The following is a 64,592-nucleotide window of genomic DNA, read 5'->3' on the forward strand; positions in this document are numbered from 1 at the left end:
CCTCCAAAACCGTAATCGAGCCACTCCAACTAAATGTTTTCTTTATAAAAGTTGCCGCGGTCATGGTGTCTCTTCACAGCAATAGGAAAAAACCTAACTGAGATGGTGGGCGGGTTAGTTTTTATCTTTGAAAGTTCCTTGGGGATGGCAATGTGGCTCAGTGAGTAAAGGGACTTGTCACGTTAGCCTGGAAACCTGAGTTCAGTTCTTGGAGCCAACCTACAGGTGGGAGGAGAGCTGACTCCCTAAAGTTGTCCTCTGGTTTCCACAATTGGGCTGTGGCACACAGCATAAGCGTGCAATGCACACACACACACACACACACACACAATGTTTTCTTTAACATCCCTCACTAATAAAACACATGGTGCTCATGCAAAGTAGGGCAAACGCTGCCTTACTTCATCTTTGTATTCAGTTGCGACCACAGTCCAGTTGCCAAGTGTAATAGTGATTCTCTCTGTTAATCATACCATGTGCACAATCAAGAGATGCGCACAGAGTTTTGCAATCATTTTTCCCGTTGATGTTGATTCCTATTGAAATGTACTCTCTATCTCAGTCTCTGTCTCTGTCTCTTTCTTCTTCTTCTTCTTCTTCTTCTTCTTCTTCTTCTTCTTCTTCTTCTTCTTCTTCTTCTTCTTCTTCTTCTTCTTCTTCTTCCTCTTCTTCTTTCTGTGTGTGGCTATTCCGAAGCACTGGAGGTCAGGGCTTCGATCTGAAAGCTGACACAACGCAGCCCACAGTCCTGTAGAAACTCAGCTAGAAAGATCTGCACAAGAAAGGCTCTCTGAAGGCTGGTGTCTATTGGCCACCCAGGGGAAGCGCTCACAGACCCGTGCTGCCCTCTGCATGCAAGGGAACGCACGACATCACTCAGGGCCACAATGGATTTGGGTGTCCGGAGTTCGTTTGTACTACTTCTCTGGGAAAGACCCATACCTAGACAGCTTGAGAAGTCGTCATTCTTCTGGCTGGAACCACGGTTCCCGGGGAGACTGAATTCAACACATCAGTGCCTGTTGGGAACGGCAGGGACACCTTCCCGCCTCCCTTCCTGCACACCACTCCACACACCACCCCTGGTAGCTCATCATCCAGGAAAAGCCGAGTGCAGTCCTGTTGCAGAATATTCCTCTACGTTAAGTGAAGATGTGTCCCTGTGATTGGTTTAATAAAGAGCTGGGTGTCCAATAGCTGGGCAGGAAGAGATTAGGTGGGACTTCTGGGGACAGAGAAGTCTCAGGAAGAAGAAAGGACACAGAAGAAACATGGCATGCAAGGGGGAGAGGTAAAAAAAAATACTGCAAGCCCTGTGACGTCACATAGATTAATAGAAATGGGTTAGTTTAGGTTATAAGAGCTAGTTAGAAACAAGCCCAGGCTTAATAATAAGTCCCTTTGTCATGATCTGGGTGTGTGTGGGGGGTGATAGTCCAAAAAAAAAAAAAGCCTGCTGCAGAGTCCCAAGAAGTTCATCTCCGCAGTTCCACAATGCACACAGCAGGTGGGAAACAAGAGTAGGAGACTCTGGCGTGACAAGGGCCAGTGTCTACACCAGACTTGGAGAACCTGAGACAAGAAAGAAAGACCAGAATCCTATGGAACGTTGTGCTGTTTCCCACCGGAGACTTCATAAAACTGACTACACGTGCTTGAATAGCTGCTAACTGCTAACACCGCGTGCTATGAAGGATGCTCACGAAGGATCCAGGAGAGAAATGTAGTGCGTGTGGGCCAAAGGAGATGTTCTGTGTCCACAAACCAGTGGATACTTGAGTTCCTGGGAGGCCCTGGAAGGCCCTAGGTCAATCCATTGGCATGGCATGGCCCACCTCTGGGAGACCTTCTCTTGCAGAAAATGTAGGCAAATGGCAGTCAGAGCAGACAAGGAAACCCTTTCAGCCAGCAGCCAATGAGCTGAGATGCTGGCAACCAGGGCAAAGCAGATCTTCCCTGTAGGCTACAGATGAGGGGAGATTCACCTCCATTAGCTGTCCTGGAAACCCTAACAATAACAGGCCTTCAGAACCATCGAGGCAAACTCTTTCTCAAGTGCCCCCCAAGCAATTATCCTGCTTTCCTCCAGAACTCCGGAAGTTCAGCATCTGTGGTCTGAATCCTAATCTGAGCTCACAGGTATGTTTCTGGGCATTTGTATATCTTAAAAGAAGGACTTTTCATTTGTACAAATAAATGTGCAACCTTGGTGTTTTTAAAACTGGGTCTTGGGCTCAGGGTGAGAGTCCTTGGTGACAGAGTGAAGTTTTATTGCTGAAAAGGGGAACCTGCTCACTTCCTTTAATCCCTGAGCCTGGGTGGGAGGGACAGTGTGACAAACATTGCCATTCCCTGGGCAGAATATCATTTTCCAGGCTCACTGAAGTATAATAAATCATAGCGAAAAGAATAAGGCCCATTAAATGTAAACAGCAGCTAAGCTCATACTCTAGGCTTTATATCACTGTCCAACAGCAAGTGAGAACTGAGCAAAAGAAAAAGAAGAGAAAAAAGTCCTGTTAGCAGCTGTACAAAAGCCAGCTCTGAGGCACACACTGACCTTAGCAGCTACAGAAGAAAGTTCTTCCAAACCCCCAAGGAATATAAAATGTTTTTGCTGTTAAGATTTTCATTTCTCTATTGAGACAGGGTCTCATTATAGGCCCAGGCTGGCCTCAAACTCTCCAAATAGCCAATAATGACTTTAGACTTCTGATCTTTTGCCTCCAACTCCTGAGTGCTGGCATTATTGACGTGTACAGCCATACCTGGATTTATGCAACCCATAGAAATCTCTGTGCAAGGTCTCAAAAAATGACAGTACAGTTACTACAAATCCACTCCCTTTTTAATTCATTATTGAAGCCCTGACCGGCCATGGAGGACCCCTGTGCTGTGATGAATCTTTGTTCTCTCTGAACCACACTGGCTGCAGGTTGGAGAGTATCCTTAGGCCTCTGTCATGCACCCTTTCACATTTCTTCTCCCTGAGCTGTGCACTTCTGAAGAGGCACTGTGTCCCCAGGCCTGTCAACGTCAGTTCTGTGTATTATTACAATTACACAATTGAATTAAAGTATGTAAAATAATGAGGTCTGGACACCCAAAAAAAAGTAATTTTGCAAACTAGAGTGAATACTTGGGAAGGGTATTGCTGTTGTTGTTTTTCTATAGCTATAAAGAATTGTCTGAGACCAGGTATGAGGCATGGTGTCAGCATCTGCTTGGCATCAGGTGAGGGTGTTCACCTTTAATGAGGCTGCTTCCTTGCTAAGACGTTCATCCGCTGATCCATGAGTGGGTTCCAATGACCTTAAGATAGAGTCCAGTCCTCAAGACCCAGTCACCTCTCAAAGACCTCACTTCTAAATGTCAACACGTCTTTGGGGATTAACTTTTCAGCCCATGAACTCAAGGGTCCCCATGCAAGCCACAGCAAAGGACAATGAATGAAAGTTAGCATTATGAATGTTCAGATGGACATGACAACTGTAAGAAATTGTTGAGGGGATTTTTGAAAACTCAGCAGGGTTCTGCATTTTGGTTGTTTTTAAACGTCACTGAGTTCTCACCCTAGCTTAAAGAATTCAAAACTGTAGGTTGCAGCTGACACATTCTATGGGTGTGATTTGGGTAAGAAAGGCACTCTGTGATTACAGGTAGTGAACCCAGAAGGAAAGGAAAGGACTTGGCCCTACATCAAAAGACTGGCAAAAAGAACATAATTCTGTATGGTTTAAGTTAAAATAAAATGTTTAATGTACCACCCCCTTGACCCAGTAAATCCATTCCCTAGGATAAACCTAAAAGAAATGGAAACATATGTCCACAGAATTCTTAGGCAAGCATGTTTATAGCAGCCCGCCCACACCAGGGAACCAAGCACTCATCAAGAGGAGAAAAAGAAAATGAACTGGAGTATCATCTTGTATGAAATAGGTTCAACAAGAAAAAGGAATGAGTACAACAACGTGGATAAATCTCATAGACTCGATGCCAAGTAAGAGACACCTGATATAAAATTGCCCACACTGCCTCATTTCAACTACTCTAGAGGGAAGCAACCCCGGAACATCCTGGCATAATGGTAGTGTTTGGTATTTTCATAGACTTTGGGATGGCACACCACTTTAGACATTTCCGTCTGGGAATCCTTATTCTGGGGAAACGACCAGCAGTGGAAAGAGATACATATGTCAGATGTGAAGCAATGTCAGTAATTAAATGTTCACCTAAAGATATGCCTAAAGCCTGTGTCATACAATTACATACAACTGAACTGAACCTGATACAACACTTGATTCTCTCAATGCATTGATGAGACGAGGTGTCTGTGTCTAGAGCCCATGCCAGGTGTGGACAAAAGCCGTTGCTGGCCAACTGGAGCTCTGTAGCTTCCTGGGGGGCCTAGGATTATTCAAGATGAAGCAAGCTTTGCAAATACCAGAGAAGCACATGAAATCTATCACAGGTTCTGCTGACAGAAGACAAGCAGCTGGAAAAGAAACTGCCCAGTGTGTAAGACCCAAGCATAAGGAGGAAACTGAGTGCAGATCCTAGAACCCATGCTTTAAAAAAAAAAAAGTCAGGCGTAGCCTCATGTGTCTATGACCCAGAGCCGTAGTGACTGGAGATCGGAGGATTTCTGGGTCTTGCTGTCTGTCAGCCTATCTCCAGGTTCAGGAAACAACCCTGTCTGAAGGAAATAAGGCCAGGGCAGCTAACCTTTTCTCTGGCTACCTGTATCTCTGTCTGTCTGTCAATCTATCTATATCTATCTATCTATCTATCTATCATCTATCTATCTATCTAATCTTTCTCAAAAGAGAGAGATGATGGGTATTGGTTAGGAGGTTGAAGAAGTGGACCCTTCATGTTCACTGGTGAAAATGAAGCCAGCTCAACCCATTTGGACAATGGTGTAGCAGTTACTCCAAAGGCTAATTGTGGAGCTGCCATAAGGCCCTAAAGTCCACTGACAGGAATATACCCAATATAAGTGTGTCTTCAGGTTTTTATTGCTGGGAAGAGACACCATGGCCATGGCAATCTCGCAAAGAAAACATTTAATTGAGGGGGCAGTTTCAGAGGTTCAGCTCACTGTGATCATGAAGCAGAGCATGGCAGTGTGCAGGCAGACGTGGCACTAGAACTGAGAGTCCTACATCTTGACTCAGAGGCAAAAGGAAGTCGACTGACTGTCACACTGAGGGCAGATTGGGAAAAAAAGAGAACTTAAAGCCCGCCCCCACAGTGACATACTTCCTCCAACAAGGCCACACCTCTAATAGTGCCACTCCCCTTGGGGGCCATTTCTTTCAAACCACCACAAAGTAAAAAACCATTATTAGTCTATTAGTATTCTGAGCAGCCTCAGCCAGAGCACTGAAATCAGGAACAAGCTGAATGTCCATCAACTCATGAACTACTAAGTAAAGCAGGCTATGTTTTGACAATGAAATACTCAACAGAAAATAGAAAGAGGTGCACAGTCCATCACAGACAAACCTTTAAAACACTACGCTGAGTGAAAGTACGTAAAAACAAAAGTTTTGTTAACTTTTCAGAATAGCCAGTCCACATGTTGTGGAATGTGCCAGTAACCACACCACTCAGGAGGCTGAGGCAGGAGGATGGAGAGTTTGGGGCCAGTCTGGGATATAAATCATGACCCTGTATATTTTTTTTGAGTGTGCTTAAATACACACACACACAAAAAAAGAAACACATTCGTGGTTGCCTTGGTCAAGGTGTATGTCAGACGGGCATGAAGTGAAGGGTGACTGCTAACAGGTGTGGTGTTTCAAAGTGGGGTCATGAAAAATGTTCTAGAACTAGTTGTAATGATGGTTATACTACTCTGAGTGTACTATAAATGCTGAATTGTATAGTGTGTGTGTGTGCGTGTGTGTGTGTGGTTTATAAATATGTACATGTTTGTGTGCACTATTGGGTATGTTCCTGAGGAAGACAGCAGCCAACACCCATATCTCCCTCAGTCCCTCCCCATGAGCGCCAGGGACCCATCTGTCTTTGCCCCTCTGTACTTGGGTTACAGATGCACATGGCCAGGGTTTTACATAGGTGCTAGGGGACCTTAATTGGGTCTGCATGTTTGCACAGCCAGCACTTTACCCACAGAGCTATCTTCCCAGCCCTTGGATCACATATTTTAAATATGAAAAATACAGCGTGTGAGTTGTTAAAAGTTTAAACATTAGCAACAACGAAGCGGCATGCGTTCAAGGACAGATAATGTTACATTGTAAAATTTCAAAGATCAGAAACCATCTAGATGCAAACCAAAAGGATGAATCATGATGAATCCTAAGAGCAGGCGTTAACGGTCGCTGCAGAGCATCTCTTGCTTAGCTGTTCGTACTTAATAACCTGATGTCATTGTCTTAATGGCAAGGTAGAATGTAAAAACTTGCGCTTCAATCCACTGCAAACACATAAAGAAACTAGAAAAAGCAATCTACAGGCTGATGGGATAGCTCATCAGGTAAACATGTCTGCTGTTAAAGCCTGATGACCCGAGTTGCATCTCCAGGATCCACACGGTGGAAGGAAAGGATTGGATTCTGCAAGTTGTTCTCTAAAATCCACACTGAGGTGGTGAGGAGAGGGGAGCAGGGAGAGGAGAGGGAGAATAAATAAATGTAATTAAAAAATTAAAGAAAAAAACAAGCAACCATAAGGGAAGCGTGATTAATTCTGAGAGGAGGCTCTTTTTTTCCTCCTTTTTTTCTATAGTTCCTGTTTTTCTGCCCTACCTACTTTTCTGTGACTAGGAAATTTATCTTTTAAATGTGGTTTTTAAATCATTTTATTTTCTAAACCTGTGTGAAATCTAATCAAAAAAAGAAAGCTCAGGAAGCCAACCTTCTCCATGAGTTATGGGGTGAACTCAATCCAGGAGACTAAGAGGCTCCGCTCTATAATTGTCAGAATCTTTGCCACACAAACAGGTCTTTCTTCTTCTCCCTGTCCTTCTTGTAATGAACGCACATGCACACGAGCATGTACACGCATGCACAGACACACACACACACACACAGACACACACAGACACACACACACCTGCTTTAAAAACCTGAGAAAGAAACAGAGGAACATCCTTTCCTCCAAGGATGGGGGGGCGGAGTTGTTGGCTTCTACAGTGAAATTTCTAGGGGACTAGGTAGGAGCAACCCCACAGTTTCTCCGCAAGACCATTAGAGGGCAGTATGGAGCCAGGGTCCAGAAAACTCAAGACTGCAGAGAGACCTACCTGCCCTTGGCCTCAGAGGCAGCACAACCTGATTAAGTTCTTCTGGCTGCAGGATGGCCATAAGTTAGCTTTCTTTGGCTAGCACTGGCTAGCTGTCTTTGAAATGGAGTTCTCTGCTTCCCACATAGGTAGGTCCAACCTGCAGCCTCAGCCACGTGTGTTCCAACATCCCTATGATTGTGGCCTAAACACGTCTTATAGACCACAACATCATGTTGTGTTAACTCTCTGTCACTGTGACAAAACGTAAAACCTGAGATATCCCACTAAGAAGAAGAGGTGTATTTGGGCTTGTAGTTCCATCCCATGGAAGACAGGCCCATTGTTTCAGGCCTGTGGCCAGGAAGAACATCACGGGCTGTGTAAGGCCAGAGAACTGCACATTTTCACAGCCAGTTGGAAGCAAAGGGAAAGGTAGAAAGAAATTAGTGTCCCACTAAAGCCCCGCCTTTTAAAGAGCCTACTACTTCCCAATAGCACCACAGGCTGGGGACCAAACTTTTAACACTCGAGTCTTTGGGGACCCTTACCCAAACCATAGTAAGTGTGCTTTCTGTAGCTGTGATAGGACATTGGCCAAAACTTAGGAGAAGAAAGGGTTTATTTCATCTTATGATTTCTAGGTCACACTCCATCTCTAAAGAAAGTCAGGACCTCGAGGCAGGAACCTGGAGGCAGGAACTGTACTGGCTTGTTCTGTGTGGATTGCTCAACCTGTTTTCTTGTACAACACAGGACCACCTGTCCAGGGGCGGCATCAGCCACAGTAGGCTAGTCTCTTCCACACCAACGATTAATCAAGAAAATGCTTTACAGAAATGCACACAAGCCAGTATGTTGGAGGCAATTCCTCAACTGAAGTCCCCTCTCTCAGGTGACTCCAGCTTGTGCCAAGCCAACAAAAAGACTAAAACATCACAATTAACCCCCTTGTCAATTTGACACACAGATGCATCGCTATTAAGCCATAACCTTTCCTAATTTTTTTAAATCCCAGGATATCATGTCACTATCACAACGCAAAGACATAGTATAACTTTAAAAATCCGACAGTCTTTAAAAAGTTCATATATTTAAAAATTCAAGTTCTCCGCATTGGCACAGGAGACCACTTCCTAAGTAGAACACCAGTAGCACAGACCTGAGAGCAACAAGGAATAAATGGGACCTCCTGAAACTGAGAATCTTCTATAAAGCAAAGGGCACAATCAACAAGACAAAGCAGCAGCCCACTGAATGGGAAAAGATCTTCTCCAGCCTCACATCTGACAGAGGGCTGATCTCCAAGATGTATAAATAACTCAAGAAACAAGACATCAAAAGAGCAAATAATCCAATAAAAAAAATAGGGTACAGATCTAAAAAGAGAACTCTGAACAGAGGAATCTCAAATGGCTGAAAGATATTTAAGGGAATGCTCAACATCATTAGTCATCAGAAAAATACAAATCAAAACCATTCTGAGATTCCATCTTACGCCTGTTAGAATGGCCAAGATCAAAAACTGATGACAGCTTATGCTGAAGAGGATATGGAGTAAGGGGAATACTCCTTCTCCACTGCTGGTGGGAGGGCAAACTTGTACAGCCACTTTGGAAATTAGAATGGCAGTTTCTCAGAAAATTGGAAATCAGTCTACCTCAAGATCCAGCAGTATCACTCTTGGGCATATACTCAAAGGATGCACACTCACACCACAAGGACATTTCTACAACTATGTTCATAGCAGCCTTATTTGTAATAGCCAGAACCTTGAAACAACCTAGATACCAGACAAGGAAAATGTGGTACATTTACAGAATGGAGTACTACTTAGCAGTAAACAACAATAACATCTTGAAATTTGCAGGCAAATTGATGGAACTAGAAAAAGCCATCCTGAGTGATATAACCCAGGCCCAGAAAGACAAATGTAATATGTATTCACTCATAAGTGGATATTAATGGGGGATGTCCTTCTGTATGCTGTGAATATATGTTTCTCTTATTGGTTGATGAATAAATGATGATTTACCAACAGCCAGGCAGAAAGTATAGGCAGGGCTACCAGACCAGGAGAATTCTGGGAAAGGGGAAGGCAGAGAGGAGCCTCCAGAGAGATGCCATGTAGCTGCTGGAGGAGTAACATGTCAGAGCATTACAGGTAAACCACAGCTCATAGCATGCATAGTTTAATAAAAATGGGTTAATAATTAAGAGAGAGCTAGCCAATAAGAAGCCTGAGCCACTGGCCAAACAGTTTATAATTAATAAAAGCCTCTGTGTGTTCATTTGGGACTAAACAGCTGTGGGCCCAGGGGACAGAAACCTCCATTGTCAGGATATTAGAGATAAAGTAAAAGACAACCAGCTTACAGGCCACAACCCTAGAGAACCTAAGTGAAAAAGAGGACCCTAAGAGAGACATACATGGATCTGCCTAGGAAGGGGGAAAAGACAAGATATTCTGAGTAAATTGGGAGCATGGGGGAAGAGGGAGGGTAGAAGGAGAGAGGGGAGAAGAGAAGGGGAGTAAGGAAAAATGTGTAACTCAATAAAAAAAGTAAACTAAAATAAAAATTCAAGTTTTCCTTAAAAATACAAAGTTTCTTAACTCTGGACTCTTTTGAAACAAAGAATACAACAAGTTCAGTGGTTTCTTAAACCAACAAGGAAGAACAAGAGCCCAGTTACAGTCAGATCAAAGCAAACCCAAATTCAGTGGTGTAAAAAAGCTCAGTGTCCTATGCCTGGGACTCATACGTGATCTTCTGGGTTCCAAAGAGCTTGAGCATTTCCACCTGTCTGGCTCTGGCTCCAGGACACACACTGTACAGTCTACACCTGCTACTGTCCTTGGTGGTCCTGTCATTTAGCAGCTGTGTCATCTCCAATACTCTGGGGCCTCCACTCTGCACTTTCACCAATGTCCACCTTTCCTCTCCTCGGGGACTCCGACGCTGCCTTGCAACCCTCAGGTTCTCCTCATGACCACCCTCAAGCTTGCAGCTTCTGTGGTGTTAGTGGGGAGACTCTTAACACATCCCAAATTCACTTGCCAGCTTGTACTGTGTAGCCTTGGGCCCTCTGGACCACAGTTTATGTGCTGACCCTGGGAAAATACCTTCCAGAAGATTCTTCAGTTATGCAGGTCTCTTATTTACTCTCAGCTGATTCTAGCTAGCCAGCATCCACTGACTTTCCCAGCAAAGCCAAGGTTTCACTTCAGTGGCGCTGTTTTTGTGTTAGTCACAGCCGATTCTTCAACCTCTCCTGACCAGAATTCACGGTTCTTAACTCAAATACATCACATAAATGGCCCTGATAGAATCTTTGCTTCCCTTTGAAACTTCATGAGCCAGACCTCCGCTTTTTGCATCTCTCTCAGCATTGTCTTAACAAGTTCCCACAGAACAGTTCCCTTAGCCCCAAACACTCAAGGGCTTCCCCAGCCCAAAGTTCCAAATGCCTCTAGAGTCCTCCCTTAAAAGACATTCTCAGGTCTGTCGCAACAATACCCCATGTTCCTTGCACCAATTTCTGTCCCAGTTTGCTTTTTCTCTTTTGGTTTATTTCATCTTACATCTCACAGATCACAACCCATCATTGAGGGAAGTCAGATCAGGAACTGAAGCAGAGACCATGGAGGAGTGCTCCTTCCTGGCTTGCTTTCCATGGTTTGATACGTCTGCCTTCTTACACAACCCAGGACCACCTGACCCAGGCTATGACCTCCCACTTAAATCTCAATCAAAAAATAAAATGCCTACAGGCTAGCTAATACAGAGGGCTGGTGTACGTTAGGACAAACACTTGAGTCTAAGGTTAATTAATGCAGCACATTGACTTTTCCAAAGACGGTCCAAGAGAATATCTCCTATTACATTTTTATACCCCTCCCTCCGAAATTGAGAGGTATCATGTATGCATGTTTTCAGTGCTGGGATGCATCCCATAGCCTCATTCATGCCGAGCAAGTATTTAACAGCTGGCTACATTCCCACCTGGAGAAGTAAGTTTTGTGACCTCTAGTATAAGGCGCGGAAGGGTTCAGACAAGGTGTGTTGTGTTGTGGGATTTCAATTCATTTAGCCAATGACTTTTGGGGTAGCAAGCCCTAGGGTGTGGTCTTATCTCCCTACATGACAGCTTAAAAGCTGAGGGAGAGGGTCATGCATGCTCTTGCTCTCGGAATCTCTTGGGTGGTTGGAGCAGAGCAGGTGGCTTGAGGTTGGCGCTCTCCACCCCTGGGCAAGAATGACTGGAGGAGGCAGCTGGATCAGCGGCAGTGTCTAATTGGTTCTGTATCAGTGAGTCTTTGTTCCCAAACTATACCTAAATAAATTCTTGAGACCCTTCAACAGACTTGTGGCTTCACATAACAGTGTTGTGATTTGTAAGGCTAACCTACACAAGACAGTAAACCTCCTGGTTGTCTTTGGCATGGGCATGCTTAGAGGTCAGCTATCATGGTATGAAGAAGAACAAGCAGCCATCAGAGGCCTCAAGGAGGCTCCAACTGGCAGCTTCAACTGGGGTCCAAGAACATAACCCCCTTGTTCACAGGACATAGAAGAACATAATCCTTCAGATGACTCTAGCCCTAGGCAGAACATGCACCTCCATGTCCCCAGCACCCCAAGAGTTAGAGAACCAGAAGACCTCATTTCTACAGTTACCAATATCTTCATTAGAGAACTTAATTTTTGTTTATTTTGTGAGTTGATTTCTTTGGTTATTATTGTTTGGTCTTGTTCTGTGTTGGAACACAGTCCAAGAAAGAAGCTGTGTGAGAATTCTGAGAGCGTGTGAGAAAACTCAAAGAAAATAAGGCAAGAGTCTTGTAATCTGTTCCTTCTAAACAGGGGTTTGTTCTAGAAACATGATCTCCTGCCCCTCACAGGAGTGGGTTTGCTTCAGATTACACATTGCAGCTTACTTTTGTTATTTAAAGATGTTTCCAAGTATGGGTGTCCTTGTGATGGTATACAGTTTGAGCTCCTATGACCCTGCTAAACCATTAGAGTATAAATTGTCGGATACTCTGAATAAAAGTTGACTATTGCATGAGACTTTAGTCAGTTTCATTTTTAGGTTCTGCTTTCCCAGATTCATCCTCCAACTAGAGTGGTAACACTATGTATCTCTGGCTGGTCTGTCGCTTGCTATGTAGGCCAGTCTATCCTCTGTAGACCAGTCTAACTTCAAACTTGTGGCGGCTCGCCCACCTGTCTCCTGGGTGCTGAGATGACAGGCGTGCACCACCATGCCCAGATGTGTGCTTGTTTCAGGACGTTTTCCCGTGTGTGTGTGTGTGTGTGTGTGTGTGTGTGTGTGTGTGTGTGTGTGTGTGTTCGAGTGTTCAGACATCATGTGGCTGTGCGAGCAATTTTGGGAACACAGATGTGGATACCTACACTTGACATTAGGCATCTTCCTCAGTCACTCTCCACTTTATTAATTGAAGTAGGTTCTCTTGCTGAACTCAGAGCTCACTAGTTCTGTCTAGTGTAACCGTCCAGCTTCCCTGGGGATCTCCTGTCTCAACTTCCTGGGCGATGGAGACACAGGTAAGCTACCAAACCTCCCTGGCTTTTGTGTGCCTTGTGTGCCTTCAAACCCCAGTTTTTGTGCTTGCTCAGCAAGTGCTTTATCTACAGATCCATCTCTGTAGCCCCAGAGCGATCAATGTCTTAAAACTTCCTTCTGCATTTTTGTCTTTATCAGCACAGCCTTCCATAGACTCTAATATGAATAAAGCAGATACACCCAGTGCTCTTGTGGTTGAAAGGACAGTGTGTGTGCGTGGGGGGGGGGGGATTGGTGAAGACAAGTCACTGGCTTGTGTCAGCCATTGCCCCAACACTTTCCCCCACTCAGTTTCCTGGACCTGTGAGAAGCCACATTAAAAAAAAAACTGTATTCTGGGCCTACAGAGGTCCTGGTAAAGTTTTACACACCTAAGTGACCCCCTAGGTAAGATCCTTCTCAATATCCTGATTCAATATTCTGAGACTCAAAGGTGTCTTTTAAGCACATTTATTACCTTTAGGGGTTCTTTGTCACCCTTAATGCCAGCCTCCCTTTTATAGAAAATACACCATTTCATACCCCAGCTTTTCTTGAGATCTCCAGACTCAAACCACTGTGTCTGTGGCAGGCTCCCTTTCAGCAAGCAAAGGGTGGTAATGTGCTTGCTCTTCTGGCCACTACCACCAATGAATAATTCTAGATCACTCGCTCAACACTCCCTCCAGTCCTACCTCATACTAACCCACCCTAACCCTAGCCCTAACCCTAACTCTAACCCCACCCTAACCCTAACCCCTAACCCTAACTCTAACCCTAACCCTAACCCTAACCCCCCACCTCCATCCCCCACCCACCACTATCTGTTGCTGACACTGCGCTTCAAGTAATCTGAGTAGTGTGTCAGGAGGAACCGTTGGAAGGTGCTGCTATAGAAGATTCCAGAAGGGATCAGGTTCAGGAATATTGCCTGGAACAGAAAAAAAAAATGAGCGTCTGAGACAAGAGCAGAGCAAAGAAATTATAACTCAGCCAGTTCAGAGCCAGTCACTTAAGGTCAGGCCAAGTAGTTCTAATGCTTAAGGTCTTGTGACACTTTGCAACGGTGAACTTCTTAGACACCCGAGCTGTCCCTTTAAATGCCCTTTGACCATCCTGACAGGCTCTTTCTGAAGGACATGCTAAAACAAGAGAGAAATCACTCTGTGCTGACCACCCAGCACACCACACCTCTTCTTTCCGCCCTATAGAGCATTTCCGGAAGCCCCATTTCCCAGGTGGCTTTGTACTCTTTCTACCATGCTTCCTTCCTTGTTTACTCATAGCAAAGGAAAAACATTTCTTTAGAGGCCCAGCTTTACTGAAACACAGAGCCAAGGGTGTTCCTGTTTTTCCTACCCAAGAACTCCCAGGAGCCACTAAGTGGAGCCTTGGTGTTATTTACAGGCTAAGCACATAGGCCTCAATTCTTAACTACTTTCCCTTGACATACCGCAGCATGCTGGCCCTGTGAGCTTGCTGTGAGAGAAGATGGCTGACGTCCCCCCCCCAACAAGAAAGGGCAAGCCCCGCCACGCCCAGGATGTTGCCTTCCTCACTTGCTTCTAAATTAAGAAATCATTGACTACCAAGACTTCGTGTGCAAGACATCCGCAGGTTTCATCTCCAATGGCGACGTATTTCAAGGACTCTTTAACAAACTCATCGGCAGTCTTGGTCACCATGTTGGTGTTTAGATACTTCGTCATTGGGGTTGAGACAGCATAAGGGGTCAGGACCTGCGGAAGAAAAACGATGAGCGTGACACAGAACTGCACAGCCCAGCGGAGACCGAGGCATGAACACACATTTCACCATCCATCCCCCAGTCCCTTTCTACCTGTGAACTGTTTTAAGATTGGTGGCACACGCCTTTAATCCCAGCACTCGGGAGGCAGAGGCAGGTGGATCTCTGTGAGTTCGAGGCCAGCCTGGTCTACAGAGCTTGTTCCAGGACAGCCTCCAAAGCCACAGAGAAACCCTGTCTCGAAAAACCAAAAAGAAAAAAAAAAGACACAGAAGCTGTCACAAAACTGGACAGCAGGAGGCTTGACCACTCAAGACCAGGCCTGAGCTGCTCATCTCGAGGGGGCTCAAACGCCCGTCGGTGCGCACGGGGCAGCTGGCAGACCCAGCAAACAAAAGTGCAGCCTGCAACAGGAGAAAGCTGAAGTTCAGGGAGGGCTGGAGGGTAAACTGGGAAAGAGAGTTTCTGCACTGGGCCCAGCGTTCGATTCCCAGCACCACATACACAAATGCAAGGAACTCAAAACTGGAGTTCAGACCAGCACAAACCAGTCACCATAATTATGTCCCAATCATTGCACTGAATGGACCCTAGAAAGTCAGTCAATCAGCCTGGAGTGGTGGCACAGACCTTCGGTCCCAAGGCTGAGGAAAGGGAATTAAAAGGCCAAGGCCAACAGGACTACTAGTAAAACTGTGACTAGTAAATCAGCAGACAGATTTATTCACGTTCCTTTGAAAATCAAATGTAATTGCGCACCCTATATTAAGTCTGGCAATGCTAAGTGACTGAGGTTCTGTGTATGTATGTATGTTGTTGTTGCTGTTTTGGTTTGGTTTGGTTTGGTTTTTTTCTTTCGAGACAGGTTTTCTCTGTAGGTTTGGAGCCTGCCCAGGAACTCACTACGTAGACCGGGTTTCCCTGGAACTCGTAGAAACCCACCTGCCTCTGCCTCACGGGTACTGGGATTAAAGGCGTGCGCAGTCACCACCCAGCTCTGCGTTTGTAAATTCTAAGACACATAACTAAAGCAGGAGCCACCTAAGGTGCTCTGGACTCCCTCCCTCGTCCCGAGAGGGTCTCACACACGCAGTCTTTTCTGTTGTAGTAAGAATTATAAACCACCGTGCCGATGGTGCTCTGGACATCCAGTGCTGTGCTCCCAGCCATGTCTAAACACGCTGCAACCTGACTGAGGACTGAAAACCAGACTCCTCACATTACTGTAGACGCAGAGACCTTTCAGATCCTTAGTGAGGAAAAGAACAGGGCTGTCAAGATGGCTCCCCAGGGACCTCATGGTACAACTCTTCTGATTTCCACACATGTGCCTTTGTGGGAGCTCTCTCTCTCTCTCTCTCTCTCTCTCTCTCTCTCTCTCTTTCTCTCTCTCTCTCTCCCTCCCTCCCTCCCTCCATCCATCCCTCTCAACTATAGTAAAATTCTTGGAAAAAAAGGAAGAAATACAATTCATTTTAGCTCTCCTGGTTTCATCACAACTCTTTCGTAATTATGTTGTTCTATAACTAAACCCACTTCCTGGCCAGCTGGTCTATTTGAACTTGTTCTTAAGCAAATTAATGCTGTGATTTATCTGCCTATCCTGTTCTCTGCTTCCAGGACCTCAAAGGATAGCTCTTTGAGAAAAAAAATTCCAATTTTCAGATAGCAAAATAGTATTTTCATTCTTGGAGTTAACTTTGGTGAAGAAAACACTTTTGTTTATAATGTAGGGACTCAGTAAATATTAAATGATTAGATACTATATGGTAGCCAAAAATGTATGGTGATAATAAAGGCCCATTTCATGGGTGGAGAAACTGAGGCTCACAATTTAAACAAGTTATCCAGTATTGCTTGGGTGATGTGATAGAACTGGGAAGAAATTCAGAGCCAAGGAAGCAAGAGACAGCTCAGTTGGTAGGTACTTGATATGCTAATGAGAGAGACAACTAAGGTTGTTCTAAGAACCCCACACACACATACAAGTACATACATACGTACCGGATCACACATACATACCCGCTCACACAGAAACATGTATACATATACACGCTCCCACACAAACATGTACGCACAGACATACCCCCCCCCACACGGATATGCAACACATACCCTCACATGCATATATAACACACGTGAAAAAAATATGTAATTTTAACTGTGCCTGCTTCATTTCTAATAGTATGTCCTAAAACTCCTTCCCAGACTGTACTACTAAACCAGGCACATGTAACTCACTGACACCCAGGCTGCCTTATCTTTCAGCCCAGGGATGGCAGTGACAACCTCTTTCAGTTAGTGTAGGTAGTCTCCACAGTGGCTTGGTTCCTCCTCCCGTTGCTCAAGGACCAAAGTGTGGGGATGTCCATAGCCCATCACAGGTAAACCTCACCCAGGGGAAGATCCATTTCCCTCCCCTAGTCCCAGCGTGTGTCAAGTGCCCAGCTTCCTTTTGCTCCTTCTCCACATATCAAAGAGGAACCAATAGTTAGGCTGTTTAATACAGCACCGTGCAGCAAAGGGTCACAGCATTTCCCTCCCAGACATCTCACGTAGCTCAGGCTAGCCTTAAAGTTGCTGTGTGGTAAGGATCACCCTGAACTCCTGATCCTCCTGCCTCCACATGCACCACCTCACAGACATGCACCACCACACCCATTTTTATGCGGTGCTGTGGATGATCCGCAGGGCTTTGTGTATGCTAGGCTACATCTCCAGTCCTCCACGGAATTCTTGCGCTACCATACCCATACTCAATTTCCCTGTCCAACCGACACCCAGGAAGAAGGGGGAGCCAGCAGAAATCTCAGCAGCAGGAGGGGTTGTAGAGGCAGCAGTTGACCTGGTCTTGGTCAGGGAAACCCAACAGCATCTCTTAGCCTATCTTCACATGTACAGCCTGTTTTGCAACGGGTGATAGATTACCATCCAACCCAGCCAAAGTTCCCACTTGGGAGGGCCCACAATTGTCCACCTCACCTGGATAATGATTCCTTTAGCTCTGTATTCTACATGCAGGGCCTTGGAAAATGTGCACACAAAAGCCTGCAGTGAGAGAGAAAACACCTCAGGTCCTGGAGTTTGCTTCTTCCTGCCCTTATAGACAGGTCCCTCAGGTTCCCAAGAGTATCGCAGACACTTGCTGCTTGGAGGAAGAAGGAAGAGACTTGGATGGCTTGTCACTCACCTTGGAAGCAGAGTAGAGGGCATACAGAGGCCAGGGACGAAGGGCTATCCCAGAAGAAATGTTCAAGATGAGGCCTCTCCGCCTGAAAGGCAGAGATTAGAGGCTGCCCTGTTAGCCGCTCCGTCGTCCCACCGCAGTAAAGACACCTGAGGGCTGGAGCTGTCAGAACCCACCCTCTACGACGTTTCCATGGCTCATGAGGGTTGGTTTTGTAAGAACTGTGAGGGAAACAGTCCCCAAGATCTCAAGGAGGACACTGTGTGGTGATGTCACCCTTCGGTCGTGTGACATAAAGGGCCTGGTACTCCAAACAGGAGCTCTGCTATTTTCCTGCCAAGCTACAAAAAACCAAAATGGCTCAGACAAGAGGAAAGGAGAAAGGGGCTCTCCAGTCTCAATGGGACCACGTGTCTTTTTTGTTTATTTCATTTTCTGAAACATATTTATGTTGCTGTATAGTTCAGGCTAGCCTCGACCTTACTATGGAACCCAGACTGGTCTTGAATTTGTTGGTGATCCTCCTGCCTCAGCCTCCCCATTTACTGGGAGGAATTCAATTCTCTTTAATCTTCCCAGTTGGATGTCTGGAGTGCAGTGGCAAGAGACTGAATATTAGAAAACAAAGCTACCCCCATCTTACTCTAGAAAAATTAAACTATCAGCTATTTGCTCTAAATGAACAATAGGTGATGAAAACCAGCCCCTAATGAGTGTTTGTAACAGGGTGACCCAAATAAGGACTGTTAGAGATAGAGAGGGGGCAGTTACCATGGAAATGGAGTACTCAATCTGACAGAAGATGGAATTCACAATAAAAAAGGACATGGTCTTGATCTGAGGCCAACTTGCTTCTTTTATGTTCAACATGAGTTAATTTTCTTTGAAAGCCAATGTGTTTTTGAGACATCTGTTCTCAATCTCCCTCTAAAACACATTACACTTGACCTTCACATATGCACACATATGTGAAAAGCCGGCCTGGCCTTCCCCCCATAACCACTGTGTTCTGTCTTCATAGGTTTTAAGCATCAGCTGAAGCAGCGACTTCATGAGCCAATCCCCCTCCACCACCCAGTCCCCAAACAAAGTGACTGCCAAGGCAGGAAGGCCACCTTGCTCTGGGGCTTCTTCGGTGAAGGGCCTTACCTTGATTCCATGTGTTTGAGAACAAGCTGTGTCATCTATAAGAGAAGGCCATGGTTAAGCCTTGAAAAAGCAACTAAGTAGCAATGAACAGGGTCCTTGGAGGAAGTTTCGGAAGCTTAATCTTCCCAGAAGACCTTGAGAGTTGCTGGCAACCTTTAAGGCCATTCTGGCAACTTGAGAATCTGGCTAGAAGCCACAGCAAGCAACCTAGACAGATAGCAAACCTAGACTATCCAGCCGCCTCTGGTTTCTTTCCCATAAAGTCTCCCTGGAACAGTAGGGGTTGGCTGGAGGTGGCAGGAGGTATTTCTGAGTTCTCAAGGTCCTCCCTATACCAGGGATGAAGGAAGCGTATGGCCGCCATCACACACTTCACCCACCAGCTGGAATTGGGAACTAGCAGAACACTGAACAAGAATCTAGCATCTCCTGTACATCTCAGCACAGGTACATACAGCACAGGTCTGCAGAAGTGGGCAAAAGAAAACAAGAAGACCAATGGCCACAGATGCAATGTGCCCGTGTGTGTGCCTGTGTTGGCCAGAGGCCCTGCAGAAGCTTCTAGAGAGACTCTCCTGTCACTGTATCCATCACATGCACCAGGCCTCTGTGTAAGAGAGTCCCCAGATGTTCTTGCTATGGCTGGGTGGGGCTATGACAAGGAAGATCCAGAACTCTGTAACATCTGCATTGGCCATTGGCTTCCAAGGGAAGTGAGAGAAGGTTGAGAGACTAAACTGAGTTCACAATCTCTAACCTACACACACACACACACATATCAACACACATTCATATAAACACACATGCCCACACACATGCATATAAGCACACACACATTCATATAAACACACATGCACATGTGATGGGGAAGTCCTGTGTATATGTCAATAAAGCACTGTTGGCCAATAGGGAAGCAAGATAGGTGGGACTAGGAGTCCAGGAGGACTCTGGGTAGGGGAAACACAGGGAGTCATGATGTAGCCCGCCAGAGAAGTAAGATGTCCGGAACTTTTCTCCGGTAAGAGAAATACTTAGATTAACAATTATGGGATAAATACTTAAGTCAGAGCTAGCCAGTAAGAAACAAGCAAGGCCAACAGCTTCATAATTAATACAGCGTCTTGTGTGTTATTTGGGGACTACAACGCGGCAAGCCTAGGTGACTAGTAGGGAACAACCAAAGCGGCTGGCAAGGAAAAGGCTTCTCTCTACATACATGCATGCATATAAACACATACACATAAACACAGGCATACACATATGCACATAAACACACACAGAGACACACACATAAACACACATGCATATAAGCACACACATACACACACATGCACATACATATAAACACACACTTATATACATGCATAAACACACACACACACATTCTATGGGAACCACTTGCATCTTTTTGGATACCCTTGAGCATCCTCAGTGTCTCTCGTGTGAGCTCCCTAGCCTTAATGGGCAAATGATCTCACTTACACAGACAGCCCTGGACACCATCTGTCCCTGCCTCAAAATTCCCAGTGTCTAGTCTCTGTGGTGGTTAATCTTCATCATCAGTCTGACGGGATCTGGAGTCACTTAAAGACACAAATCTGGGTGTGTCTAGGAGAGTGTTTCCAGAAATGTTTAGCTGAGGAGGGCAGACCACCCTGAGTTTGGATGGCACCGTTCCTTGTGCTGGAGACCTGAGCTGATAAAGAGGAGAGAGGGGGTTAAGCACCAGCTCTTGTCACTCTCTGCCCCTGACTTTGGACACAATGTGACCAGCTGCTTCCTTCACCACCGTAAAGGGCCACACCCTCAAACTATAGCCAAACTAGCTCTTCCTCTCTCAAGCTGCTTCTATCAGGGTGTGTGTGTGTGTGCGTGCATGGGTGCGTGTCTGTGTCTGTGTTTGTGTGTTTGTGTGTCTATGTTTGCATGTGCCTATACACACAGAGACCAGAAGAGGACACTAGGAGTCTTCCCCTATCCTTCTTCACCTTATTCTCTTGAGACAGGGGCTCTCACTGAACCTAAAGGCTGCTTGGTTTTTGCTAAGCTGGAAACCAACAGGCCCCCCAGAAACCCTGTCCCTGCTCCCCAGCACTGGGGTTACAGACGTGTACAGCCACACTCAACTTTTTTGTGTGGGCACTAGGGATCCAAACACAGACCTTACCTGCTGAGCCGCTTCCCAGCCCCTTTTTCTCAGTAACAAGAAGATTAACTATAATTTCGACTTTCCCGCCTTCCCAGTCCCTCACACTCTGTCTCCCATCTCTGCCCTTGACCAGCAAGAGTGTGTATGCTTGCTTGTACATGCTGCTCCCAGGCAGCATCTTTGAAAGACTTAAAAGACGCCGATCGTGCTTCCAGCCAGGCTAATGAGGGCGTGGTGTATTTAGAAGCTGAGCTTTAATTTACTTCCTTTGTTGCTTAGAGAATTCAATGTCCACAACATACAGAACTTTTTAAAAATGCAAATCAAAGCGTTTCTTCACTAAAGGAATCAGAAGGTTGTCAAATCCCTTTTGGGAAACCTAGATGATCAAGCAAGTCTAATATTGGAAGATCGGTGTTTGAAATGATGAAAAAATGTTCGGATGGCAAGGCTTCCACAACGGCCGAACACATAAACCCTAAAGCCACATCAGCGGGGACTGCTCAGCACACAAAGTCTGTGAGCCGGCGGTAATAACCAAGCAGGAAGCTGTAACGTGCCAGTGCCGACAGGAAAACAACCGGTGATGAAGTATCTATTGCCAGTTCATCTTACCCACCTGAAATTAACAGTGGAGAAGGGCACTGGCCAACTTCCCCTCCTGATAGCAGAAACCAGTCGTCCACAACTATGGCATGTTTCAGCCCCTGAAACTGAGACACACACACACACACACACACACACACACACACACACACACACTCCAGCAACCTAAAACCAGAGTCCCTACCTCACTCTCCCCCAGTACTATTGACTGCCAAGAAAGATCAACAGGGCTACCACACGCAGTTGCAGACCTCGTGGATGAGCGAGGTGTGCATAGGCAGAAAGCTCAAAGCTCACTCACTAGCCGTGTAGTGTGGTGGAGGCAGAGGGGTCCAGCACTCAGAGGAAGGGGAAACATTTTGCTCACACTAAGCATCAACTACTCGCCTGCGCCTGTTCTTAAAAGCAGCACCTGTTCCTAAGCTGTCTTTCCAGAGCCCTTTTCACATAAAGGCATAAATGGACTAGCCTCGAGGGGATCAGCATAAATGGCTCTGCAGCTGACCCAAACCAAAGGACCCAAGAGCTCTACATACCCAAGGCATGGCTTTCATCCAACACTGCTGTGTGTCTCTGTGTAAGGGGGGGGATCCGTGTGTGGTGTGCATGGCTCGCATGAAGAGGAACTTCAGTGTCCTCGGGCACCTTCCATCTTTTGTTTGAGGCGGGTTGAGAAGTTCTCATTGGCTGGAAACTTATCATGTATGTCACATTAGCTGGCTCTCAAGTTTCCAGGGGTCTACCTGTCTCTGCCTCCTGTCTCAACATCACTGGGATAACAGGCATATATAAACATCATACCTAGGGTTGCCGGGCGGTGGTGGCGCACGCCTTTAATCCCAGCACTCGGGAGGCAGAGGCAGGCGGATCTCTGTGAGTTCGAGGCCAGGCTGGACTGACAGCCTCGAAAACAATACAGAGAAACCCTGTCTCGAAAAAAAAAAAAAATCATACCTGGGGTTTCAAGACCTCATGCCTGCCACGTAACTAACTGAGCCCTCCCCCCCAGCTACTCCATCTAAAGCTCGTGTAGCGGGTGCAGAATCGGAAATTCGAGATGGTTGGATAACTTGTCCTGTGCTGTCCAACTAATTAGCTTGATGAGCTGAGCTTAGAACACCACAGTAGACCACACACACACACACACACACACACACACACACACACGTGCGCCAATCTGCTAAGAGTGCTTTCTAAAATCTTGAGTAGATGTGATAACCTGAAGTCAACATAAGCAGTAAGTTTAACTTACAAATTAGACATAATAAGATGAATGACTAATAATAAAATAATAACAATTATAATAGTATACCCTAGTAAGAGTTACATATATGTGGTCCCCAGTCTCTTTCTTAAAGCAGAGAATCTTCCTTTTAGCATTCTGGAACCATGGCTGACCACAGATAACTAAATCACAAATAACAAGAGATTACTGGGCTAGAGACCGGGCTCAGAGGTTAAGAGCATGAGCTGCTCTCCCAGAACCCATGTCAGGCAGCTCACAACTGCCTGTAACTCCAGCTCCAGAGCATCCGTCACGTGTGGCGTTCAAGGGCACCTACCCACACGCAGGTATACATATATAAAACCATCACTTATATTTAACAAAAAATGAAGAGCCTAGTCTATAGATGACTTTGAGCTTGATTCAACAAATACCAAACAACGAACACCTAGAAAACCCAGGCCCTCTGTCGTCTTTTCTGTCATAAGTGAATGCCCTTCTCTTAGAGACAAATAAGACATTTTCTTAAAATATTAATTTTGGGGGAACTGCTTTGAAATCCTGAGGAAGTGTTGGTATCGACAGGCCCGGTGCATTCCGAATGCCGAAACAGTGTTCAGATGCTGGAGAGAATGACCCTGTGTCTATCCTTCCCCGACGGGAGCAAAGTAAGGCAGCCTCTGGCTAGGAGCGGTTGAATTTCAGTGCAAGGAACATTTCAGTGTTTTCAGCACACACGTCCATCACGTACCTTGACTACAGAGGTGACGTTGCAGTGGATGAGACTCTGCAATAAATAATCACAGACACGAGTCAGCCCAGTCCTTGGGGAATCGTCCTGGGAGTAAGTTGATGCTAACAAAGCATCTGAATGGGCAAAATGGGCAAAAGCTAAATCTCAGCAGCTCCATCGCAAGCTAGACCTGCACTCTGGCTCCTAGCTGAGGCTCGGTGGCATTGCTCTGTGGTCCCACCCATACGTGAGCCTCAGCCGGAGAGCAGCCTTGGAAATTCAGGATGGAATAGAATCATAGATGCGAAAGGAAGACAGAGATGGTCCCTCGTCTCTGATGGTTGGGCCAACTTCTGACAAAGCAAAAGCAGTGTGCATACAACAGAAATCACACTTAAATTTTTATTTATTCTTTTAAATTTTATTTTGCACTCCAACCACAGTCCTCCCTCCCACCCCTCCTTCCCACCCATTCCCCTGGCCTCCCCGCTCCACACTTCAAGTTTTGAATGTATAGTTTCCCAAGGTCTGGTGCATGTGGTATGATATCCTCTGCCATGCTGCACCTTGGCTGCACTGGGGTCTGCCTCTCTGCCCTGAGAAGCAATCCCATCCTTCTATAGTGTGCCGTGTCTGGAGCTGGGTTGGCCAGGAGGTAAGATTTACTGAGACATTTTTTTTTTAACTTAGGATATTTTCTTTCTTTTTTTTTTTTTTTTGGTTTTTCGAGACAGGGTTTCTCTGTGGCTTTGGAGGCTGTCCTGGAACTCACTTTGTAGACCAGGCTAGCCTCGAACTCACAGAGATCCGCCTGCCTCTGCCTCCCGAGTGCTGGGATTAAAGGTGTGCGCCACCAACGCCCGGCTACCTAGGATATTTTCAACTACAGACTGGGAGGAACCGTATCATCATGGAAAACTGTGTTGAATTCCAAGTTAGACAAAGAAGGGTCAGCACAGTAGGGTTTATAAGACAACAGCATGGGGAGTAAAAAGGTGAACAGTCAGATAATACAAGGTGGAGTTTCTGGCCTAGAGAAGACAGGAGAAGAAAATGCTGGCGAAGCAGGTAAGGACAGGGATGACTTAGCAACCTGGAGCCTTGGCTTGGGCATTGTACACAACCCTCTCCTAGTGAGGCACTTATCAGCCTGGGACTCCCACCTGAATGGGCTGCAAGCACTCCCTGATCCACGTAATGGAATATGTTACTCCTTAACAAGTCCTTGGTGACTCAGTTTCCATTCGGGTATGTTCAAAGACATATCTTGGATGGAGAGGTTGGTTACGGATGCCTGCACAGTAAGGGAAATCTGCCCTCTGGGTGAATTTTTAGGGGAAAGCCGCTTATATCTGCGTTTGCCGTCTTACATCTATAACTGAACATGCGTGTGACTAAAATGAGACGCAACATGGGGAAGCACGTGCAGTGAGAAAAGCTTTACATTATCCAGGCCTGTCACTCAAAACAGGGAACTGCCCAGATGACTCCCCTTAGAAGCCACCCCCTCCTCTCCCAAACCCCATAAACGAAGCTCCAAACAAAACCAGTGCTCCAACTCACAGTGCCGACTGTACTCTTGAAATATACCTGATCTAGCATTACCGATTTTCTTCTCAAAAAGTTCTTGCCACTTTATAATATGTGTGCACTTCCTCAATTGTGTGTGTGTGTGTGTGTGTGTGTGTGTGTGTGTTTGAACAAGAACCTGGAAACACCTGTAACTGTCCAGAGAGTAACTCCCTCAGGAATGCTATAATCATCTTACCCAGGGCAGAGAGAGGAAAAGAGGAAGGCACAGACAAGAGCACAAATGCAGACATAAAGAGAAGTGTGATAACAGTTCAAGACAGACTTGCAATAGGGAGTGTGAAACAGAGAGCACACTTGGAGAGGGTTTGGTGAGGCTAAGCAGCAATGTCCCGGTGACCTGGTGTTCTATGGAGCCGCCTGAGAAAGGAATCTCAATCGAGGACTGGACAGGCTGGATGGACCTGTGGACATAATCTGTAGGTAATGTCTTGAGTGATGATGGCTAGAAGAGGTCTCAGCACCCTATGGGCAGCTATCTCTAGGCAGGTGGTCCTGGTCTATGTAAGAAAGCTTAGCTAAACCTGAGCCCGTGAGCCAGCCAGAAGACAGGCAGCATTCCTCCAAGATTTCAAGTTCCTGCCCTGACTTCCCTTGATGATCGAACTGTGGCCTGGTAGTATAAGTCAAACAAACCCCTTCCCCCTGCACAAGTTGCTCTTGGTCAGAGTGTTTTACCACAGCAACAGAAAAGAAGCTAGGATACCTGGTGCCATAGGCCAGGCAGCAGATACAGGACTTAAATGGACCACAGAGACAACTATGGAACTGAGGCATGGAAGCAAGAAAGGTTGCCCAGTCTGGGGTAACCCCACCACCTCAAAGATCTGGGCTATGGGAAGGGCCAGTAAACAAGTGCCTTCAAGGGCTGTTCAATGCATTTTTAAAAAATTTGTCTCCTGTCCTACAATGGCAGCTACAAGTTTGACCTCTCTGGAATTCTAGAGCGTCCAGCCACAGAATCTGGGCCACGTGCAGTGAAGCCCCCAGCATTCAGACTCCACATCCTTGGCTTCCACTAACTATGGACCAAAAACCTTCAAAAGCACACCTTCCCAAGGTGGTACTAGCTGCTGATAGGGTGAGGGATGTCATTTTTCTTCAATAGTATAGCCACTGACAAATTACCCATACCCTAGGAAATAGCAATCCATCCACCATCCATGGTCATGCAAGCAACCCTAATAAAATTCATTGGTTTGGGAGAAGAAAAAGAAGAAGAAGAAGAAGAAGAAGAAGAAGAAGAAGAAGAAGAAGAAGAAGAAGGAGAAGGAGAAGGAGAAGGAGAAGGAGAAGGAGAAGGAGAAGGAGAAGGAGAAGGAGAAGGAGAAGGAGAAGGAGAAGGAGAAGGAGAAGGAGAAGGAGAAGGAGAAGGAGAAGGAGAAGGAGAAGGAGAAGGAGAAGGGAAGAATCAGAAGTAAAAGAAGAAGAAGGATGAGGAGAAGGAGAAGAAGAATCAGAAGAAGAAGAAGGAGAAGGAGGAGGAGAATCAGAAGAAGAAGAAGGAGGAGGAGGAGAAGGGGGGAGGAGGAGGAGAAGGGGAAAGAGGAAAAGGAGGAGGAGGAGAAGAAGAAGAATCAGAAGAAGAAGAGAAGAATCTGAAGTAAAAAAAGAAGAAGGAGGAGGAGAAGGAGAAGAAGAATCAGAAGAAGAAGGAGAAGGAGGAGGAGGAGGAGAACCAGAAGAAGAAGGAGGAGGAGGAGAAGGGGGAGGAGGAGGAGGGGGGAGGAGAAGGGGGAGGAGGAAGGGGAGGAGGAGGAGGAGGAGGAGAAGGAGGAGAAGAAGAAGAAGAAGAAGAAGAAGAAGAAGAAGAAGAAGAAGAAGAAGAAGAAGAAGAATCAGAAGAATCAGAAGAATCAGAAGAATCAGAAGAATCAGAAGAATCAGAAGAATCAGAAGAATCAGAAGAAGAAGCATTCATGAATTCACAGGAGCTGTGGTTCCTGCACAGGACCAAGCCAGTCTACATTCCAGCATGGAGTATCAAGGAGCTAATGAGTCCCCAGCTCAGGCTGAGGAGTTACTGACAGTCGATGGCTTCTAGGACAGGAAGAAGTGGTTTTCTCTAAGGGTGTAGCCTTGTTAGGCCAACCGTGCTCCAGTGGATGGCTCCACATCCTTGAGGGCTTGGGCAGCACAAACTGCATTCTGTGTCACTGAAGAGCAGAAGACACTAAGTAGAAAAGGCATGGAGGGGTGAGATGGATCTGGGAGAAGTAAGGAGTGGAGGGTGAATAGTTCCCAAGACCTAATAAAATGTTGTATTTAATTTTTAAAGAGTGAAAACAGGAGGGGACTTACTGGGAGGAAGGGGGAAACAGAAGGGAGCAGAGATTACATACATACATACATACATATATACATGCATGCATGAAATTGTCAAAGGGCAAACTCTAAAGTTAGAGTAAAATTTTAAAATGTCAAAGAAAAAAATCTTAAATAAAATAATTAATTTAAATTTTTCACAAACAACATTTGTACTGAACATGTAGACTTGAATGGCTTTGTCTTTATTCTGTAAATACTATGCTTAACTGCTTTCACGCATTTACATCACATTAGAGATAAGTTACCCAGAGGAAGACATGTTCAGCCTGGCAGTGAAGCATGATCCCGTTTTATCAGAAACTTGAAGGCTCAGGGACTTTGGTATCTAAGGGGAGACAACGTGCTTAGATACTGAGAGATGTCTAGACTTTCTATCGCTGAGGCTACATCTAATCACCTGGGAAGACAGACATGCCAAGGGGCTGGCTGCTCCCATGATGCTAGAGCTATGAATTTATTGGGCAGAATTCCCCTTTATGAAGCAGAGCACAGAGTCCCAGACGAATGTTACAGTGGTTAGGAAGATTCTGATGGGCAGAGATGAAAAGTACACTGTAGGGAGAGATCTCACACACCCTCAACACTGACCGCGCCCAAGTGGGCGTGGTCACAGGGCCGTGGGGATAGGAGAGATAAAGGGAAGGGCAGTTCTCAGCTTCTCATGCAAGTGAGTTCTCTCTCTAATAAAGTATCATACAACTCCCCTGCCCGGTATCCTTTGCATGGCTCGTTTACCATCATCACCACACACTTTATATCTATCTAGTTCTAGGACGAAGAGAAAAAATATCAAGACAGTCACCACGCAGCAGAGTCTGGCCTGACCTGGTCGCCATTTCTCTTCCATGAGTCCTGGTGACCAAGTGAGGGGTCCACATCTGGCTGAGAAACAAGCAGAGGCAAAGGGAAGACGCTCACCTGGATCTCACCGGGAGTGTTCAAGAAATGGCTCGGGAGCAGGCTAGGGAGCATTCCGACATTGTTGACTGGCAGAGAGAGGCAAAGCAAAGGGTGTCAGAACAGGTGGGAAATCCTCCTACAGAAACATGCGCAAAGTGATTTCTGTATATGGGTGCTCACTGCAATTTACTGAAAACAAGGGAAGTGGATGCAGGCTGGGGAGATGATCCGGTGAATAAAAGTGACCGCTGCACCAACATGGGAACCTGAGTTAGATCCCCCAGCACCTACATTAAAATAGAAAAGGAAAAAGGAAGGGAAGGAGGGAGGGAGGGAGGGAGGAAAGGTGGGGGCTGGAGAGCTGGCTCATTGATTATGAGCACTAGCTGCTCTTGCAAAGGACCAGAGTTCCATTCCCAGCGCTCCACCCTGGTGGCTCACAAACACATGACAGTGCATATCTATGGTACCAGTACTGCTAGCTGGAGCTCACTGGACAAGTGAGTCTAGCTGAACTAGTGAGCTCTGGGTTCAGTGAAACAATCTGATTCAAAATATAAGATGGAGAGTAATAGAAGAAGATGTCTGGCATTCAATACACACACAGAGAGGAGAGAGAGAGAGAGAGAGAGAGAGAGAGAGAGAGAGAGAGAGAGAGAGAGAGAGAGAGAGAGAGAGAGAGAGAGGCTATTTAGAATGCAAACACATTAGGAAACAACACTTGTGAAACAAGGTTTTCTAACCATGCACCTGAAGGTAAGAACTTCCAATCCTCCTCCTCCTGAGTGCTTGGATTACAGATTTGCACGGACATGCACATGACCTGTAAGGTGCTAGAGATAGGGTAAGCCCTCTGCCAGCCAACCTGCACCTCCAGCTCTGTGTTTCTGGTTTTAATGATACAAAACAGTAGACAGACACCATCCCAGATTTGAAAAACCTTGTTTGTACCTGGAAGGATATGTACCAAAGTGCTGCTGCCAAGTCTGGAGGGCTTTAAGAAATCTGTCCTTCTTGTGTCTGCCCATCCTTTCCAATTTCTTCTTCCCTGGTGTATTTTTGTATTTTTACTTGTAAAAATGTAATTGTGGCTTAAATTTCGGGGAAATTTTAAAATCCAAGTCTTATTTTCTCCTATGTAATGCTGAGAGTGCACTCTATGTGGGATCACAAGATGTCTTCTTTATAAATACAGAAAAAATCTTGATTTCTGAGTAAGAAGGGAGTCCTTTTGTTCTGTTTTTTTGTTGTTGTTGTTGTTTTGGTTTGGTTTGGTTTTATGAGACAGGGTTTCTCTGTATTGTTCTGGAGGCTGTCGGTCCAGCCTGGCCTCGAACTCACAGAGATCCGCCTGCCTCTGCCTCCCGAGTGCTGGGATTAAAGGTGTGTGCCACCACCGCCTGGCAAGGGAGTCCTTTTGTGTGTGTGTAAGTGCATGTGTGTGTGTGTGTGTGAGAGAGAGAGAGAGAGAGAGAGAGAGAGAGAGAGAGAGAATGAAATAAACTGTCACAAAGGTGATTATCATACTTACATGTAAAACCAAGGTCTGTGTTTTTCAATTTACTTACCTAAAATTCCAATCTCTAAGCCTTCAAGTTTTTCTTTAATATGGTCATAGATGTCTTCTTTGGTAAAATCTGCTTGTACAATCTTCACACAGCTTCCAGTGGTCCATTCTGTGTGAGAAGCCACAGGTATTTCTAGCAAGCATCGGTAGAATCATCCCTCTTGATCATGAAGTCCCCAGAATTAAGACAGATTTTGTGGGACTGGGGAGATGATTGAACAGTCAACAGTACTTTCTGCTCTCATGGGAGACCTGAGGCTGGTTTCCAGTGCCCACAATAGGTGGCTCACAACCCCTGTAACTCTGACAATCTCGCCTGGTATCTTCGGGCACACATATGTACACACCCACACAGACAAACACACATAATCACAGTTAAAAATAACAATGACACATCTGAAAAAGAGTTGGAGCTGTGCTTCACAAAGTCATATCAAAATCAGTGGGAATCTTATTAGATACCTAGATCTGTCTTTACCCCGAACCTACTGGTTTAGACACACCGGCCTGAGCCAGACTGATCTACACAAGCCCCCGGGTGATTGACATAAACTCGTTTGAGTCCCCGGAGGAGGGCTGTAAACACCATCTGATGCTTTCCCAGCTCAGCAGACTCAAGTCCCCTCAGCATAGACACAGGTATCCTGTGATTGTCCACCTACAACCCTGAGGGAGCAGACCCTCCTCTTCCCATTTTCCAGAGCGGCAAATTGAGGATAACCGTAGCTGACTAGCTTGTCCAAAGAAACCTATTCTTCACTCCCTCCGAGTTTAGTGCCTTGTCAGCTGTTCTGTGCCTGGTGAAGGCATTTGCAGGCAGCTGTAACAGCTGCAGGTAGAACGTCCCTGTCTGTCCCAGAAGTGCCTTAGCTTTGTGTCTAGACCCAGCTTCTCTAGATCAAAGCTCATGAGACACAGTGTGAGAGTCAGGGACCCTTCAAGGTAAACGACATGGCTTTCTTTCCAATTGCACGATAAAAAGCACATTCAACGCCAGGAGGGAAATGCTTGAGAACACCTGTCCTAATCGGAGTGACTCCTGACACCCAGATGCAGAACAAAAGGTAAATTCATCATTGCAAGGTCACTGAGCCACCACAGTTTGACCCCGTGGACCCCACCCCCACAGCCTTCTTCCATTCTGAACCTCCCCCAAAGAAACAAGGCTGGCCCCGGACAGCCTGCTATCGATAAAAGAAAGTCTTCATAGTTAAAGATTCACACCTTGTGCCTTGATATTTCAGTTAATTATTACCTTGATAATTGTTAAAATTAAATAGCTAAAAATAAGGATTTTGGTCGCTTTCACTAAAAAATATCTAAATAATTCAAAATAATAAAACATCTGTAAAAAAGAAAATGTCTTTTAGGGGTTGTGCCATGTAAAACCTACATGGTAGCCCTGAATCATATCTCTTTTTTAACCTGATGACCGTCAGTTAGCATTCTTTCTGCAAGGAGCAGAGCATAGGCACAAAAAAAAACCAAAACAAAACAAAAAAACCTGACACCATTTCTGGCTCTAAAGGGAGGGATGGGAGCTAAGAGGCAGCTGAGGCTCTGGCTGAGCAGGGCTGATTCCGAAGGTAAAGGACCAGGGAAAATTCCTCCTTCACTCGGGTCACAGAATTCAGGGTGACGACAGCCTGTGCCTTTCACCTTGCCCTTCCCTGTGTATATTGGTCCCTTCTGTGTACAGAGGACAGACGGCACTCCAGGCTCCAGGAAGCAGATGTGTCACAAACAGCGCCATGTTTTCCCAGTTCCACACATGCACCTCCCTTGCCGGGTGGGGTCTACTGGAACCCAGCATCATGCTGACCCCTCCCCCTGATAATGAGTGGGACACGCATATCGGCACTCAGGCAGATACTTTGGCATCTCAAAGGGCCCTGTGTCGCATGGCCACATCATGGCTATGTCTCGCTTTACAAAAAGCGGGGCTGTGTAAGGACTCAGTCCGCATGTGCAAGCTTCCCCTTTTAAGCGAACACACCTCCACATGTTGGCTCCCCACACTCTCCCTTTGTTTCCCCCCTTCTTTCTCTCTCCCCCTTCCCCCTTCTCTTCTTCCCTTTCCTCCAATAAACTCCACTGGTTAATGAATCTCTTGGTTCCTGTTCCATCGCGCGTGGTGGTGCACGCCTTTAATCCCAGCACTCGGGAGGCAGAGGCAGGTAGATCTCTGTGAGTTCGAGGCCAGCCTGGTCTACAAGAGCTAGTTCCAGGACAGCCTCCAAAGCAATACAGAGAAACCCTGTCTTGAAAAAACAAAAAAAAAATTAAATAGAATAACAGGGCCACTCACCAATCTCTTCTGCGACGGCCTGTAGCTTCTCCAGTGTCCGGCTGATAAGTACGACGTTGAGTCCATGTTTAGCCAGCTGCAGGCAGGAATGGAAAGACCAGAAAGACGCTAAGCAGATGAGAGGCATCTTGGCTATAACATGCGGTGCCTGCTTCCCCTGGGCTTATATGTTATGGCGGTTCCTGAGCTTTGAGTGAAACAGCCATTGTGGGTAAGGCTGAAGCCAACACTGTAGGTAGCTGTCCTAAGTGTTGCTGTGTGTTCATTACAGGGCAAGAGTCACTCTGACGGGTCTTCCTGCGCAGGCCCATCATCTGAAACGGGTGCAGCTCACTGCAGCCAACCACAAAGTTTGGGGGTTGTAAACATCACTTTTTGATAGGGACTCAAGTGTGATCTGAGCTGTGCGTTGGTGGCGCACGCCTTTAATCCCAGCACTCCGGAGGCAGAGGCTGGCCTGGTCTACCGAGTGAGTTCCAGGACAGCCTCCAAAACAATACAGAGAAACCCTGTCTCGAAAAACCAAAAAAAAATTAATAATAATAATAATAGTAAGGAGTGTGATAGGACTGGGACTCATCAACTAGGCGTAACTTGCTGACCAGCAAGCCCTGAGGGTCTACCTGCTCCCGTCTCTCCGGTGCTGGAATCACAAGCACACATCAGATCACCTGGCACTTTCATGTGTGTTCTGGGAATCAAACTCAGGTCGTTGGGCTTTCATGTCAAGCACTTTTGTAACTGAGATACCTGCCCAGGCTGCCTGGAGCTGTGAGCTCTGGCTCCCTTCTGACGAAGCTACATGGCACCCAGAGACCCAAGATGCACATCAGAGACCATCAGGACTCCTCTTTCTGGACATTTTCACTAATGTGCATTCTTTTCTATATCTTCCTTGGCCTCCATGGCCCCTGCACCTTTTGCAATTCCACCGGGCTGAATTTTACTCTCCGGCAATAAAACAACTGCTTAGTCATTCCACATGAGTTCCCATTCTCCCTCCTTCTTCCAAATCCATCTTCGCAAATTGCAATTTGTAAGACCCTAATAAAGTCCTTTCTTGTTTGTAGTTTTTCATTCAAAGGTGTTTTCCTGGTACCGGTGAAACAAGTGTGAGAGAGTTTACAAAAACCTGGTGTAGTTGTTTGAGGGTGGATGTTTCAAGAGAGGTGCTAAGATAGACTAGACAGCACTGGGACTGGTAGGATGCTCTGTCAGTAAAGCGCTTGCCACGCATTCATGAAGACCCGAGTTCAAGCCTCGGTGCCCATGTAAACAACCAGCAGCAGCACTTCCAATAATCCCAGTGCAGGGGAGATGGAAACAGGATTATTCCAGGAGATAGCATTTCTAGTTAGTTTCCTCCAAGTTAAGTGAGAGGCCCTGTCTCAAGAAAGAGAAAGAGACACTCAACATAAACCTCTGGCTCCCACACATACATGCATACACATGAGTATGCCTGTGCACATTCACCTGCACACAGAACACATACAAAAGCACACACACACACACACACACAGAGAGAGAGAGAGAGAGAGAGAGAGAGAGAGAGAGAGAGAGAATAGGTAGCTGATCATAAGATGATTTCAGAGATAGAACAAAAAGGCCAATATTGGTGATATTGTGATATAAGCAGAACCATACATTCACTTCTTGTACCTAGCTGGTACAGAGTTTCTAGGCCCTTGTAACTTCCTGCATGTTGGGAATGATAAGCATGTCTTTCCTGTGCATGAGAAGATAAGAACATCATTCCATATGAGAAAGAAACTGCAGGAACGTCTCCTGCTCCTTCTTTGGTCCTGGTCCCTCATTCCTGACCCCCTGAGATCCTTGGAATAGTCTGAGTACTGGGTGTCTCTCGGCACACCAATGAGTCAGCTTCTGTCTGGAGACCCAAGATAGCTTCAGGGTTCAGGACAGAAAATTGTGTAACTTTGGAGTGTTTGTGTTACATCAACAAGAGCAAAGGAAAGCAATAAAGACCAACCAAAAGAAAAAGACAGCTCTACTAAGTAAATCAAAGACAGCATTAAAGCCAATAAATATTGTCAGAAATAGACATTGTAAAAGGCTAACTCTTCCTGGAGACATAACAGTTCTACTCCTGGTCACCTACATGAAAAGCTCTACATGGAAGAGTTAGCACAACAGGGGGTAAAAATGCACCAGCTCAGCTGGAGATTTTAATTGCTGGATGAAGCAAGGAGACATCTGCTAAGGAAACAGACTATATAAACCACACAAATAATAATATGACTCTTATGAACCATACAAACATGAAGCAAGAGTTCACCCTCTGAAAGCTATCTCTGTGAAAAGCCTGGTAAGAGCTGGAGAGAAGGCTCAAGTGTTAGAAGCACTTGCTGCTCTTCCAAAGGACCGGAATTTGGTCTCCAGCTCTAGGGAATTGTCTGTTATCTACAGGCACCTGCACTTATGTGCACAGACCCCTTCCCCAATGCATAGACATAATGCAAAAATGTATATGTGTGTGTGTGTGTACGTGTGTATACATGTTTTATATACATAGGCTTATATATGGATAACAGTCACACAATTCCAGCCAGGTGTGGCGCATACAGGCACACGTCGCAGCACATGGGAGGCAGAGGCAGGAGGGTTGCTGCACGTTTGAGGCCAGCCTGAGCTGTGTAGCAAAATCCTGTCTCAAAAACAAACACAATTTTAATTAAAGTACTCCCTGCACTATACAGTAAGAACCTGATCTTTTCAAAGTTATTTTTAATTTTTACATCATAAAAAGAGCATAGTGAAATAAATCAAGACTGAGAAGATGGTGTCGTGGGTAAAGCCATTGCTCTGCAAGCACGGGGACCTGAGATTGAATCTGCAGAAGCATGCGAAGCCAGAGTAGGTAGCACACGTCTATAATACTGCTCCTTCAGGGAAGTTGAGATGGGAGGTGGAGAAAGGCAAATCCACAGAAGCTCACAGGCCAGCTAGCCTGGCACATGAGGCGTCTACAGCAAGAGATGCTGTGTCAAACAAGGTAGACGGTGGAGGCCAACATTTAAAGTTGTCCTCTGACTTTCCACTGTGGCAAACATTTGCCTGCACTCATACACACATGAGTTCATTCCCATGTACACAAGCATGCATACACATGGGCACACACACATACACAAAGCATGTGCACATGCGTGCACACATGCACACACTGTGGCAAACATTTGCCTGCACTCATACACACATGAAACACGTAGCCATGCACACAGGTGTGCACACACACACACACACACAAAGACATTAAATTTTATTTTTATTTTAATTAAAGAAATGAGACAACTCAGTTCAAAGGTGGGCAGGTAGTTGCAGCACTGCTTTGGTAGAAACAGAAAAAAGGCACAGAGAAATGGAGGCTTCAGAACCTGAATGATAGCTCTAGAGACAATATCATCAAACATCTTCACCATGCAAGTCTCAGAAAGAAGCAGCAACCATGAGGTGGATTGCGGGGGAGGGGGCTGCAGTAAGCACTGATCACATTGCCGTTGGGGCCTAGCTAGCCCAGCTGTCTTGTCTACAATGGTTTCTTATTTTCTGAAATGGGGATGGAGCCTTCCTAGTGAGTCCTAGGAACTAGATGGCACAATTCCTGCTAAAATTCTTTAAAACTTACTAAGGTCTATTACAGGGGCTGGAGAGAAGGCTAAGAGCAGCTAAGAACGCTTGCTGCTCTTGCAGAGGACCTAAGTCCAGTTCCCAGAACCCACATCAGGTGTCTCACAACCACTTCAGTTCCTGGGGATCTGGTACCCTCTTCTAACCTCTGCCAGCACAAAGTATGCATACAATGCAATTAAATACATGCAGGCAGCCAGACAGTGGTGGCGCATGCCTTTTTAATCCCAGCACTTGGGAGGCAAAGGCAGGTAAATCTCTGTGAGCTCAAGGCTAGTCTGGTCTACAGAGTGAGTTCCAGGACAGCTAGGGCTGTTACACAGGAAACTCAGGCAGGAAACATGCAGATAAAACACTCATGCACATAAACTAAAGATAATATTTTTTAATGAGAAGGAAAGAAAAATATAAATTTTTTAAATCAATCCAAGAGAAATAACTTGAAGAATTCCATAATCACTTAAAAAAAATAACAAGTGTTTTCCAGTCCTAGCACTTGGGAAACAAATGGATCTCTGTAAGCTTGTGGCCAGCCTGATCTACATAGTACTAGGACTATGTAGAGAGACCCTGTTTCAAGAATAACTAAATAAATAAACAAATAAAACACAAAAACAGTGTTAATAAGGCAATAAGGATATAAACTAGTATTTTAAATTGGCCCACAAAGAAAATTGCAGGCACAGATTATCTTCTGGGTAAATTCTACCAAGCATTCCAACAACAACAAAAAAATCATTCTAAAATTGCATAATCCTTTAAAGGAATAAAAGGAGGCCAAGTTCTCTCTTTTTATGGAGTGCCTATAACCTTGACACCTCAGACTCTCTAGAGAACAAACACCATCATTTAGTCATGCTGACCATCGGGAAACATAGCCCATGACTTGGCAGTTCTGGTCTTATGGATGCTGTTAATGTACTTGCCTTTCCTCTAAGAGACAGGGACAGACATAATGGGAAAACATGGGTGTCTATTGACTGAGGAAAGCATACCTAAATTGGGACACACCGGAATGCTATAATGGAGTGATAATGGGACACTCTACAACACTAAAGAATCAATGGACCACATTCCAGACACATCAGCAAGGATGAATTTTTAAAAGGCCAGATGGGAAAGGTAAACTAGGGGTTGGGGTAGCTGAAATCACACAGACTAGATTTTAAGAACTTCCCTGCTGGGATAAGACAGCCTGATACAGAGCAAGGGAAGGAGATGATTTCCAAGGCCAGGGCAAGACAATTCCTGTTCTTGGGTTGGTGACTTTAATGCATGGATGAACTCTGGGCCATGTCCAGCAGACACCAGGAACATTGCCTCCAGAATGGTAACTGTTATCATCTGCCACACTATGGGTGGAGAGCCCTCCTAGAAGCTGGGGAGTAGCACCCAAACTTCGAGACAAAGAGAATAGAAATAAATGGCTTTGCATAGTGTTTTTGTTTCTGGAATTCTCTGGCCATTAACAAGCAAGAATATACATCAGTGTGACAAAAAGTCAACTCTAATATGTCAGGTTATAGTTTGGTAAATAAGAGACCTCAACGTATCTTGGGTGGCATCAGATCATATCAGTCTCATAAAGAACAAGGTGGCAGTGGAGTCCAATATTGAAGTTCAATACTACCCTAGCTAGCAGGCTTCCTAATAAGGTGACCCTCTTGGCTAACACTGTAATACAGACACAAACATAGACACACATGCTCATGCACACACACGTGCACACACACACACACACACACACATGTACCACACCACAAGAACAACTAAAGTCAATTTTAATGGCCACCCCTGAAGGCTGACAACAGACATGAGACTTCCTTGAGATAGATCACCAGAACATGTCTGCACTGGGTGTCCCACATTAAATATACTCTGGTATATATATTTCCAGTTGGTTACTCAGAGAAATTGCAGACCATTGAAAATGAACACTTCTAAAGGCTGTCCTTTTGCAAAAATAAAGCGATTAAGTAATTAATCATTAAAAAAGGGGGGTCTGGAGAGATGGCTTAGTAGTTAAGAATGTGCACTAGTCTTGCAGAGGACCAGAGTTCGGTTCCCAGTCACCTGTAACTTCAGCTCTAATCCAGGGACATTCATGTGTACGTTAATGCATATAGACATAACACACACATAAATGTTCATAAAGGAAACGTAAGATACAGACAGGCTTTTCTTGTCACACACAAACAGCTTGCAGCGTGACACTTGCCCAGGGGGACCATGATGACTACAAGCTGGGAGAATGTCATCTGTATCACCAAGAATATATTATGCATCACTAGAATATGCATCTCCTGTACGACCTCCCTTCTCTATCTCCTTTGGCTCTACATAAAGTCCAGCCATTTTGCTCACCTCATGAGTGTTGTTTGTTGTAGCTGCGGGTGATGAACCACGAATCACAAAACTCACCAAAACCCACGGTGGAGTTTACTGGGGAAAGGGAGCAAAGGGAGGGGTACGTGTTGGTCAACCGGGAACAGAGATGGAAGAAGAGGCACTCGCTTAAAAGGAAAAGCTTGCACATGCGTAGAGTCCTTACCGGCCACTTACGGTAAGGCACAGATGTAGCCACGCAACACAGGACCCTTTCACCTGTCTAAGGATCTGCATGAATGTCGGTGTGCACACTCCTGCCAGTTGTCAGCGGTAGGGTCAGCATAATGCTAGGATATCATACATGCATGACTTAGGATGGTTTGAAATCTGTGTCCTTATGCATGTTTTCTGTCAATGTTTACCCACTGACTGACGTATCCAGCCTTCTGAAGGAAGGGTCCCTTTAGGATATTGCTAAAACAGCAAGTTGCACCAGGCAGTGGTGATACACACCTTTAATTCTAGCACTAAGAGGCAGAGGCAGGCATGTCTCTGAGTCCAAGGCCAGCCTGGTCTACAAAGTGAGTGCAGGAGAACCAGGACTACACAGAGAAAAAGTCTCGAGAAACAGCAACAACACCACCAAGAAAGGGAGTCGAGAGCAGGGTTTAGAGACAGAGGGCCCTCTCTGTTGCTCAATGGGTAGAAGCTAAATGACAGGGTAAATTCGGACACTAGAGGTCCTAATAACGCTGGGTTTGGGCATGTGATCAGGCAGGAAGCCACAGCCTGTAAAAGACCTAGCTCTCTGTCCGAGAAAAGATGAGCGTGTGCAGTGGTTTCTCTCCATTCCTCTTTACCCACAGCAGACTACCTGTGGCTGTTGAAGAGCTGCAGTGAAAAGCAGCCGTGAGGACCAGAAGGAAGGATGCTACCTAGATAGAGCTCTACCCAGGAAAACACCCACAGCCAAGACCCCTCTGGATGTTACCAAGGCCTTTTGCTACCACCAGCCATATTCTCCACATCTGTATCTACAAATAATTAAGAGTTTTCTTTCTTAAAAAAAAAGATGTATTCATTTATCTTATGTATTTGGGTTTTTCTGTTGTTTTCTTTACATCTCTCTGAGTCAAAAACATATCAGGGAGTCATCGCCGCGCCCCTGGGAAATGCAAGTTAAAGTAAGATTTCACCAAGTAGTTTTAAAAATAATAAAATGTTAATTAGGAGGGAAGAGAATAAAAGCCCAGAGCCGTGGCAATTCTGGGCTGAATGGTGCGGTAGACCCCCCTACCCCCACCACTTCTGAGAGTTGGATTCTGTCACAAAGGTGATTTAAGAATGAAGGACTTTGGTCTCCCAGTTCACTTCATCAGCTTCCTGAAGGGGAAGTTGTCCATTAAATGGAAAACAATTTGCATTTTCAGCACAAAGGGTGCTCTTTGCCTGTGGGCTCCAGCCTCTCCTTGGTGGCGCCTTTTTCTGGAGAGAGTTTCCAAAGCTGCATGTGAAGTGGTCTGGGCCAAAAGGGGCTCAGACAGCACTGTGCTGTCTGGGCAGTATTGTCCCCTTTGTCTGCTCAAGCAGGACTCAATCTTATTTTGAGAAAGTCGGGACTGACAGGCCCCATATGCGGGTCTTCAGCCCCTTTTCAGAGAGTTAAGCCCCCAGCCAAGGCCTTTCCCATCATGCACTGCCCACCAGTCCTGGATCTCTGCAGTCACTGCTGGCTTGAATAGGAGCCTGGGTCAAGGAAGGTGCTTGTGGCTGCTAATCTACACCCGGGGGTGGGAATGAGACAGGGCTTCTTCTGTGTGGCAAGAGAATAGAAGACAGGGCTGGAATTCAGGTGCAGACAGAGAGCCACAGAGGTGGAAGGCCACCCTCTGCCTCCAGCCCAGCCCCTTCCAAAAGTTTTGTTTCCCACCTGCTTTGGTTGCCACTTGAAATTCCTTGAGCAGGAGGCAAAGCCTCCCCTACCACTTAAAACATGAGTGTGGATTAGACTAAAATGCGCCCCAAACAGGCTTCCCGAATGCCGGAGAAGCACGTTCCCCCTGCCCCTGCCATTAGGAGCCACCTTGAAATTCCCAGAGTTATTTAACTAAACTGGAGCATCGGATAAACCAGGAATGTGAACCAAATCCCAAGGAAGCTCACGTTCTCTGATTAAGAGTTCGGAGAAGGGAAACCTAAGGAGAGTTAGTAAGAGAGTGCTTAGGCAGGGCTAGGAGAAGACTAGTGGGTAAGGTGCCTTGCTGTTTGTGCAAGCCCAAGGGCCTAATTAGCCAGCCCCAGCATCCACAGAAAAAACAAAAAAACACTGCAGTGTGCATCTGGAATCCGAGGGCTAAGGAGGCAGAGACAGGTGAGTCCGCAGGGCTGGCAAGGTGTCTCCAGGTTCAAAGAGAGATCTTGCCTCAAAATAAATAAATAAACACAGTAACATTTCTCTAAGACAGACAAGTAACATTTTACTTCTAATTTCAGGAACTCCATTAAAGGAAACACAGTTACCAATTTCAGAGAGATTTCGGGAAGGAAAAAAAAAAAACACTTCATAAGGGGACTGGAACACGTCATTCCAGATTCCAACTGCTTTTTGCTAGAGTAATAAAAATTGTCAATGTACCATCAACCCTGCTGTTTCTTTGTCTCAATTTTTTAAATTTTATTGTATGTGTACTGGTGTTTTGCCAGCATGTCTGTATGTGCCATGGAGGCCTGGAGAAAACGATAGATCCCTTGCAGTTGGTGGCTCTGAGCCACCACGTGGGTGCTGGGAACTGAACACAGTTCCTCTAAGGAGCACTCGTGACCTTAACCACTGGGCCATCTCTCCAGCCCCAAGCCTGTTATTTCCTATGGTACATTTTTGCATCCAACGATGCCAAGATCAACACCAATATACGGTGTAAGGAAACAAAGGTAATAACATGTAAGGTAATAGAGGCAGACACATGATACCAACTTCTAGCCTCGACACATATCCACACGAGTCAACACACCCATGTACACATACATGCACCATGGACTGGGTGCTCTTGCACTGATCACTAATTAAGAAAATGCCTTACAGCTAGATCTCATGGAGGCATTTCCTCAGCTGAGGCTCCTTCCTCTCTGATGACTCTAGTTGTGTCCCTGGGTAGGTGGTCCTGGGTTCTATAAGAAAGCAGGCTGAGCAAGCCAGGGGGGAGCAAGCCAGTAAGCAGCTCCCATCCATGGCCTCTGCATCAACTCCTACCGCCAGGATCCTGCCCTGTTTGAGTTCCTGTCCTGACTTCCTTTGATGATGAACAGCAATGTGGAAGTATAAGCTGAATAAACCCTTTCCTTCCCAGGTTGCTTTTTGGTCATGGTGTTTTGTCAAAGCAATAGAAACTCTAACTAAGGCAGTTAGTACCAGGAGTGGGGTTTTGCTGTGAGACAGACCTGACCATGTTTTGGGGAAGATTGTGAAAGGACTGTGGAACTTTGGGATAGAAGAACCATTGAGTGTTAAGAGCTCTGTGGGATGTCCTGCGGGAGCTTGGAAGATGAGAATGTTGAGAGCAGTGCAGAGGATGGAGGCCTGGCTTGTGTAGTTTCAGAGGGAAGTTTAAAGACTCTACCAGGGCCATTTGTTACTTTGAACTAAGATTTACGTGGTCCTGGTCAGCTGGAGCTGAAGAAGCAGCTGTGATTAACAAAATACCAGAACTGCTAAATCGAAACTTTGCTTTCCTGGGACACCTGGTGCTAGAGCTAAGAAATCAGCAGTGATTAAGAAGAGACCAGCATCACTGAGGTAGAGTCTTCTGGGAAGTGTTTCCCGAGAGCACCGAGAAGCTATGTTCCAGAGGTGGCCAAGGTTGTACCTCATGCTGGCAGCCAGACATGATAATGTGTAAGGGTCACCCAGATGGTGTTGGTTTTGAAGACATGAAGGGGTCATGGAGAGTAGCTGAGGTATAATACTTGGTACTTGGTACTGAGGCTTGGTACTTGGAAGCCAGGAGAGGCCATGCAGCCTCAGTAGCAGTTGAAGGCCCAGGACTAATAGGGTCATGCAAAAGAAGTTGAGGCTTGGCACCATGAAGAGAGCTCATGAGAGGCTATTGATGAAAGTGCAGCCCAGTTGCAGCAGAAGATCCCAGCATTTTGGAGATGCCAGTACCACGGGATGACCTCAGACACCATAGCATCAAAGAAACTTGAACCAAGACATGTCAGAACTAAAATTCCAGCAACTAAAGACAAAGAAAATATATTGAAGGAAGCCAGACAGAAACAACACCTTACCCACAGCGGAAAGCAATTCAAAAATCTAACATCTCTTCAGAAATCAAGGCCAGAAGCAAGCATTACAATCTTTTTCAAGTGTTGAAAGGGACTGTCAGCTACAAATTCTACACCCAGCAAAACTATCCTTCAAGAATGACAGTTTAGGAAAGCCAAGGGAGGGAAGGCTTTGTCTACAACCCACCCACCCAAAAAAAAAAAACAAACAAAAAAAAAAAAAAAAAAAACAACCAGAAGGTCTCTAAACAGAGAGGAAGTGACTAAAGGAATTTAGGAAACAGTGAGAAAGAAATAACAAATCTCAGAAATTCCTTCTCCAGAACGGCTTGTTCCATGTGTCAGCCTAAGTAGATCATGGTCAAACCAGGCACACAGTCAAACATTAATTACTCTATTTCTGTGAAGGGGTGTTTATGCTTCTGTTTCTTTTGTTATGGCCTCTTGATTTTTATTTGTTGGTCTTTTGAAACAGGGTTTCATGTAGCCCAGGATGACCTCAAAACTTCTATGGAGCTGAAAGCAACATCTGCCTCGACTTCCCAAGTGCTAGAATTACAGGTGTGTGCTGTCACACTTGGCATGTAAGTGTGCATTTTACTAAGGAATGACATAGTCAGAAGACTTTAACTTGAGTATTTGCCTGCCATGGTATGGGAGAGCTTCGTCCCTGGATTTCCAGCCTACCATTCTGTCATGCAGATTTTTCGTTTGTTTGTTTTGCTTGCTTGTTTGTTTGTTTGTTTTGTTTTTCAGACTGGTCTTGAACTAAGAGATCCACCTGCCTCTAACTCCCAAGTGCTGGGATTAAAGGTGTGTGCCACCACCTCCTGGAAATCCTGCGGATCTTGAATACATCAGCTTCCAGAAAAATGTGAACCAATTTTTTTTTAATCTGTCTCTCCCCAAATATACATATTCTACTCTGGCTCTCCCACCCAGTCTCTTCCTCTCCTCCCTCCTTCTCCATAATTGGTTTTGTTTCTCTAAGAAACACCATGTTTGTGCAATGCCTGTGGAAGCCAGAAGGGGGCGCCTGATCCCCCAGAACTAGAGTTGCAGATGTTTATGAAATACCATATGGGCACTGGGAACCAATGAGTGAACAATATTTCTAGGAAATGCAATTTAAACTTTCAACATAAATAGAAGCTAAACTTGTGAAGTCTTCTCTACATGGCTTTCTGCCCCCTCTCATCCTGTTTAACCCTTGCAGAAGCCCAGGTGAGAATGCTACCACCTCCCCTTGATGGTCACAGGCAAGCTCTGGATACCCACATATCTGGCCAGCTCTCGGCCATGGAGTCCTGACCACCCCAAAATGAACCCCTTTCCCTGGAGCAGCAGTTAGCAGAAGAGAAGAAGGGACTCAGGAGAAAAGTCTGCATAAGGAAAAGTCTGGAGCCCAGGGGGGAAAAATAATTAACTTTTCAAAAAAGAACACAAGGAAATACTAAAAAGTTTGTACGGAAGAACAAAGCAAGAATTAGTCAAGGACAGAACAGAGTGTCAAGACACAAGGCTCACAGGAGAACTCCCTGGCGCTGGCGGTAACTCAGTAGGATGAGGTGTCTCTTGGCCAGAGTCAGAGACAGAAGAGCCCAGCCCCAGCTCCTGACTCCTGACCCTTGTTTTATAAGATGAGCAGCTCAGGCAGCATTGACTTGGAATCTCCTCTAAGTACCAAGGAAACTAAGTCAGGTCCACATGGAGTCAAGGAAAGAAAGAGAACTCTGAAAGAATCCAAAGAGCTCGGGAATATAGGCCACTGTGGTAGTTTGAATGAAAATGGATCCACAGAGCAGACACCCACAGCTAAGCACTGAGCTGAACTCCTGGGGTCCAGTTGCAGAGAGGGAGGAATGATGAGCAAAGGGGTCAAGACCAGGCTGGAGAGACCCACAGAAACAGCTGAACTGAACAAGGGGGAGCTCATAGACCCCAGACTGATAGCTAGGAAACCAATATAGGACTGATCCAGACCCCCTGAATGTGGTTGTCAGTTAGGAGGCCTGGGCAGTCTATGAGGCCTCTGGCAATGGATCAGTATTTATCCCTAGTGTACAAATGGACTTTGGGAGCCCATTCCCCACAGAGAGATACTCTCTCAGTCTAAATACACATGGGGGAAGGCCTAAGCCCTGCTCCAAATGATATGACAGACTTTGAGGATCCCCCATGGAAGGCCTCACCCTCCCTGGGGAGCAGAAAGAGGATGAGACAGGGGGCCGGTGGGAGGTGGCAGGAGAGGAGGGGAGGGAGAGGGAGCTGGGATTGACATGTAAAACAAGCTTGTTTCTAATTTAAATTTTAAAAAGGAAAAAAGAAAGAAAATGGACCACAGGCCCATGGGCACTATTAGGAGATGTGGCCTTCTTGGAGGAAATGGTCACTGGGTGAAGGCTTTGAGGTCTCCGAGGCTCAAGACATGCCCAGTGGGACAGTCACTTCCTGCTGCCTGCACAATCAGATACAGAACCCTCAACTCCTCCAGCACCGTGTCCACCTGCGTGCCACAAAGCTCCCCACCATGAAGATAGTGGCCAGAACCTCTAACTGTGAGCCAGCCCCAATTAAATGTTCTCCTTTGTAAGAACTGCCATGGTCATGGTGTCTCTTCACAGCAATAGAAACCCTAAGGCATCCACAAACCTTAATCAGTTTTCTATCACTGTGACTGGAATACCAGAGGGAAACAACTTAAAAGGCAGAAGGGTTTATCTGGGCCCAAGGTTACAGACATTCCTGTCTGTGGCCTTTGCTATGGACCAGCGGTAAGTGAACTCAGCGGGGGGGGGGGCGCTGATCAATTCGGGGTGGCTGGAAAATATGGACACATCTCAGAAGCCTTGTCCCCTTCTAGGTCTACCAGAGGTTCCACAGCCTCCTTGAAGCACCACAAGCTGTTAAAAACAATGCCTTTAAAGGAAAGTCAAGCTCTAAGCTATAGCAGTGAGAGAGACATCCTTCTGATTAAATATTTTTATTATGTTGTGGGAGGGATGGTGTGGTATAGGGTGTGAGAGAGAGAGAGAGAGAGAGAGAGAGAGAGAGAGAGAGAGAGAGAGAGAGAGAGAGAGAGAGAGAGAGAATGTGTGGAGGTCAGAGAATAATCTTATAAGAGAGTTGTTTCTTTCCCTCCATCTTAGTGGGACTGAACTCAGGTTTCCAGGCTGGGCTGCTGAGCCATCTCGCCGGCCCTTTCTTTCCCAGTTTTGGGTAACAGAAGACATAACTGATTTGGAAATCAGGTGCTGAGCCCTCTTTCTGTTCTCCACACTCAAATGTGACCACACACATCATCTATCAAGGACCAGTCGATTCTGCTTGTGAGCACATCCTTATATATGAGTTAGTGTAAAAACCGAAGAAGTCTTCATGTTAGATGAAACAGACCTGGAGCAGACAGCCAGAAGTCACACATTTTCCTCTAGGGTCGAAACAGGGCACAGATGTTTTTTTTGCCAGCACTTGGAACTTTTTAAACGCTGTGCATAAGACATGTCACACCCAAGTGTTTGTAGAGTGGCTCCAAGACACCTAGAGCTGTCATTTCACACAATGTGGTTTATTAAGATGCTAGCCTTGGGCGGGGTGGTGGTGGTGGTGGTGGTGCACTCCTTTAATCCCAGCACTCGGGAGGCAGAGGCAGGTGGATCTCTGTGAGTTCGAGGCTGGGCTGGACCGACAGCCTCCAAAACAATACAGAGAAACCCTGTCTCGTAAAAACCAAAAAAAAAAAAAAAAAAGATGCTAGCCTCGGGCCTGGAGAAATGGCTCAGTGGTTAAGAGCACTTGTCTGCTCTTCCAGAGGCCCTGAGTTCAATTTCCAGCACCACATGATGGCTCACAACCATCTGAAATGGGATCTGATTCCTTCTCTTGGTGTGCATAAGTACAGAGCACTTATATACACAAAACACATGAATAAATAAATCTTTAAAAAAAAAAAGATGCTAGCCTCTGGGGTGGAGAGATAGGGGCACCACTCTGAGGTTGGATGTAGTCTTCATAGCCACTAAACATTTGTGTCCCCTCAAAATTTACAAGTTGAAATCCTAACCCACTGGGTGTGGTGGCATACATCTTTAATCCCAACACGGGAAGCAAAGACAGGCAAATGTCCATGAGTTCAAGGCCTGCCTGATCTACATACTGAGTTTTGGGACAGCCAGGGCTACATGGTGAGACCATGTCTCAAAATAAAATAAAATAAAATAAAATGTCTCATAATAAAACAAAACAAACAAAAGCCCTTTAGCTGGGCAGTGGTGGCTCATATCTTAAATCCCAGCATTTGGGAGGGAGAGGCAGGTAGATCTCTGTGAATTCGAGGCTAGCCTAGTCTACAAAGCTAATTCTAGGACAGCCAAAGCTACACAGAGAAACCCTGTCTTGGAAAAAAAAAAAAACAAGCAAACAAACAAAACTGCTAACCCTTACTGTGAAAACAGCCAAAGGTGTAATTTGCATCAAGTAAATGTACAACATGGCACCTGAGTGTTGAGCCCTTGCTGCAGGGTTAGTGCCCTTAGAATATACCCAGGAGCTTGTTTCCTGGGGACCCACTGAGCAGTTCTCAGCATGGGGCCTTTAAGCCTCAGAACTGTGAGGAATGAGTTGTCTGGGCTGCCCAGCTTATGGCAACATTTATGTGACAGCTGGGACATCAGAGCTTAATGAGTGTCTACAACTCACTGAGACCATGGGAGCCTTTAGTATGTCCACAGTGTCCAGCCCTCCACATTCCATTGAGAGGTGTCTCCAAGTTTATAGAAAATGAAGAAAAGTTAGGAAATTAACCTAAAACTTTTCAGAGAGGAAAAAAAAAAAATGGCTGAGTTACAGGCCTTCATTTGAAAGAATATGTCACTGCCACTTAAAAATAATATTTTGGGGGGGTTGGACAGATGGTTCAGTGAGTAAAGGCACTTGTCACCTGAATTCAATCTGCAGGGCCCACTTGGTGGAGGAGAAAATTGACTCCGCAGTTGTCCTCTGGCCTCTACATGCATACCACGGTACAGTGCACATGCACACACACACACACACACACACACACACACACACACACAAATGAATGTAGAAAAAAACCAATAATTTAAGGCAATATTTTTGATACAAGAAAATGCTAACAACTAAACACGGTGTTTTTTAAAATGATGATATGTATAACATGGGATTTAAAAGAAATTTAGGGAAACAAGACACGTTCTGAGTATCTATCTCCCTTGCTCAGGAGGACTCTTTCCTCTCATTGGGGTTTTGTAATATTCTTTACAAAGACTTGCATACTGTTTCTTTGTGCATGTGTGGTGTGCATGTCTAAGTGTGCATGGACTCACATGTATATGCAGGCTAGCATGCATATGGAGGCTTTAAGTTTACAGCAGGCATCTTCCTCAGTCATTCTCCGCTTTATTTATTGAGGCAGCCTCTCTTGCTGAACCCAGACCCCACTAGTTGTCTGGTCTAGCTAGTTAGCTTGCCCAGGGGCTTTCCCTGTCTCTGCCTCCCCAGTGCTTTGAAACAGAAGCTATTCGACACATCTAGCCCACACAGTCTTTGAACCAGCATGTTTGTGTGGGATAAATAAAAGGGTTTTTATTTATTTTTATTTGTTTGTTTGTTTGTTTTGAGTCATGGTCTCACTATGTGGCCCTGGCTGTCCTGGAACTTGCTCTGTAGACCAAGCTAGCCTTGAACTCACAGAGATCCTCCTGCCTCTGCCTCTCTGCCTCTCTGCCTCTCTGCCTCTCTGCCTCTCTGCCTCTCTGCCTCTCTGCCTCTCTGCCTCTCTGCCTCTCTGCCTCTGCCGTGTTAGAATCAAAGAGGTGCACCATCACACCAGGCTGGGTTTACATTTTTAAAGGTACATTTAAATATCTAAACGCTAGAGCACAATTACAACCCCAAAACACCAAATGCCCCATAAATCCCTAAAGTCTAAATAAATGGAGGCATGATGGGTCCCCTTGTTTTAGAGAAGAGGCTGGAGAGATGACTCAGCACTTACTGCCCCTCCAGAAGACCAGAGTTTGATTCCTAACACCACATTGGTGACTCACCCATGTGTATCCTTTGCTCCTCTTAAAGCTAGGTAAACGGCATACACACATAAAAACTTTTTTAATGTCTAAAGGATAATTTACTTTAAATTATGATTTAAAGATATTTAAATTAAAGATATTTTACTTGTTAAATGAATGACTATGACTTTTGTACTGCGAAAGTGATGGGTGGGGTGGGTGTCCCATTACAACAGGGGGTTAGCTTTAAAGCTAGACTGATGAAATTCACCTGTAGTCCCAGATATTGGGGAAGCTAAGGCAGGAGATTCATTTGAGGTTAGTCAGTGAGACATGGTAAGACCTGATTTCCGAAATCCAAACCACAAAAGGAGCAGCCACCTCACCTCAAAGGAATAGGCTTTCCCGATGCCATCTCCTGCTCCGGTGATCACTGCAAGAAACAGCGGCAGTCTTGAAGCAACAGAGCAACACATCTCTTTCTCACAGCTGCATTCTCTTGCACATCTCAGTCTGGAACTCTCAATACCACAAAGCCATGTTTCCCCACTCCAAAGCATCCAGCTTTTGGTAACCCCTGACAGAACACTGGAAATGAAGGGTTTCTCTCTCCTGTTTTTGGGGGGCCGAGGGGTCACGTGTGTAGCTTTTAAGAGGGGTCTGTAAATCTAGGAAACACACTCAGAAGTGCAGCAGAGCACTACGCCAACAAGCATTTTAGGTTTCTTACGGTTTGGGGGCAGTGCAAGCCTCAGCACCTCGAGGGCAAGCATGTACCCTGTTATTGTTTCACCCCCGCCTGGTGGTAACCCTAAGAACAACTCAGGGTTCCTCCTGAGAAGTGAAGTCTAGTTCCTTCCCTCCTCCACCCCACGGGACAGCAGCCCTCAATGCCCGTGGAAGATAGGGAGCCTAGCAAAAAGGACACAAGAATAAGGGGTTGCAGGAACCCCAAGGACTTCAGATAGTTAATCCTCAATACCACTATCTGCTAATACCCAACAGTCTCAAGGGTCGTTACACCCTTGACTCCCAAAATTAGAGACAGATTACTACAATTCACTACATATACACCTGCAATTGACTTTGGCACCGATTAAAGGGCACACTTAAAAAAAATGTTAATCAAAAAAATCCCATTAAGTTTTTTGAGCATGGATCTTAGGATATTCTCTGGGTGTTTTCCATCCTTACTACTGGGATTTTTGTTCCCTACTTGAAATATTTTCCCTGGCTGGCTTGTCTGTGCCTGAAGACATCACATATTTGCTCATGATAACATTATTCATTCTTGGCTCCCAAACAAGCTAAGATTGTAATTTTTTTCATTTTGAAGCCACAGAGTCTCTGCTTTTGGGGGAGTGTTCTTAGAGGGTCTAAGTGGGCAGGGGTTGTGCAGAGGTCTACTAAGCACCAGGCACATGGGCATTTTTGATCACGCACAGTGGGATATTTGGATCTAGAGCATGAGCTCAGGTGGCATAGTAAGTTGACTAGAGGCAGCAAACACATGTATGCACCATATATATGTGCACGTATATGTACAGGTGTGCACACATAGTGGAAGCATAAGAAGCATCAGTTAGAAACTCGTGGGTTCATCCTAAACAATTTCCCATACATTCATTTAAAAAAATCTATGACAAGGTTTGCAAAGTTGCCAGGTTTTAGTGAATAAGGGCATGCAATGCATTTAAAAGAATAAATTAACATTTGTATTTCAAAATTTTTAAGTACCCTTTAGCAAAATGGAAACATACTAGCCCAGGGTTTAGAAATCTGTAGATGAGGAGACAGTTATAGTTCTGCCTTAGCTATTATTTGTAATATCAGGAAAAATTCCAAAAAAAGGAGAAAATCTAGCAAAGCAAATGGGCAAAAGCTGAGGGGCAGTCTCCCTCCACCATCTCCTGACCTATACCTTGATTTTTCAGATAGTTCTGATTCCACTTGTGCAATCTAGCCACAACATTGCATTTTATGTGAAGTCACAGAGGTAGGTGTGACATAAGAATAAGAAACAGGAGACATAAGAATAAGAAACAGGAGCAACCGAATCAGTAAGGACTCAGGAGTCCTCTTACCTGCCCACTGTCCCATCGATCGCAGGAAAGACCTTGGTGAAACATTCCAGAAACTCAGTAAGAGGTACTGGGAAAGCCTCACGCACTTCAGCAGGCAAACCAGGCACACGAGCAGCCCCACGGAAACAAAGAGTTGCTCCATGGCCTCCCCGTGACTGTCTTGCTGGAGATGCTGCTGGGACCTGGCCCTTGCCCCCTGTGTGCCTCCCGGGGCAGGCAGCCTGGGGACCTGCCAGATCTCCTTCCGGGAGGGACTGGGTGCGTTCCATGTATCCGGGGGCATTCAGATTAGAGTAACTTCTTTATGTAACCTTGTGACTCACAGGCTTTTGAATCAAGTATTCTTCATAATATCTTTACAAGCACGGTTGGGCTTTAGTGACAGTGGAGTTGCTGCTGAGTGAAGAAGACAGTAGACTTGCAGAAAAGCAAAGCCCAGAGAGAGGTAACATGGCACCCTGGGACACTTGGGTCTGGAGTCTCCAAAGAGACTTGGTCTTGTGACTTGGTCTCCAAAGGTCTCTGTATTAAAAGCCTGATCCCCAGGGTGGTGTGACGTGTTGGTAGTGATCTGGGAGGTGATGGGACTTTTAAGAAGTGGGTCTACACCCAGAGATCAATACAGAAATTTCTCAGAAGGCTGGGAATCGATTTACCTCAAAACCCAGCTATACCACTCTTAGACATATACCCAAAGAATTCCCAATCAAACCACAAGGACACTTGCTTAACTATGTTCATAGCAGCTTTATTTGTAATAGCCAGAACCCGGAAACAACCTAAGATGCCCCTCAACTGAAGAATGAATAAAGAAAATGTGGTACATTTATACAATGGAATATTACTCAGCTGCTGTTGAAAACAAAACAAAACAATGACATCAAGAAACATGAAAGCAAATGAATGGAACTAGGAAAAAAAAAATCATCCTGAGTGAGGTAACCCAGAACCAGAAAGACAGATTGGTATACATTCACTTATAAGCAGATATTACCTGTAAAGTGAAGGATGACCTTGTTACAATACATAGGCCCAGAGAGGCTAGGTAACAAGGCTTGGGGGGGAGGGGGGGAGAAGGGTTGGCGTATGGATCTCCCTGGGTCTCCCTGGGAAGGAGAAATAGATCTCATGGGCTTACTTGGGGCAGGTAGGGACAGGATCAGGTTGCAGGGCGGCGGGAGGGTTGCTGGGAGGGAGAGAGTACTGAAGTCATCACTGGAAAGGGGAGGCAGAAATCTGGTACAAGGAAAACTCCTAGGAATATAAAAGGATGACCCCAGCTAAGACTTCTAGTAATGGTGGATACATAGACTGAATTGTGTGTGACCAGGCAAGAATTCCAGTGGAAGGATGACCTACAGACTGTCCTGCCTATGGGATGTGTGGGAGTAGGGGATGATGGACAGGCAGGGTTAGGGTGGTTCAGAGATTGTGGGAGTGGCCAACCAAGAACTGGTCCAGCCTGAGGCCCATGCCACCACAGTGAGCCCACCCCTGACACTGCCTGGAGTGCTAGGACCTAGAGGCTGGATGACCCAGATATACCTAGGATAGAACCAAACACAATTGGAGAAAAAAAAAGCCACATAATGATGCCTAATGATATTCTTCTATACTCATAGATTGGCAACTACCCGATTGTCATCAGAGAGCCTTCATTCAGTACCTGACAGAAACAGATGTAGAGATCCACAACCAAACATTAGGCTGAGCTGGGGGAATCCTGCTGAAGAAAGGGGAGAAAGACTATAATGTTATATAGACTGAACAGGCTATATTTAGCACTATTTATGCGTATGCATATACACACACACACACATACACATGAATGCAATTAACAATCAATGAAAGAACAGGCCGTGAATTTGAAAGAGGGCAACGAGGGGTATATGAGGGGCTGTTGGCAGATTTCCTCCATATTTGCCAAGCCAGATTTTGAGATTAAAGTCACCATTGAAAATACCTGAGCTAGTCATTTTAGTAAGTTGATTATCTGCTGTTAAATGATAAACTGCATGTGATACCCCAGGAAGCAGGAAAGAACTAGTGTGACATTGCGGAAACCAACGCAGTAGCACCAACTCTGTGTGTTCATATTTAAATTTAATGTAACTTAACTTAAAATTTAGCTCCTGAACTGCACCAGCCAGCCATTCCTGGCACTAGGTGACCGTTCCGGTTTACATTGTATGTCCGTGCAGGAAGTTCTACTGGACACTCAAAGTTTCCAAGCCATTTGGTTTTACTGTTGCCAAAACGATGAACCAAGAACTCATCTCCACCAAAAGTAGAGCAAAACGGATAAACATCCGTGTTCGGAACACACTTTTCCAGGGTTAGATGTATAGCTCAGCTGGTGGAGTATTTGCCTTGTATGTACAAAAACCTGTGTTTGATCCCAGCATAAACTAGGCATGGTGACTCACACCTGTAATCCCAGCATTCAGAAGTTCAAGGTTGTCTCTGGCTACATTGTGAATTCAAAGCAAGCCTGGGCTAGTTGAGACAATCTGAAAAGAAAAAATATAAAAGGGAAGGAAGAAGGTAGGAAGGAAAGGAGGGAGAGAGGCACAGAGGGAAGGAGGGAGGGAGGGAGGGACTAGAACACAGCTCAGGACCTTATTGTGATCACCAAATTAGTGGTCAGAGTAGACAGACTTCCTTGTGCCTGGTTTATAAAAATCCTGTCCACTTTTCTGCATTTGGTAGAATACTCACTGCTGTTTTTTTTTTTTCATAGAAAGACGTCATCATGGGGAGATCTGATCCGACTGTTCCAAGTTAATTTAGGGTTTTCAGTCATGAAGGATGTTGAATTTTGTCGCTGCCAATTTTATATTCACTGAGGCGGTTACTTAATTTCTCTCCATCCCACTTTTATGCTGTATATTACATTACCCCAGCAACCCTGGAGTGAAACCACCTTGCTCCTGGGGTTTTATCATTTTATCCTGTTGTTTAACTTGGTTTGTCGTCGTGTTTTACTGAGGATATTGCATCTGTATTCGTCGAGGAACTGTCTTCAGCCTCCTCTTTGTGTGTGTGGCATCACCACCCAGTTTTGGCATCAGAGTGGCAGGAGCTTCTTGCCATGAGGTTAGAAACTTCCCTTCCTTCCAGTCGTGTGGGATAGCATAAGAAGGTCCTAGCTCTTCTTTTGGAGATGTGGTACAATTCAGCGATTAATCCACACGGTACTTTGATTGTCTTTGTTGGATACCATTACTCTTCCAGCTTCATTGCTCACTATCATTTTGGGGGCCGCTTATATTCTTTTGGCTCACATATGTCTAAAATTTTAATCCATTTTTCCCTATGTTTTATAATTAATCAGGATACGCAGTTTCGATAATCCTCTGGATTTTGTTGGTATCGCTTAATATTCCTCCTTTATGCCTAATTTAAAAATTTGAGGTCTTCTCTCTTTTACTTGACTTGTCTAAGAGTCTGCCAATTTTTATCTTTTCAAAGAATCGTTCTGCTGGTATTGTATATTGTTCTTTTAGCCCCTGGCACAGCTGGAATTATAGGAATACACACCAACATGACTCCTGCTTTTCGCTGCATCTTTTGGCATTAAAGGGCCCCTCCAGCTCTAGTTTCCAGGTGACTTCCCTTATTTTTTTTTTGTATTTATCCTTTTTAAAACTTTTTGATTCTTTGTGGATTTCACACCATGCATTCCGATTCTGCTCATCTCCCTACCTCCTCGAATCCACCCTCTGCCCTTGCAACCTCCCCCCAATAAAAAACAAACTTAAAAGAAAAGCCAAACAAAACAAATAAAAAAACAAATCTTGTTCCGGAAGCTGTAGTGTGGCCCATTGAGTCACACAGTTTACCCCTTAGTCCATTCATCTTTACTTCACAAGGGTTCATTGCCACAGGTCATTAGTCTGGCTTGAGGCCTCTGGTTTCTGCTACACCACCCATAATGGACTCTCCTGGGGGCTCCTCTTGGATATCCTGCTGTTTTGGATCCGTAGGTTTGTCCCCTTCACATGCTCCAACAGTTCATAGACTCAGAGGATGTTGGGGTGGGCCAACTCGTAGCCCTGGTTCTGGGCCTGTGTGGTAACCGGGTTCGTCAGACTACCAGCTTTCCCTCATCATTACCTGGGAGAGCTCTCCAGCCTTGGCTAGTGCACCCAACACAGCAGACAGCAGGAAGGGAGGAGGCCAGTCCTCCTGCTCTCAGGTTCTCGGATCTGGGTCCCCCATACTCATGTCACCAGGGCCAGCTCTACTGTTTTGCCAAGGTGAGGTGCAGGGCCCTTTCTCCCAATTGCTGTAGGAGGTATTTGAGGGAGGGCAGGGTCATCTCTCCTACTCTCACCCCCTCAGGGTCAGCTCTAGTGTGCTGCCCAGGTGAGATGCATGACTATAGTGAGGGGTAAGGCCAGGTCTCCTGCTGCAGAGTCCAGTGAGGGGCAGGGCCTGCTATCCCAGAGCCAGTGAAGGACAGGGCCGGCTCAGCACAGCACAGTTCCCATGACCGCTTACGCTAACATGGGCCGTGGACATCAATCATCACAGACCCTAACCGCAGCAGGACCATGGACCCAGATATGGCCCTTGGCAGTGGCCGGTATCTGAACATCTCCAAGGCGCCTGATGGCAGCACCAGCCACCCAGATCAGCATGGCAGTGGCTCTCAGACACTGACATGATCTGAGATGATTGACCATACCTTGATCATGCCATTGATGGTAACAGGAGCCCCAAACATCAACTCAGGCCCTGGCTGCTGTAGGGCCACGGCCGCAGACATGGCCCTCGGCAGCAATGCTGGCCCAGCCAACACCATGGCTCAGGACGAAAGTACAGGCCACTCAGACCTGACTGCCCTATTTTTTTTAATTGTGCTTTGCTTATCTGTTTGAGTCATTTAATTTCTGACAGAGGCAATCACTGGGTCACTAAGAGGCCTCTTCTTAGCTGTATTTTCCCTATAATGCTAAGGGCCCATGGTTTACCTTATTGTTCTAAAGAAAAAGGATTGCTTTCAAGAGTGCCCTTAAATGTGAACTTCTTCTAGATTGCTCCAAGTAGTGGTGATTTCTTTAGGACCTATCCTAGATAGTTTTATGTCAACTTGACACAAGCTGAAGTCATCTGAGGGGAGGGAATTAAGAAAATGCTTCTGCCGGGCGTTGGTGGTGCATGCCTTTAATCCCAGCACTCGGGAGGCAGAGGCAGGCGGATCTCTGTGAGTTTGAGGCCAGCCTGGTCTACAGAGTGAGTTCCAGGACAGCCTCCAAAACAATACAGAGAAACCCTGTCTCTAAAAAACCAAAAAACAAAAAAAAGGAAGAAAATGCTTCCATAAGGTCAGACAATAGGCAAGCCTGTAAGGCATTTTCTTAATTAGTTATTCATGGGGGAGGGCCCAAGTTGTAGGTGATCACCCCTGAGCTGGTGATCTTGGTTTCTATGAGAAAGCAGGCTGAGCAAGCCTTGGGGACAAGCCAGTAGGCAGCACACCTCCATGGCCTCTGCATCGGCGCCTACATCCAGGTTCCTGCTCTGTTTGCATTCGGGTCCTGACTTCCTTCAATGATGAATAGTGCCATGGAAGTGTAAGCCAATAAACCCTTTCTTCCCCAAGTCTCTTTGGTCTTGGTGTTTCGTTGCAGCAACAGAACCCTACCTAAGACAGGATTCTAATATTTCGTGAACATCGTGTTCCTTTTGGACAACTAAAATGTTTAAAATCACACGATCGACACGAGGCCTATATCGGTTTACTTCTTTGGAGTGTGATAAAATTATCTGATGAAAGGAAACCTAGGGAAGAAATGGCTTACAGTCCCAGAGCAGACAGAGTTCATCATGGCAGAGAAGGCATGACAGCAGGAGGATGAGGCTGACCTGGCAATCAGGTAACAGAGCGATCACATGTGTATCCACACACTGGATGAGAATGGGACAGATGGACAGAACAGGAAGTGGATACAGGCTAGGAAACCCCAAAGCCCTTCCACTCCAAGTGATATCTCCAAGTGATACATATATCCTCCCTTAACAGCGCCACCAACTAGGAACCAAGCATTTGAATGCATGAGCCTACAGGAGACATTTCTCACTCAAAACACAACAAGGCTGCTCCCATTCCTACGAGCTGTAAATTTAAGGAGTGTCCCCAAACCAACCTTAGTGGACAGTTTGCTAGGGGGACTCATAAACTTCACAGGAAGCTGTGATGATTGTGGTTACATCCCACCACAGGCAAAAAGAGACGAAATCGGCCACAGGGAGGAAGGCGTAAACCAAACTCTAGAGAAACATCAAGCGTAAATCACCCACTGTCTTCCCAATGTGGAGTCAGTGACAGTACACAGGGTGCACCAGTGACAGAAACCCCAGCCTCTGTGCTCAGTGCCTTTGGAGCCCAACACCAGGTTTGGTTGACTGACCATGGGCTGTAGGAGGAAAACAATGCCGCCATTAACCATATGACTTACTAGAGGCGCATACAGATGAGGTAATAAAAGAGCGGTTTACCACACCGCTAACCACACCCACTTTAGGCACGACTAAAGACGTATACGGACGTAGGCAGTGAACTACGTCACTAGCCAGGCCCACTTTTGGGCATGGCTAAGGGGCATTACGGGGGGAAGGTATAAAAGATTGAACAACGGAAGTCTTGGTCTCTTTTTCCGGCTTTCGGCTTCTAGTTCGGCGGCAGAAAACTACTCGGCTCATCTGGGTTACTTGTTTGGTCTCTTGTGAGTAATTTCTACAATAAATACTTAGTTTTACTTTCAGTAAGTGTGTCATTTATCGTTGCAGCATCAATGGGCTATCTTCAGTCCCCAGTGGATTTAATTTTAAATAGAGAGCAAGAATACATACATAGGTATGAAGTCCCAGTCAAACAGTGGTCCTACCCATCATTGTCTGGGCCCTAGTCTTTCCTACAAGGTAGCTTAACTAAGTGTCAGAGGCCACCACTCTGTCCAGCACTCAGAATGATGTCTCAGAGACCTCGCCAGAGCAAGGCAGTCTGCATTGATTATATGTTTGAAATCTTCCTAGGAAGCAAACTCCTCTGTGGCTGGCCCTAGGCTTCAGCCTTTTCCTTCCCCAGCATGTGCTTCCTGGAGAAATTCCAATTCCTTGGAGACCATTGTTTTAAAAGCCTGATTCCAAACGAAAAGGCCCAACTGTCTCTGGGGCCAGTGAGATGTCTACATGCCCACGAGAATTTAATCTTCCCAGGTGTGTCAAGTGAGTACCACCTCAGGCAACCAGCACCCCACAAGACCTTAATTCAGAACCCTGACTGGAAACCCCACATTCCTAGAGTGAAAAGGGCTACTTTCCATCCAGATATAAATGTTGGTCTTAGGGTGCCCTCTGCTGTCCATATGTGGAAGAGGAGGAAAAGTCTTAAAATGACTTCTGAAAGAATTCCAAAAATGAATCTTAGAGATACAGAAAACAGCATTGAAAAATAGCAAAATTTGTTTTCAGTTATTTGCTGAGTGAGGGATTTCTGGTCTCTAGGTTCAGAAGAGATGCCAGAGGTTGCTCTCCCAATAGTCTGGAAGCCCCCGATGTCATGTTCCCAAAGCCTTAAAAAGTAAAAGGAGCAGTTCAGTTGGAAGAGTGCCTGGCTAACACACATGAAGCCTGGTTATGCTAGACAGCATCATGCAAGCCAGGCATAGTGACACATAACTGTAACCCAGCACTTGAGTGGTGGAAGCCGGAGGATCATAAATTCAGCCATCCTTGATTGACAGGAGACCTTGTCTGAAAACAAAAAACAAAAAGCAAACAAACAAAACAACTTGAACTCAATAGTAATACAAGGAACAACATTATTAAGAAATGGAAAGCCAGGCCTAGTGGTGCATACCTTTAATCTCAGCACTAGGGAGTCAGAGGCAAATCTCTGAGTTTGAGACCTTTCTGGTCACACAGGGAGTTTCAGGTTGGCCAGGACAAGATAGCAAGAGCCTGTCTCAAAAAAAGATACTCTTCCCCATGGCCAGCCCTTTCCTACAGCTCCAGAAGACTCCATAGGCTCGGGTACAGTCTACACCAGCCTGAAGAACAGGTGAGTGACCGGCCTCCCAGACAAGCTGCCCCACTTCCCAGACCCTGATCCCAGGGCATATCCTGTGCCCTCACCCTCACCCACACCCCCAGCAGCTTTACCGGAAACTAGATTGGCCCTAGGAACCCCATGTAAGACACCACCCACAGCCTACTAACACTCCTTAAGCCTGCCCAACAACCCCAGGCTGCACCCTCTCCCCTGGGCTCCATATTCTGGCCTACGACCTTAGAAGAAGACTTAGGCTTTACAGGAGGCTGGTCCTAGGGACACAAGGTCCCCAAAAACCCAGCAGAGACACTCTACTGGACCTGAAGACTTGTCAATCCAGAACCCTTGGTCAATTAAGCCAGAAGACCAGAGAGGAAACAGAAACCAAAGAACAAAACCACCCATCCAACAAAGACAAATGCAGGAACCGACCAACAATCATCCCAAATCCAGATGCCTAAATGCCAGTCAATAACAGAACACAATAACAGAAAAGGCAATATGGCACCACCAGAACCCAGCTATCTTACGACAGCAAGACTTGAACATTCCAATGCAGCTGAAGTACAAGAAAATGACCTTAAAAATAACTTTATGAAGATAATAGAGGTCCTTAAAGAGAAAATTAAAATATCCTTTAAAGAAATTGAGGAAAAAATGAACAAAAACATTGGAGAAAAATCAATAAATCCTTTAAAGAATGCCAAGAAAAGGGCTGAAGAGATGGCTTAGGCGTTAAGAGCACTGACTGCTCTTCCAGAGGAGCTGGGTTCAATTCCCAGCATCCACATGGCAGCTCACAATTGTCTGTAACTCCAGTCCTAGGGGATCTGATACCCTCATACAGACATATGTGTAGGCAAAACACCAATTGCACATGAAATTAAAAAAAAAAAAAGAATGCCAAGAAAAAAACCAAACAGGTGAATGAAACAGTTTAAGACCTGAAAACAGGAATAGATCCAATAAAGAAAACACAAAGTGAGGGAATTCTGGAAATGGAGTATCTGAATAAATGAACAGAAACTACAGATACAAGCATCACCAAAAGAATACAAGAGATGGAAGAAAGAATCTCAGGCACTGTTAAGAGAAGCTTTTTCTTGCTAGCCGCTTTGGTTTATCCCCTGCCAGCCGCCTGGGCTCTGCCGCTTTCTAGTCCCCAAATAAACACACAAGACGCTGTATTAATTATGAAGCTGTTGGCCTTGCTTGTTTCTTACTGGCTAGCTCTGACTTAAGTAATTACCCCATAATTGTTAATCTAAGTATGTCTCTTACCGGAGAATAGTTCCGGGCTCCTACCCCATGGCGTCACATGTTGACTCTCCTATGTTTCTCCTTCCCAGAATCCTCCTCCACTCCTAGTCCCTCCTATCTAGGTTTTCTATTGGCTCAACAGTACTTTATTGACAAATGCACAGGACTTCCCCCAACACAGGCACTGATACTACAATAGAGGAAGCAGATTCATCAGTCAAAGAAAATATTAAATCTAAAAAATTTCTAACATAAAACATCCAGGAAGTCTGGGGCACTACAAAAAGACCAAATCTAAGAATAATAGGACTAGAAGAAGAATCCCTGCTTAAAGGCCCAGAAATATATTCAACAAAATCATAGAAGAAAAGTTTCCAACTTAAAGAAGGAGATATCTATAAAGGTACAACAAGAAGCTTACAGAACACCAAATAGAAAAAAAAACCTCACCACATAATAACCATAACACTAAACATACAGATTAAATAAAGGATATCAAAAGCTGCAAAGGAAAAAGGCCAAGTAACATATAAAGGCAGACCTATCAGAATTACACCTGACTTCTCAACAGAGACTCTAAAAGCCAGCAAAACTTTCAATCACCAAAGATGGAGAAAACAAGATATTTCATGACAAAGTCAAATTTAAACAGTATATATCCACAACTCCAGCCTTACAGAAGGTTCTAGAAGGAAAACTCAAATTCAAGGAAGCTAGCTATATCCACAAAAACATAGGTCATTGATAATCTCACACCAGCAAAAAAAAAAGAATGAATAAACACACACACACACACACACACACACACACACACACACACACCACCACCACCACCACCACCATCACCACCAACAGAAAAATAACAGTATTAACAGTCATTGGTCATTAATATCCCTCAATTTGCCTATAAAAAGACACAGGCTAACAGAATGGATACAAAAACAGGAGATATCTTTCTATTGTATACAAGAAACAGACCTCGATGGGTGGTGGTGATACACACCTTTAAGTCCAGCACTGAGAGTTCAAGGCCAGCCTGGTCTACAAAGCTACAAAGCTACACAAAGAAACGCTGTGGGGTGAGGGGGAGAACAAAAAAGGAAACACACCTCAACATCAAAGACATTACCTCAGAGTAAAGGGCTTTTCCAATCAAACAGACCTAAGAAGCAAGCTGGTATAGCTATCCTAGTAACTAACAAAGTAGACTTCAAACCAAAATTAATCAAAAGAGATGGAGAAGGACACTTGATACTCATCAAAGAAAAAAATCTACCAAGATGGTGTCTCACTTTTGAACATTTTTCCCCAAATACAAGGGCACCCACATGTGTAAAAGAAATATTACTAGAGTTTAAATCACACATTGAACCACACTCATTAATACTGGGAGACTTCAGCACCCCACTTTCACCACCGGATAGGTTGTTCAGACAGAAACTAAACAGAGAAATAGTGGAACTATCAGGAATTATGACTCAAAATAAACCTATCTATAAAACATTCACCCAAAACACAAAAGGATAAAACTTCTTCTCAGCACCTCATGGAACCTTCTCTAAAATTGACCACATAGTCAGTCACAAAGTGAGTCTCAACAGATATAAGAAAAAAAGTGGAATAACCCCCTGTATCTTATCAGATCATGACAGATTAAAGCTGGAATTCAACAACAACACAAACTACAGAAAGCCTACAAACTCACAGAAACTGAACAACCATTAACTCAATTACCACTGGGTCAAGGAAGCAATAAAGAAAGAAACTAAAGACTTCCTAGAATTCAATGAAAATGAATGCACAACATACCCAAACTTAATGGGACACAATGAAAGCAGTGCTAAGAGGAAAGTTCATAGCACTAAGTACCTACATAAAGAAACTGGAGCGATCTCATACTATCGACTTAACAGCAAACCTGAAAATTCTACAACAAAAAGAAGCAAACACACACAAGAGGAGTAAACAGCAGAAAATAAACCCAGAGCTAAAATCAATAAAATAGAAACAAAGAATCAATGAAACAAAGAGTTGGTTCTTTGAGAAAATCAACAAGATAGACAAACCCTTATCCAAACTACAAGGCAGAGAGATAATATTCAAATTAACAGAATCACAAATGAAAAGGTGTACATAACAACAGACACTGAGGAAATCCAGAGAATAATTATGTCATACTTCAAAAAACCTTAAATTGGAAAATCTAAAAGAAATTGAAATTTTTCTTGATAGATATCACATACCAAAATTAAATCAAGATCAGATAAACAATTTAAATAGACCTATAGCCTCTAAGGAAATAGAAGTCATTAAAAGTCTCCCAACCAAAAAAAAAAGCCTAGGGCCAGATGAATTCAGTGCAAAATTCTACCAGACTTTCAAAGAAGAACTAATACCAATTCTCCTCAAATTATTCCACACAGTAGAAACAGAAGGAAAATTGCCAAATTCTTTTTATGAGGCCACAGTCACCCTGATACCCAAACCAGACAAAGACTCAACAAAGAATGAGAATTATAGACCAATTTCCTTCATGAACATCCATGGAAAAATACTCAGTAAAATATTGGCAAACCGAATCAAAGAACACATCAAAAAGATCACCCACCAAGATCGAGTGTGCTTCATTCCAGAGATGCAGGGATGGTTCAATGTATGAAAAAAAATCTACCAATGTAATCCATCATATAAACAGAGAGAAAGAAAAAGAAAACACACAATCATCTCATTAGATGATGAAAAATCATTTGACAAAAAATCCAACCCCCATTTCATGATAAAAGTCTGGGAGAAATTGGGGATATAAAGAACATACCTAAACATAATAAAAGCAATATACAGCAATCTGACAGCCAACATCAAATTAAATGGAGAGAAATTCAAAGCAATTCCATGAAAATCAGAAACAAGACAAGGCTGTCCAATCTCCCCATATCTGTTCAATACAGTACTAGAGCAATAAGACAACAAAAGGAGATCAAGGGAATACAAACTGGAAAGGAAGACATCTCAAAGTATGGCTATTGGCAGATGATATGATAGTATACATAAGCAACCCCAAAAATTCTACCAGGGAACTCCCACAGCTGATAAACACCTTTAGTGAAGTGGCTGGATACAAGATTAACTAAAAAAAAAAAATAGTAACCCTCCTATATACAAATGATTAATGGGCTGAGAAAGAAATCAGGGAAAGAACACCCTTCACAATAGCTACAAATACTATAAAATATCTTGGGAGTATCTATAATCAACGAAGTGAAAGGCCTGTATTTGACAAGGATGTCAAGTCTTTGGAGAAAGAAATTGGAGAAGACATCAGAAAATGGAGAGATCTTCTATGCTCATGGATAGGTAGAATTAACATAGTAAAAATGACCATCTTACCAAAAGCAATCCGCAGATTCAGTGGACTCACAATCAAAACGCCAACACAATTCTTTACACATCTTGGGAGAACAATACTCAACTTCATATGGAAAAAAAAAACCCAGGATAATGAACACAATTCTGTACAATAAAAGAACTTCAGGAGGTATCACCATCCCTGGTTCCAAGCTCTACTACAGAACTATATTAATAAAAACAACATCATGTTATTGGCATAAAAATAGACAGATTGGTCAATGGAATTGAATCAAAATGGGGAGCTTCAGGCTCAGTGAGAGAGCCAGTCTCAAAGCAGATGATGAAAAATGACTGAGGGATACACCGGACATCAACCTTTGTCATCCACATACCTACATGCCTACCTGCACGTACATGAACATGTACACACACATAGACATAAAGGCACACAAATGACCAGCCAGAGCAGCCAGCACATGAAGACAAATATTTTCCATGAATTAGGGAAATAAAGGTCCAAGCAAAAACCCATAAAGATGGTTACTACCAAAAAGCAAAGACAAAATGTGTATTGTAAAGGATGAGGAGACAGTGGTTGCGGAAAAAAAGTTCAGTGTATCAGGTCCTCAAAGAATTAAAACTAGAACTGGGCCTGGTGGCACACACCTTTAATGCCAGGACTCAGGAGGTAGAGGCAGGTAAATCTCTGAGTTCAAGGTTAGCCTGGACTACAGTATGAGTTTCCGGACAGCCAGAGCTACACAGAGAAACCCTGTCTTGGAAAAAATTTTAATTATAATTCTGTGTATAAATCCAAAAATAATTGAAAGCATGGCCTTCTACTTTTTGGGACAAGGTGTTGGGGTGCAGGCCAGGCTGGCCTCAACTTCTTGAGTGCTGTGATTACAGATGCCCACCTGAGATCAGGGGTTTTGAAGATGTATTTGTACCTCTGTATTTATAGTGACATCAGTCACAAAAGCCTGAAGATAGAAACACTCCAAGGGGATGGATGGGTGAGCAGATAGGCTAAACCGGGTATTATGACAGTTAACATTGTCAACTTGACAAGATCTAGAACCTTCTGGGAGACAAGCCTTTGAACATGCCTATGAGGGGGGTCACCTAAATTAGGTTAATTAATATGGGAAGACCTACTCTGAATGTGGGTGTCATCCCATGGGCTGGAGTGCCAGACTTTGTTAAAACGGAGAAAGCCAGCTGGGTACCTCCATCCACCACTGTC

The 64,592-nt window shown here is 45.0% G+C and overlaps 1 protein-coding gene across 2 annotated transcripts; it reads right to left on the reverse strand.

Annotated features, from left to right (window-relative positions):
* Positions 1-13,631: 13,631 nt before the first annotated feature.
* Hsd17b3 (hydroxysteroid 17-beta dehydrogenase 3) lies at positions 13,632-50,950 on the reverse strand. Of its 2 annotated transcripts, none has more exons than XM_040756143.1 (11): positions 50,680-50,945; positions 48,982-49,028; positions 32,310-32,385; positions 30,003-30,110; positions 28,453-28,520; positions 23,635-23,670; positions 18,904-18,938; positions 17,758-17,839; positions 17,550-17,615; positions 14,410-14,559; positions 13,632-13,751 (listed from the first exon to the last, which is right to left on the reverse strand). In XM_040756143.1, the coding sequence occupies exons 1-11, from the start codon at positions 50,819-50,821 to the stop codon at positions 13,641-13,643; spliced, it is 921 nt and encodes a 306-aa protein (XP_040612077.1). In that variant the 5' UTR covers positions 50,822-50,945; the 3' UTR covers positions 13,632-13,640. The 2 variants fall into 2 exon arrangements, with proteins under 2 accessions (XP_040612077.1, XP_040612078.1); XM_040756144.1 differs by having other exon boundaries at positions 13,677-13,751; positions 14,380-14,559; positions 50,680-50,950.
* Between the last annotated feature and the right edge of the window lie 13,642 nt (positions 50,951-64,592).

Source organism: Mesocricetus auratus, unplaced genomic scaffold (assembly GCF_017639785.1).
Source record: "Mesocricetus auratus isolate SY011 unplaced genomic scaffold, BCM_Maur_2.0 Super-Scaffold_100013, whole genome shotgun sequence".
NCBI lineage: Eukaryota > Metazoa > Chordata > Mammalia > Rodentia > Cricetidae > Mesocricetus > Mesocricetus auratus.

Excerpts from the sequence above, each read along its gene's own strand:
- Hsd17b3 (XM_040756143.1), bottom strand. The coding sequence starts at position 50,821 with ATGGAGCAACTCTTTGTTTCCGTGGGGCTGCTCGTGTGCCTGGTTTGC. Across the intron at positions 49,029-50,679 it reads ATCGATGGGACAGTGGGCAG|TGATCACCGGAGCAGGAGAT; the intron begins GTAAGAGGACTC and ends TGTTTCTTGCAG. Across the intron at positions 13,752-14,409 it reads GTCTTGCACACGAAGTCTTG|GCAATATTCCTGAACCTGAT; the intron begins GTAGTCAATGAT and ends TTTCTGTTCCAG.